Source organism: Dermacentor variabilis, chromosome 3, assembly GCF_050947875.1.
Source record: "Dermacentor variabilis isolate Ectoservices chromosome 3, ASM5094787v1, whole genome shotgun sequence".
NCBI lineage: Eukaryota > Metazoa > Arthropoda > Arachnida > Ixodida > Ixodidae > Dermacentor > Dermacentor variabilis.
This window is the reverse complement of record NC_134570.1, coordinates 161,657,114-161,729,202: the sequence shown is the minus strand read 5'-3', so window position 1 is coordinate 161,729,202 and position 72,089 is coordinate 161,657,114. Positions and strand designations below refer to the sequence as shown.

Here is a 72,089-nt window from a genome sequence, read left to right as displayed (position 1 = left end):
GAAATTGTGGCCGGCCAAAGCTTCGTGTCGACCCCCCAGTCACCGTCTACGACATCTCCCGAAACCGAATGCTAAGCAGCACCGGCCTCGTACACATGCATTGTAAGCGCAAACGCAGCTTAAACAGCCAATGGGTTCGTCACGACGTGATGAAACATCGTACCGTCCAAGGCATCGCCGCGAAAACGGTCAATACGGTTCTATAGCCATGCTGTATTTGAAGCATTTTTTGCCTCCCTTAAAGGGAAGCTGAAAGCTTTTCCAGAAAAAATGAGTGAAGAGTGGTGTGCCGTGGTTTTCAACCCTCTGAATTCGAATGTCGCATCGAAATTGAGCGAAAGAAAGCGCAAACATATTTTATTTCGACGAAAAGTGCAGCAGCAGACACGCTCAGCTCGCGCGCCTCGTTTCCGCCTGTGATTGGTGGGGAGCCTTGCGACGTCAACAATGGTGTTCGTCCGGACCGACTGCTGCCGCTACACACGAAGCACGGTGCAAAGTAGTTTGGTGGTGTTTTGTTGAGATGGTCATGGAAATTTTCGAGAGGTTGCGTTTCTCTCAGGAGTTCGGCGTTAAGTCTAAACTCTACGAGAGCGATTCTGCGCGCGACCGTGACGGGCAACGGCTTCGAGCGACAAAACGGGCCATCCCTTGAACAAATCGCTCGGTGTTGTCCCTCGATCGCTCGTTTCTAAAAATCTAGAACTCGTCGCTCGTCGCCCAGAAATGCTATGAGCGACTAGCCAATTGTGCGAAGCCGAAACTGGATGTACCTAACTCAAATACTGCTGTTTGTCGCATGGAACCAGCAAACTATTGAATTTTATACGTGCAAGAATAAGAACCTAGTGCAAGACCTTAAGAAATACTTTATGCTCCTTCTTCAGTCAAATACATCAACTTTGATTGATAAAGCATGCGTCACGCTTGTTTCGGCGCGTATATTGCTGCCCTCATACCGGGAAGTCTTCGCTGAAAGCCGTCGCTCGCGTGGAGTTCGGCTTGCAGACGACGAGTGAATCCGACAGCCATCGCCTCGCTTGTAGCGCTGTCGCTGTCGCGTGCAAGATCACTTGTAAGGGGTTTATACTTGTACATACTACACGTACGTACATACTTGTAAATACTACATGTACGAGCCAGTTGCGAAGAGCCGGCCTCTCCAAGAACCAAAAAATGCTTGTGCAAGCACTGCTTTCCACGCGAACGAAGGCGAAGTGTTAGTATCTCCTTGTGTTGGAAATGTTCTTTGGCGAATATGTTTTTTGCTAAGCTGCATTCAGCGTTCCAGTGAGTACGTTTCCGGGCAAACAACTGTAGTGTTATGTTCCTGCATGCCTCCTCGTAGAACGTAAGCGGTGATACGATCTTCAGCGTTTGTGCGCTGCCCCGAAGCTGTCGGCAATGTACACAGACAGTTTAAACGCGGGGAAAGTTTCCCGGCTGTTGTAGCACGTGTAGTATAGAACCTTCATCAGCGCGCCATCCGCACGCTACTTGTAACCGGCGAATTCAGTCGGCTATGTGAGATGTGTGCGAGAGAAGGGGGAGCACAGCTTCTTGGCGTGAGCAGGCTTTCCAACACATGCAAACTTTACGCTTGCACTGCGTTATGGTAGCTGCATGCAGGCTGTTTCACAACACACGTGCGAATAGAAAATTCGCGGGGCTTGGCGATGAAACCTGCGTCAAGGGTGGGCGATAAACATGCACCTTCCGTTCAGCGTGCTATTTTTTTTAGGAGAAACCGAAGCTCGCATTGTTGATAAACTCCGGTAGTAATCGTCATGAAAGTGGTTAGAGCACAACACTTACTCTTGAGCGCTTGAAGTTGTTTCGCTTCACAGCAGCCTCCCACTTAGCTGCAAGCTTCTTGTCTTGCAGGAACTAATGGAACATCGAAACATCGTCGCGGCCGCAGGTGTTCGTGCAAGTGTAGGCTGCACAGAACGCCGGCATGATCGGCCTACAAGTTCAATTGATGCTACGCACGTCAACTACCACTCCTATATACACACAAATGAAGAAATGTAGGGTCGAGCGAAGCAGATTAGGACGGCACGCACGCAGAAATAAGCCCGGCCAGGCACGGTCGCGGAGCCTGCGAAGGAGCGGAACGCCAGTGTTGACGTCACTAAGCCGCGGTTTCCGGTCTCCGCTCGCATCTTCAGCGTCAGCAGCAGCGCGCGGCGCTCAACGGGGGGCGGAGCTACAGCGCAATTTTAACCGACGATTGCGTCGCTCCTAAGTGAAAAATCCCCCCCAAAATTTCACCTTCATGGTTTGTAAGGTTCCCGCATCTGTATATGAGCGTCTTATTGAATTCGACAGACTCTTCAGCTTCCCTTTAACGCGCGGTGAGTGAACAAGTGAGTGCGGGAGGTAGCGAGCGAGAGAGGGAATTGGTTGGGTGGTCGGTGGACAGTAGGAAAAGGCGAGGCCTTCCTCCTCTCTGTGTTGTGCGACCTCACGCGGTGCAGCTTGAATCTGTTGCCGTCGCGTGCTGCGGAACGATTTGGAGATGTTTTCTAAAATTGGTACAGCGCAACAACCAAAGGAAGAAACAAGCCGAGCTGACTAGAGAAAAGAACAGCTCGGCTTGTTGTGTGTTGCCCTGTAACAGTTTTAGAACGCAATACCAGCTCGGCCAATCCTCAACCCTAGGAGATGTTTTAGCTCCTTCTCCGTCAAGTTTGCGTGATGCCAGTCCATACCAGGTCGTCGAAGAACCACAGTGTAGCCATTCGCTGCTGCGGTAACTATACAGTATGGATATTTCTGTGGGCTGCTCAAACATGCGACGCGGATAATCTTTCGCGGGCTGGCTGATGATGGGGGGGGGGGGGGGGGGGGGGGCGAACAATAGACCCAACTGAAACAAAATAATAAAGCCAAGTATTTTGGCCCACAGTTTTTTATTCAATGAAGAGCTGCGGATTATTTGGAATGCCGGCGTGAGTTGCAAAGTCTCGCTGGTCGCTGGAACTAAAGATGAGTTCTCTCGTGTACAGCCAACCTATTGCAGCCGCAATAAATCGAAGCGCCAATAATTACAAATTATTTGCGTCTGCGACCGGCAGCGTTCTCACGCATTTCGGATCTACATTCTTAATCATTTCATGCGTAAAGTTGTAGCGTATAGCCAGGAAGCCAGAGCAAAAATGTAATGCCTATAAGCGGTTTATTTAGATGGCCCTACACTTACTGTGCCAGCCGTAGCCGTCCTGGCGCATAAGCGGCCCGAACAGCAGGCCGTACTTTTCTCAGCGGCCCAATCTCATAGGCGCGACACGATATAGCCCCGCAATTTTTTTAGACTGGCGTCCTGGCTATTACAAGGCCGCCTATAGCGATCTCTTGATTGATCTCTTGATCTCTTGATCTCTTGGCTGTGCAGGGGCACATCAGCAAAATATCAAAAATATTTACTTTGACATTCTGGGTGTTTTACAAGACTGATATTTACTCATCTCAATCTACATGTTGCCGGTGATATTATTGATACATAGAGATTGGAACCTTCATATGAATGCATCAGACTTGACGTACGTTGTCCGAAAACCTAACGAAACTGACTGCTCACAGGGTGCCAGGGTTCCGTACACGTTATCCGTGGACTATTTGCAGTTCGTGGGCTGCCGTGCGACGATGGTTTTGATAGCGAACGGCAAGATTGTCTAGCCGCACAGCATGGGCTCGGGACCAATTTCTGGAAGCAGCCTCACAATAGCGAAGCCAGTTAACGATGTACAAGCGGCCACGTTCTATGTAGCGACGCTGGCAGCCCTTCACCAGCGATGGCCGCCGGGCCGGGCGTGGACATCGTCACTATAACATATTCGGAACATATCGAAGCAGTAGCCGACGGCGCAGCAGAACTTACTGCCGAAGCTCGCAAACCACATTGTTTTGTTACCGTTGTTGGCGTTTGACCCTCTCCTCGAAAGAACTCTACAGTAAGAAGAAAATACGATCATATTCGTAGTGTTGTCAGCTACGATGCGAGCACGGCGGAGGAGCTGTTCCGTTCGGCGTGCACTGCATCTGAACTTCGTTTTTGTGGGAACTGTCTTTCGTGCATGCTAAATGTTTGACAGTAGGCGTCGCTTCTCCTGAAATGTGTAGCTTGCCGATTCCAGCATGCATTTTTTTGCCTGGAATAGAAAGTATAGCGGACGTTTCCGTCGCCGGTGACAGCGATGAGCTGGCGCAGACTGCATGCTTCCTTCGCGGTCGCCTTGGGAAGCTGGCGGGTTCGCCTTGCGCCATTCTGTCGAGGAAACGAGCAGCAGTTTCACTATATGTTTCTTGAATGTAGTTGTCCGGCCTAGCACTTTCTACATAGTCTGAAGCGCAAATCATATAAAAGAAGATAATTTGTACATTAAAGAGCATCTGAGAAAATTTAATAACCCTTCAATTAGGAGGAAACGTAACCTCAAATTTTCAAAAATTTTCTTGTTGTGCTTTCATTCAACAACGCATGATTGAGATAATCATCCACTACACACTGTAAACGCAAACACTCGCGAGAAGATTTCCATGCTTCTTTCTATTAGCAACAGTAGCGCATATGTGTACATTGCTCTACGATCCCTTGCATATATGCCGGTGGATATGTGCCCATTCTTGACTAAAACAACAGGATCGGTATCTGTCACTGTTTCATAATAGGTATAGAATCATTACATACATATAAGTATGCGTCGTAGTTGTCTGTGTACACGCCTGTCGCCACCATTCTTCTCTCGACAAGCATCATACATCGCCTTCGTTCTTGCGCGCTTGTTGCGTCGACGTCCCACATTGCGCATATACGTCTGATTTGGTTATTTACATTTTGGCGAAGCTTGTGAAGGGTGCCGGGCAGCTAAATAAACTGTCTATGAGATGGAGGCTGTTATTTACACAGTACATAAACAGGAACATTGCATGTGACTAGAAGTTGCATAGGATTAAAATTTTATACTCGGCTTTATTTATAGCTGAGATACAGGCTAACGTAAAAGATAAGGAGATGGCAACAACCTCATTCATTGTTTCTGAGAGCACGCTCTACACTTTCTCAAACGAAACTTACGTCTGAAGAGGAATATTTAACATTTCGCATAATTAAACCTAACCAATCAACTAATCGCACTTGAAGAAAACATGAATTTCTGCAAACAATGACAAAGAATGTACTGCGGTCTCGTTTGTCTAAAGTGTACCTTTGAGTATTTTAAGGAACACACGATATATATATATATATATATATATATATATATGTATGTGTGTGTGTGTGTGTGTGTGTGTGATCGCGCAGAAAGTTAAATAAGGGGTCGTTTATTGTTATTCAGCTTATATATATATTGAGAAGCAACGGTTTTGGATGCTTTTCTTCCAAAAGCAGGAGCTAGCGTGCCGGCCATGGTGATACGAAGGTATTGTGATGGTTCTGTACAAGTGAGAAAGATGACGTGCATAATATAAATGATCGCACCAATTGCCCCAGTGGACGGAAGCGACTAGCCTGGCCGCAAACTAAGCAAGCGCGCGCGCGCGCGCGTGTGTGTGTGTGTGTGTGTGTGTGTGTGTGTGTGTGTGTGTGTGTGTGTGTGTGTGTGTGTGTGTGTGTGTGTGTGTGTGTGTGTGTGTGTGTGTGTGTGTGTGTGTGTGTGTGTGTGTGTGTGTGTGTGTGTGTGTGTGTGTGTGTGTGTGTGTGTGTGTGTGTGTGTGTGTGCGCGCGCAAAACGAGCGGCAAAGCGTGCTTAAGAGTTAGGGCAGGCACGACGGATACGAGCGAGTGTCGCAATGTTTTCCAAAGACAGCAGTTGTGCTACTAGTTAACGTTATATTTCTACAGATCGCTGTTTGAGGTGCTACATTAGAAAATGAGACAACATCTTCTGTCTCGCTTAGAAATCCACACTGCTTTTACAGAGCCCGAGCAGAAGTTTATAAATAGGATACCTGCAGCTCGGCGTTCAACTAGTTTCGAGGAATGCACAAAGTAATAGAGGAACTGCTGCAAGAAACATATTACTCGGCTCTTTTTAAGAACCATTGGAAAACATGTCTCTCTGCTCAATCTGAACTCGCCCTCCTTAATTGACCTTTTCATGCTCCCTTCCTGATCACGTAGTAAGCAAGAAGAGGACTAAGAATGACAAAAACTACGGCAGCGCCCATGTTACGATTACTGTCGACGCTTATGCGACGAGCATTCGAGCGAAGTAGCGGCAAAGTATTCGTCTGGTCACTTTTATTTAGTATGTGTCAAGGTCATGCTCAGAGTTTCGTTGTTGCGGCTATACTCGACATATACCGGCATGCGCTAGCGCGCCTAGGTCGGCCATTAGCATGGTGGCATGACGACGACTCTATCACGCCGTCGCAGTGAAGATGATGAAATGAAGACGAAGGACTGACGTCGACGGAACGACAAAAGCGGTATAAAAACCATGGCATGACAACAGAGAGGTGTCGATTCTTAAATCATGAAGCTTGTAGAACGTCGACAGCGTGACGACAACGGTGTGACAACACATGGAGGAGCGTCTGTCCGACGATGACGCAATGAAAAAGATGTCATGATAACGGCGGCATAATCATGCTTGTCTGACGGCAGTGTAACGAAGTGAGGCAGCTGCTAACATTCGGACGCATTAGCTCAGCAGGCAGACCACGACGAAAGGGAGGTGAGCTGCGGCAGAGGCAAGTGCACATCGGCAGGCATGACGACGACGCAAAGTGATATTCGAAAAACTAGGATTATTAACTCGGTAGTAATTTAATGTTATACTGTATGCATATTGCAGACAAACAATGTCATACCGGCCGTCGGCGGCCTGCCTTACCGGCCTGGTCTCCCGTGGTAAAGTGGCGCCGTGCTCCGCTGTCTTCTTGCTCACCCCGTAAATGCTGAGACCTCAGCTGAAATCGGTTTTTGCAGTGTCCAAGGCAAGCGGACCGTTGGAAGACACAAGCCTTTCCATCAATCGCCCGCTCATAGCACTGAGGCATTAGAACATGATTCAATAAGGGCCAGAGTTTAAGCGACCAGACATGGCCTCGAAAATACGCAAACGAAATTATTCGTGACTGATGGGCAGAGCCCAGCGTGAACCGACCACGAGACGTAGTCCGCACTAGTCCGCACTCGTTTTTGGGGTCTGCTCAAGGTCTGCTGCATGCGGAAGAATTGCTTGTACGGTGCGCACGCAAAGTGACTGTCAGTTAACACTGCGTCGGCCGGGCGAGAATACATTCCCGATGTGCAGTCAGCGTCATTGCCACGCAATCAGTTCAGTCGGCGCGGGCGCTCGTTTTTGTGTTTGCACTTCTCGGACAGCCCTCCTTGCCCGGCTCATCCGCATCCAAGACCCAACAGTCACAAAAACAGAAGAGAGAGCCACATCATGCTTTCTTCGTGAACCTCCTCCCCACCTCTCCCCATGAAGAAGGATCCCACTCGTGTTTACAAACGACTTCGAATGTTAGAACAAGAGAGCACTCATAAAAATGGGTATGTGAGGAGTTCATGTAAGAAAAATAAAGCAGGGGTAAGGAAAAAAATGTTATATAAAATAAAAATATAATAGTAAAAACATGTTTCAACAAAAAAAAAAGATTCAGAGCAATCACCAACCACATGCAAATTAAACATTAAACATAATTCACTTGCGCTATAAAACGGTTCAGTGTCTCTGTCGTAAGCAGCGACGCTACTGAGAAAGTACTCGTTGGGAAGTGACCTGCAGTCGAAGCAAACTTTGGTCTCGTCCGAGCTTTGGGCTTGGCGCACTGAATTACCCGTCTCAATCTCACAGACACGATCACACGTGGCAAGCCTCCCGTCCGCACGCGAACCGCACTTGCGCGCATCACGATGACTATCGCGCTCTTTTCTTTTTTTGATATTCGTCAACAGACTCGTCGTGCGTCTAAGTGTCACATTTTTTTTCGGTTTGGTCCACTAGATTGGGATCAGGTTGGAGTCGGTGGGTTACATTCCAGACGTCTTTGATTCCCTGCTGCACGCCTAAGCCTTTATTTCCATGAAGTATTGGCTCAATCAAGAATGCCACAAGGCGGGCGACACTGGCTATAGCTTACCAGTTGGAAGCTCTCAATTGTGGCAGTCAGAGCAGGAGAGTAAGCGCTTTTTTTTATGCGAGAATTTCTTTGGCCAACGACAACGGCGGCGAACTGTCCCCCATGTGGGCTTGACGTCGAGGTTGCCCGCCGTAGTGTCGACCTCGCACTACTTAAAAGCTCCGACTTCAAACACTTCCGGACAACGAGTTCCGTACAACCTCCCGGAAAGCATTTCGCCCTCCTGCGCAAAACACCATCGAATAGCCGAAAGCTCCGTGAGGTCCTTTTAACTTTTTCTGACACTTGTATTTACATACCAATCGAGTTCGCACCCTGGTCGGCGGCCTGCCTGAATGGCCTGGTTTACTATGGTGAGGTGGCACCGATGGCTCCTGTCTCCTTGCTCACCCCGAAAAGACTGGGACCTTCTCCTTAAATTGCTTTGTGCAGCATCCAAAGGACACGCGGACCGCTGGGCCAAACAGGCTTCTTCATTATTCGACTACTCAGAACAATCAGGCAAGCCGACGTGATCCAATAGGCGCCAGAGTTTAAGCGCCCAGACATGGTCTCGAAAAGACGCAGAGAACTAATCAATCAAAGCTAAATGAATCAGAACTAGTATGAATGATGGATGGAATCGATCGCGAACCAATAGCCACACGTACACGCGCTCGTCCCCACAACTTTCCGGATCCCTCAAGTTTGCTGCGGGCATAGGAATTCCCTGGACGTCGCACACTCATAGCGACTGTCAGTTAGGACGGCTTCGGCAGGCCAAGAGCACATGCCCGAGGTGCCATCGCGGTCATTCGCACGCAAAGGCTCCAGTCGCCAGTTGCGCTCGTCTTCGTGTTTCCATGCTTCCGACACAGCTCTCGGCCCGGCTCCTTCGCTTCGATAGAGAGCCAATAGGCAACAAAAGAATAAAAAAGCACACCCGGTATACTTTCTTCGGGGGAAAAGATGACTGCTGCAGAATGACAAGAAAGAACTGACGTCGATGGATCAACGAAGGCGATTTGACAACTTCGGCATGACCACAGTAACACGGTTACTGAAGCAATGGCGATGGTAAAAGGCTGCGTGACGATGACTGTTTGACGGCGATGGCTAATAACGACGACATGACCAAACTGGGATGTCAAAGTTAGAATTACCATGGTAAAACGATCCCGACTCTATAACAACGGTGCACTGAAGACGTTGCCATGAGAAAAATTTGAGAAAAATGAGATGACGACGGGCCTATGCTGATGACGGCGCGACAACAAACTGTATGAAACCTGTATGACGACGTAGACGCCACGATGATGACGTGACGACGATCTGATAACGGACGCGGGATAGCGACTGCCTTACGAGGGAGGCCTGAGTGACTGTCTGAAGATGACAGCGTGGCAATGGCGTCGTAATCGCGATTGATTCACGACAGTATGATTACAACGGAATGACAAAGAAAGATCGACGTCAGTGGAACGATGGAGGCATTATGACGAGGACGGCATGATGACAATGGGATGACTTTACAGAAGCGATTACGATGGCAAAGCGACCGCGGGACGACGATGACGTGACGACGACATCGTGGTGCCTGCATGATGAGAGTTAGATGACTAAACTGAAATGACGACAATAGAACGACCTTTACGGCATCACGGCGGCGCTGTGACAGCCAATGCAGCCGACTGTATGACGACGATGGCGTGAAAACGACGGCATGACAGGGGCCGGCTGACAAAGCAGGACTGACCGCAATGTAACGACCTCGACGGCATCAGAACCACGTGCACATACTTAGACATAGAAGTTGTGACGACGGCGGCATGACGAGAGTCCGATCACGAATGTGGAATGACGACGATAGGCCGATCACGACGGAAATAGATGGATATATAGATAGGCTGAAAACGATTGAATTATGCAACGAAAGCTAATCACAATAATAAGTATAATAAGGTGCGCCAAACATTGGGCTTTTCAATTGGTTTTACTCCCTTTCCATCTTATTTACCATCAACACCATCAGTAAATTGCATGAAGGAATCAAATTATACTATGCTTTGAAATTTGGTCTTCACTAGGGCATGAAATCCACTTCAATGTTAAACGCGATAACTCGGCGTAGAAGGTGTGACGACGACGGTATGAGAAGAGTAAGGCCACGAAGCTTGTTTGAAGACGATTGACCAACCACGATGGCATTAACCACCAGCATTTATCTAGCGGTTCAAGCTGGTAGGCAACATAGGGCACTGGGTCGACGAAAGAGGATAGATAGATAGATAGATAGATAGATAGATAGATAGATAGGCTAAGACGACTAAAGTAGGCAAAGAATGCTAATCACACTAATAAACATAAAGCGCGGTAAACGGTGTGCTTTTCACGTAGTTTCACTCACTTTCCACCATGCATACCATCAACAAGGGCAGTAACTGGCGTGAATGTAAGAAATAATCCCCAGCTTTGAAATTTATTCATCACTCGGGCGCGAACTCTACATGAATGTGCAGCGTGCTAACAATCGATCATTTAATACATTGGATAAGTTGGCAGGGCAACAGAACGCTACGCTTTCTGTGCAGTTTGCTTTCATTCGTCTCGAGAACCGCTAACGAGCGCTGCGAGAACCGCAGTAGAGCTGCCAGAGGATTCGACAAAAACAAGGTTTTATTCACTGAACTCTGTGTGGGGCAGTTACTAGAGAAATGATACGAATTATTTGACTCGGCAAGCAGTTCAAACCTGTCAAATATTAGCTTGTTTCAGGCCTTCCGTAAGTGTGCACCAGGTGCCCTTCAGCAAACTGCAGAATATTCAATGGTGCAGGGCAGACGGGCATAGAAAACACACGCCAGGGAGCCGAGAATTGCGAAGAAAATCTTGATAAAATAAAAAAAAAAAACGTTTTAAGCACAGCCAAGAAATACATTGGACATTATCTTCGAAAACACGTTCATGACTCCGGCTACGCAAGCAAAAATTAAACAAAAGTGCAAACAGCCCGCAAATGCGGTAGATGACGTCAATGTATTTCGACGTCTGGGACACCCAGATGGGCACATTGTTGCCAACTAAAGGTAAACGCTTTAAATACAAAAGAAGTCAGAGAGCTGAAGAACGGGTCATAAGAAGAAAGCAAAAACAAAAAAGCGCCAAGAACGTAAAAAAAGGGGCGTCTTCTACTGCGCGCCCGCCATGAAACGTCCAAAAACACGCGTCAGCATTTTAGAGTGCGTCGTACGCCAGAACAAGGCACGTAGACGAAGTGCCAGTTGCACTGCTGACGCCCTCATACAAAGAGCGCCATCGCTTTGCAAAAGACGGCGAGCACATTTCAAGGCATTGAAAGATCCAGGCAAGAGGGGTATTGTCTGACACTGATAAACATATTGTGTACGTTCACACTTGTGGCGTGGTAAACAATGCGCGTGATTTCGGTCCTTTCCAGCCCCCACTTATCGGGTGAAGAATGTGCACTTCTTCTTGGGATTCATTTTTGATCCGTACGGGCATTGAAAAGCCCGCGCAAATGCCTCCGAATTGCTCACAGCCTTGTTGCAGTCCACCGTGTACTGACCCACGGCTCCGGGAAGGCTGCACGTCATGTAGCACAAAGTCATGAAGAAGACCTGATCGCCCGAGAGATTCCGGGAAATACCCTGCGGACTGTCGTCGTCGCTTTCGCTGATGGAACGCCTGTACGCTGCGTAGGCGACTTCGAGCGCGGGAATCTCGGGAAAGACGCTGGTCCTGGAGCCGGGTCTGGTCGGATAGGTGGGGGTGTCGACGACGGGAGCCTCCTCTGCAGTCGCCAGGCAGCCGTCGCGGTCTTCAAAGGCTCGAGAAGCGGCGCTGTAAAGAAGAGCAGTGTAATCTTTGATAGTTATAACAAAACGGAGGTGCGGCTTTAATAGCGCACTAAGTAAGACAGGACATTTTAGATTGCCGTTGGAATTATTAAGTAAGCACTTTCGGAAAAGCGGAAAAAGCGGAAAAAATTCTGGTAGAAAACATCCAGTTTTGAATATTGTGGACGGAGCAATGCGCTTTTAGATAACTTCTACAATGTGAAGTTCGTATAGTGTTTGGGTGGCTTCACTGTGTAAACATTTCCCAGCTATTTCAAAATGCAGTCGGCCGTACTTGAGAGCATATCGCGATATCAATGTTCTTCAGTCATAAATCAGTTCAGAAACAAGCTCTTCCAGTTCGATTGTCAATATACGCGAACATACGTGTATTGTTACAGGCAAAATGATCTCCTGACCCATTCTAGAAATTTCTTCGCACAGTTACCTACAAAGGCTCGCTTAGTTCAAACAACCGTGTCGTGGCCAACGATGGCGCATCACCATAAGCTGTAACTTAGCGAAGTAGCAAAAATAATGGGTTGATTATGTCTATAATATTAGGAAAGTAGTCTTTCTGCGTTGTTCTGTAATAACCTCCCATGTAAAAGTGAAAATCATCACATTCGTAAAATTAGGCTAAAGAAGCTTACGGGGACAAAAAGGAGTCGCCGAAAGTGCCGTTTGGATACCACTGCTGTCCCTGTTTGTCCATGGATGCGACGAGATTCACCGCCATGGAGAATCCGAGTCCTCCGTAGAACATAGCTTTGGTCCCGTCAGCGTAGTAAAGGGGCGGAGTAATGGCACCCACAGCTACCTTCACTGCGCCACTTGCAGCATCGTATAAGAGGTACGGCAGTTCGTAGTTGACCGCGTAGCTCAAGACGTCGATATTCGCACTTGTATAGTACGTATCAGCGGCAGACCGACTCGATTGGAACCAATATTCTGCAAACGGCAATCCGGCGCTCGGAAAAGTCGCGTACATGCGATCGAGTGCCTCGTTCTCCAGGAAATGCTCTGGGGGCCACAGCTGCAGGCGTGTCGAAGCCAGCTTCACGGATGCAAGTTGTCGGTTCTTGGCATCCAGCCAGTCTGTGGCGTTGACCAAAGCGCTGGCGGTTGCAACCAGGCGGTCGAAGTTTGCTGAGATGACGGCGCGTTCCTGTCTTGAGAAACGCGACACAGAGGTGAGAGCAACTACCAGGAGTCGGTAGGCGGTCTCGACAAAACGTTCGCAGAAGTATGGCCGGTAACGTATGACGCCTTGGTCGTACCGGTACTTCAGCAGCTGCAAATCTACTGCTGGTGCCAGGAGCTGCACGCAAGACCAAGCAATCAAGGACAGCAGCTGGGTGTCCGTGTACGAGGCCATCACGGCCGCCATGGTCTGGAAGAAGTTTTTGTCGGCTATGAGAACCTGGTCGTTGGATTCCATCTGAGGCTGAAGCTCTAATTGCCTCAATGCCCGTAGCCACTGCTTCGAGTCCAGAGGAGGAGTGTAGACTCCAATCTTGGCGATTGGCACCAGTAGTTGTTGGACTCCGAGTGGACGCATGGCGAATAGGAGTCTTCTAAAGACGTCCCCTTCCAACACCATAGTTGTCTCTATGAGCGTCTGGTTTATCGTCGCGTCCTTGTCATAGCTTCCTTTGAGGATGTAGAAGAACGCAGCCCAGTACTTCGCGTATCCGCCGGTATTTTTGATTGTGAGATGATGCTGGTACATTAGCGGTACAAGTGGGCCTGGATCTAAAGTCAAACGCCAACTCGGTGCGGGTCCCAAGCGCAGTAGTCTCAATTGAAAGAAGAGTGAAACCTGCCACTTGAACGCGAGCGTTATCAGTACATCGAGGGCGCTGGTGTCACTTGACTCTGGCTCTTCCGGCCACGACAGTCTACACTCCTTTAGGAACTTCCAGAAGATATCCACGTTCGAGCCGTACTGTTTACTGTCGCCCATGCATGTGGCGTACATGGCTAGCGGCTTGCGGCCAACCCGAATTATCTTGGCGCCTTCTGTAAGAATATTTTTGAACAGTGGGAACCAAGATTTCCGTACGTCATCCATGGCTGAGTTAGAGTGCTCAAGGTACCCCTTTGGTGGGGACCAAGCGGAACAAACGTAAGCCCCGAAGTTCTGGCAGGGATCAAGGCCGCTGTTTAGTTTGTACGAAAGGCGCCAGGCATGATCGACGCAATCTTTGGTCTTGCAGTACGGCTTCTTCGGAGCAGTTTTTTGCTCTCTTCTGAACAGCATGACCACGGCGGCTGTTGCAGTTGTGACTATGAAAATGAAGATGGCCGTGAGCAGGATGTGCTCCTTTGTGATAGGTACCCCTGCTACTCTGACCACTATCCGTGAACCGCGCTGCCCCTGTAAAATAAAGCACGAAAGAAATATCTCACTTATTCGTGATACCAAAATTACCTGCTGCGAAAAAGTGAGGGCGCGTGTATGTTACGAGAAAGAAGGCACATGCGCTTTTCAATTTATTTTTTGCTTTCTTTACGTGAATATTCCGACACCTGCCGTTCGGGCATGAAGGAAATCCGAGAAACATTGATAATTACGCAGGCCAGTGGTTGTTCTCACCTTTCATTATGTAGATTTGCCTTATTTTGCTGAGGAACCGTAGCATGTGTTATATTGTAAAATACGCTGTCGAGGTTACCCAGGAAAACCGGGCTTATGCGTTGACACTACTTGGTATTTATACTGCTTGGTATTTATACTTGGTATTCGGCTTCCCTGTGCCAGTATTGCGCGCCGCTATGGTGAAGAGGCTTGTCGTGCATGAACCTATAGGTCAAAATTTCAGTGCTTGCATGCGGCAGCGGTATCTTGCCAGTGATTTCTGGAACGAGCCAGCGAACGTAACCATAGCGCGGAGCTTCTGCTTGTCGTGTGCTTACAGCCAGTGTTTGCTCAACTCAGCTGTCGCGTCAGCAAACCAACAGTAGCTCTGCTGTTCGCGGTGACATAATGGAGACTAGGGCCGAGATTTAGGTGCCGTAGCACCAACGCTGCGGTTTCAGCCGTTATGGTTTGGCACGACTTGCTCGATTATGGACTCCCAACTTCGAGCACTTCCAGGTAGTGCGTCGCACGCGCTGTGGTGCTTTTTGCACAAGCATCTTCGATCGGAGGTATTTTTGAGGCACAGGATTGAGGAAAAAAAACGACATTTTGTTACTGCGAGCCCCGCTGCCCTCAAACTGAAAGGAGCAGTCGGTATACTAGTCCTCGCAATTATGACACCGGTCGCTGAAGTTCCACAGTGTGGAGCGAAGTCCGAATAAAATTGGGCTGTCTAGCGATTTCCATGCTCGAAACATGTTCTGTCGTCTTTCCGTACATATGTGCCTCAAAGAAAAAATATCGACGGATCCCGTGCACTGTGCTAATCGATATAAGCAAGCTTTGTATGTGGTTTCTTTATTAATTAATTTGTTCATTTATTTATTTCATTACCCTCAGGGCCCGAGGGCATTACACGGCATTGCTTTGATTCACGAGAATTAGCGGTGAGGTTGGCGGCGAGTGCGTAAGTTCTTCAGTGTTTAGACCAATACCAGAGTGGAGAGTTGATGTTGCACGTTACCCGGCGTGCGCCGCTGCTATTTCTCTGCGTATTCCACAGAACACACAGGGAGACGTGTTTGCTTAATACGTTGTTGCGCGTCACTGTATATAATGCCTGAGAGGACTGATCATTATCATTGCTTCGCATGGCACATCGCTTCGTGGCGGAAGTGTTAAATGGTGTTATAGAGCTGCGCGCAATTCAAATAATAATTGCATGTATGCATTTTATACATAGATTCGGCGTCTGCACCACGTTTCACTGCGTAGCGAAGACGCTCTTGATACGCGCGACCATTCCTTCCGGCCTGGGTGTCCTCGGAGCTGAGTGCATGCTTTCCAGCCATTTTTCTGGCGCGTGTTTACCTGCTCCTTCTGCATTCCTGGCGAGCATGCTGTTGAGACGCTTAAGACGCCAGCTCCGAGGGCTCTCTTCAGGCTATGGACGGTTTTAATGTTTACACTATCAGAGAACGGCACGCGACCTCCACTGCTCAGCACCTGCATTTCTGTCGGATAGGAAAGCAAGCGCAGCATCTGCCATACGCACAAACTGTTCAACGCGGTCACAGCGGTGCCAGTCGGGATTCGCGGAGGGGAGCGCCATCTGGTAGTGTTGCAAGAAACCCAGTGGCACGGACGGCACGATCATCACAGCAACGCCCGTAAAATTGTGAGAAGAGGGAAAGAAATCTTCGCTTTACAAAGAAAAAAAAAACGTGCCGGCGAGACAAGGCATCGGGTGATGCAGGGAGCTGTAGCAACACTGACATACTTCGTTGATTCTTGACGTCTGCGTCACCTTCGCCGCGGGTCGGCCCGGGATTGCCCTATTGTGGGGCTTTTTTTTTCTACGCGCGGACACGGTAGTGGGGAAAGTAGCCCTTCAGAGCTTCGCTGTAAAAGTTAATTAATTCACGTCCCCAAAGGTTCCAGGAAACGTCATCCGCTGGGCCTCTTTTTCGCGATTTCGCTTCCCACATCTTATAAGTTGTCGGTAAGCTTAACTCTCTAATCTAGCTGGTGGCGGTAAGTACCATTACAAAGGCTGTCACCACCCTGAATCAGAGCTTGCATGTAGGTTCTGTTGGCATGCGCGGAGGCTAGTGCCACCTGGTAGCGTTGCATGAAACCCAGCGGCACGCGCGGCAAGACGATCGCAGCAGCAGCGCCCGAAAAGGCGTAAGAAGAGGCACATAAAAAGCTTCGCTTTGAAAATTACAGCCCAGGATTCGCAACTCCGTGACTCCCATGATATGTCGCGCATTGCAACAACTATTTGTGACACCTTTTCGATTGCCAGAGATCGCTCACTGATAGCTGAGCCTGTGCACTACGGCGTGAACGCAGAAAAGAAACAGCTCGCTCACGTGTTCCGAGTCCCAGATCGAAGACTTGCTTCCTCGTCGCTTGGCCCGCTGCTCTGCAATGCGTGCTCTGCTCAACGTCTCGAGAACTCTAACGAAGGGCGAGAACGATGGTTCGCGCTGGGACCCCGAGTCTTGCGTCGACGACTTTCCTGAGTGTCCGCTTCTCGAGACGGCGTCGATGGGAACCGCCAGAGTGACGGTAGAGCCGGAGCGTGTCCTCGCCTTAACCGTACCAGGCGGTAGCTTTGCACTGCGTACTTCGGCCGTCAGGGTTGTCTCGGCTGCTTCGTTGTTCGATGTGGAAGATGTCGCAGCGGCTGTGATTGACCGAGCACCGGCAACAGACTCTAGTGCCTGTGTCGGCTGCGATGTGTAGCGTTCTCTTGGAGGAGGCTGGCCTTCGGCTTCGGCGACTGCTCGAGCTTTTGTTGGACGCCCATCGGTGGCTCCTGGCTCTACCGAAAAAGGAGCTTCCGTCGTAGAAGCGATGCCCCGTTTGCGCGTGCCAAGTTCGGTGCTACCGTCCTGTTGTTCCTGAGGTGCCGTTATGTTGGGTTTAGCGGGCTGGACGGCGTCATAAAACGACAGTCTTCGCTTACTTTTTGGAGGTTCGTTTTTGAGAATTTGAGTGACCGATCCAGTGGCGCTGGTCATGCCTCTCGGTAGAGCTGAATCCAACCGGGTGTCTGCGGTAGCTCTTTGATTGGGATAGCCCGGACAGTGGTGGGTCCCTTCAAGCTTGCCAGAGGAAATGAAGCTCCGAGAAGATGCGCGTCCATTGGAGCTCGCGGAGTTTCTTCGAGCACGAGGTCGCTTCTTGCTCTTAACGGCTTGATGCTGAGAGCTCGGAAGCATCTCTTATTTGCTTGCTGTGGTCGCAAATCGCAGAGCCCAAGATGTGCAATCCGAAATGCCTTTACCCTGATTCTTCTTCTTCTTCTGGTATTGTTTGAAACAAGCTCGTGACATACGCAAAGAACCAATGCGGTCGGCTCTCTCAGGCGACGCTAGCGCCGCCTGGATCCTAATTTTAACTCCACTGATAAACAAAAATGTTCCCTTACTAATATTAGATTATCATTTCAATATTATTCACTTATTGTCTAAATTTAGAAACGCAAGGTGACGTGTGAATATTTTAGTTGTTTAAAAAGTGAAATGTGTGTTCCCATGGTGGCGCCACGCCAATGCTTGGACGCGAAACACACCACATGCCACGGGCTTGCTCGTTGCATGAATGACGCATGGCCTGAACAGAATTATTGTGATGAATATGTTCCGCTGTTGTGGCACATATCCGTATGTCCTCAGAATGGGGTGACGGAAAGGCGCGTAAACTGAATAATTATTGAAAATTGTCAAAAGAAATGTGCAACCGAAAAGAAGTAGGAACGAGGAATATATTGCACCATTACCCCTTAAAGAAGTCAGTGCTCCAAGTTTCGTAGTAGCGAACAATGTCCTGGAATTCAGGACATAACTCTTCGCATCTTCGCGCAATGAGCATGTGTAACTGAATGGGGAAAATTATAAGAAAATTTATATTTAAAAATCTCGGCCGACGATCAAAAAGCTTCAGCCTACTATTTCAAGAGGGTAGTTCCTTCTAGCACCAGTGGTGTGTTCAAGCAGTGTTTTAGTCAAGGATGGGCGGTGAAGTACCAGGACCGGGGGAAAGATTTTCGCACCCTCCCGGCAGAGGGCACATTGATTTGAAGAAGCGCTAAATTTAAATCGTAGAGCGATTCATTACAGATGCCGTTGGAACAGCAATGGTAGGGGGAGTGTATATAGTCAGTCTGTACGCGCCGGTGTTTGAGAGGCAGCCAGGACAGATATATCGATCTATATATATTATGCGTGCGCACGTCTGATGTGTGCATGTGTATGGTTGTGTATATGAGTGTGTATGTGTTGTGTGTATGTGCGCGCGCGCGACTGCCTCGGTATTTTGTATTTCCATGTGCGCGAACCACGATATGCGTGTGTGCATGCGTGAATGCGCGTGTGGGTGTACAGGCGCATTATTGCGTGTGCCCGTGCTCTTGTGTGCTTGAGGTGCATGCGTGGACGCGTGTCAATGTGAAAGTGTGCGAACGTGTGTGTTCGTGCTTCACCATGCATGCGTACGTTCAAACCGGTGCTTGTTTGTGTGCGCATGGATTTCTGTGCGTACGCACTGTATGTGTGTGCGTGCGAGGGAGAAAGATAGAGAAAGAGCGCGTGCGTATGTTTCGGCCAATGTGTAACTCCTCGCCGGTACTGCAAGGCTTGACACCTCCCGAAGGAAGTGATTTGTTTCTTTGATGTACCAGAAGAAGGAACATGGAATGTCCTTGATGAGAATGTCAATAAAAGGGGATATTTTCTCGGTCGCTGTTCCATTGTTGGATACGACAGGGCCGCCGCGATTGTTTGTATTGGGTATTCGGGGTAGTAAGTGTTAACGGCCGGGGCCTGAGCTTCGCGGTTTGAAGGCTTTGAACGTCGCTTCGGTTATCTTCTCTGCCTTGAGCAGAGTGGTGAGGGCGTCCTTTATGTCTCTTTTAAATTACTTTGCAGGGTTACTTGGGAGTTCTGTGTGAAAATCGGTGTTCGCCATTTAACGGAAACTTTCGGCTATGTAAAGACTCCGGTCAAGTAGCACCACTGCGCCACCTTTGTCCGCTGGCTTAATGACAATTGTTTTATCCTCACTCAGAGTTCGCAGCGCCTCCTGTTTCTCTCTTGAGCGGTTACTGTGGATAGGACGGTGGCTCTGGCATTATTTTATAATTTCTTTTGGAACCATGCAAATGTATATGGCCAAGTATTTGTCGCGTACCTCACCAAGTGTCCATGATTTATCGGAGAGCCCAGACACCGCAGGGGCGTCTGCGCAAGCATGCGCTTGGTGTGCTGCGACAGCACGCACCAGAACACATGAGGGTTAGACCCTCCCGCGTGTAGCCGTGCGCGGCTTAACCGTGTCTGAGGAAAGGGGGATCCTGGTGGTTGAGCCGATCCTGGGCGTTTGGACCTTTAAGGGCCCCGGAAAAGGCAACAAACCTCTTTGGCCTCTGCTTTACATAGATGGCACCTCCAGTCTTCGTGTCTCTCTCCCACTTTCTGGCCTTTCGTGTCTTCTTCTCTTTTCCATTTACTTCCTTTCTCCTTGGCGGTAAGGCTTAACCTTGTTGGAAATGCTGCCTAGGGTACGCCATATTTGGTTATAGCGACAGCGTACCTCTGGCGTTATGCAGACTTGCATGGGAGCTCTGCCGCATCTCCCCGTTGGGTTCCGTGGTGGGCGGTCGGCGCTGTTGCGAAATATTTATGTGTTTTCATGAAAACTTCTTACTCTCCCACTTCATCATCGCCATTAGAAACGAGGGCGCACCAAAGATGTCAAAGGTTTTTGGCAATCGTACACAGAACTTCCCCGCTTTCATGTAATCCACTCTGCTAAGCCTGAGTAGACGGTAAGAATGATCTCCCACTTGGTAGTCTTGACATCTCCGACGGAAGTTTCCGGTCCGGGATACAAAGTATCAGAATTGCTAATGGTGATCTTCTCCTAGAGCTCCGCGATCAGAAACAACATGAAAAAATGTCCAAACTTGTACCTTTTGGGGGTGTTGTACTAACAGTGACCCCCCACCGCACAATGAATACAACCCACGGCGTTGCCTCCGATGCTGATGTGTTAGAATTGTCTGAAGGCGAACTTCTATACGTTTGGAATGATTAGAACGGGATCAATGTCAAAATAATTTGGATAAGGCGTGACGAACAAGAAATGGATACCAAGCGCCTAATATTTACATTTGGCTCAATCAACCTACCCGACACAATCGAGACAGGGTTTGTGAAAATAAGAGTGAGACTGTACATCCCACATCCTTTTTGACGGTTCAAGTGCCAGCGATTCGGCCACAGTTCACAGAAGTGTCGAGGGCGTCTGACTTTTGCGAAATGCAGCGCTAACGAGCACCTCTCTGAATCATGTGAAAGCTTTCTCCACTGTGTGACTGTGGTGGGGAGCACGCTGCATACTCGCGGTCATGTCCGTCTTGGAATAAAGTAACAATCAGAGTAAAAGCGAATATATCATTCAAGGAGGCACGCAAGCGGGTTTGATATCTGCCCAAGAACACCTTTGGCGATGTGACGCGTCAGGGGGCAGCGACACAACGGCTTCAGGCGGCTGCCGACCCACACGCAGTGAGTAGGCAAAGAAAGGCTGGGTGGGAACCGAACCAGGGTATTCATTAATCAGGTAATCAAGTATACTAGTGTCGCTAGCTTTACTATAGTCGGGGTAAGCGATGATTTGCTGAGGGGTAACGCTATCATGAGGGGGTATAGTGCAATGGGTAATTTTGTGATCCTAAATACCATCTAGTAAGCGTAATCTTGTTTCGTCATTTATGAAGTGATTACTGAGGAATATTAGATCTAGTATGGAACAGCTGGGTCCCTGTACACGTGTAGGTTGAGTTACAATTTGTGTAATGTTGAACGATAACATAAAGTCAAGTAACACATCCGCACAGGGTGAAAGATGCTTCATTGTTTGCCAATTCACTTCAAGAACGTTAAAATCACCTGCGATTATTAATCCGGATCCTGATGCATATTGCTCAGTTTATTCACGCAATCGGCGCACAATGTTGAAGCCGGAAGAAGGACTGCGATAGACGCAGCCTACGACAACAGTATAAAATGCGAAGCGCAGTTTACAAAAGATAGCCTCAACGCCCGCAACATCCGGTAACATTAAAAACGGGATTTCTTTCTTTACTAGAATGGCCACGCCACCGCCTCGTGTTGTCCGGTCTTTCCGGATGATAGCGTAGTTGGCAGGGGCTATCTCAACATCTTTAATATCAGCTTTAATATCAGCCAGGTTTCTGTTAGTGTTAGAAAGTCAGGTTCATATGCAAGAATCAAAGCTTCAAGGGAATCCGTATTTTTATTATGCTACGGGCACATTAGCGGGCAAGAAGGATAAGTCGGATATCAAGTTCGGCGTAAACGTAGGCTTCGAGGGCCGTGTTGCTGGTTTTTTGGATCAGGATTGACGGAACCTGGTTTCACAGGAGCTTCATTATTATTTTCTTCGTCCCAGTAGAACATATCGCCATTGATTCGTAGTTTGTCACAAATTAGATTAATTTCATCTCCGGATTCTTTCCTTGGTTTGGCATAATTCCATAACTTCCTTCTTAAGTCTCGTACGCGAGGCGAAAAATCTTCGGAGATCGAAAAACTTTACCCCTTTAGCTTGAAACAGTTTCTCAAGATTTTAGCATTGTCTCTAAAGTCGAGAAGTTTAAAAATTATTTGTCTTGTTTTAGTGGTATCCGGCCTGCCTAATCTATGAATACGTTCGATACTTACAGCTTCTAGTTTCAGGACATTTTCGACAATTTTTTCATTTACTGTAAGTTGTAGTGTGTCTTCATTTTCCTTTTCCTCTTCTGGCACACCATACACAATTAGATTGGATCGTCTGGAGCAGTTTTCAAGGTCGTCTAGTCTTACTTCCAGCGTTGAAACGACTTTCTTTAGTTTAGTTACCTTCTCCGCGCAAGACGAAATCTTTTTGTCTAGGGTTGTCAGTTGCTCTAGTTTCTTGTCTATTGCGGTCAAACGCTCTTCCTTAATTTCTTTTAAATCCTTCAGGATTTGTTGTAGTTGCCGCGAAATATCGGATGTATCAGGACCCGGGTTTGTTTCGATATCTCCAGCTAGTAGCAATAATTTGACGAGATCCACTATGTCAAAGATTAGTCCACACAGCAACCCAGGGTACGGAAGCACAACTAAACAAAGCTGGTACGAATGCATGCAATCTTTAAAGTGCTTTCTTACCTGAACCATGAATACAAATGGGTTATCCATACGAGAAGACAAAAAAGCGGGTGCCAACGTTTCGCGTTGGTCTCGTTTGGCTCTTTATCAAATTAGTACACGTTGTGCGGTGAGCCTTCATCATAGACCTGGCTATCTTGAAAAATCCCCTTGCAAGCTTCTCCCAAGCGGTCGGCGGTATTTATTGCGCAATGTTCAGCAACAAAAAGAGCAAGGATGACTTCGCCTTGCTGCACAGGATTTGGCGTTACACGTGGCATGACGTCAATTATAGATCATTTGGGTGGCAAACATGCCAGGTGTGTTGTACACGTGGCGTGCTTATCGGTGCTCACTTTCTTCCCCTCGATAGGACATAAGCGAAATTTGCAGAAAGCCTTGTATGGGTCCTCGGATATCGCCATGAGCCACTCCTTGTACTTATCATCTTTCAGCCTGCAGTCTTTCAAGCACTTTTTGTATATTTTTTCCTTGTCTGCCATGTTCTGCGTGTCTCTAGTAATCCTAAAACTACATGTTCGTGGCGCTCTCAAATAACTTTTCACAATAAGGTTAATAATAAAGAGGAATTGCCAACCACACGTATAAAAGTTAACTGTTCGACAACGCACTGTAACACATGCAAAGCAGTATCTGAAATCAGTGCGGCCACAGAGACAGTCCGATGACCTCAGGATGACGATGTGGCCGTCCTTATGAATGGAGCACGGTCGATTCTCCGCGCTGACTCGGCGTCAGTAGCGCCGAAACGCCGAATGTCGCACGGTAGCGCTTCTCCAACGAAATCTCGAAGAATGGAACAAGGAGAGCCACTGGCTGGCCATCAGTTGCGCCGAGACCCCGGAGGTCGCACGGTAGCGCTTTTCGAAAACAGAACTAAGGCACGGGTTGTTAACCAGCGATTACCGCTTCTAACTTATAGGGCATGGTATGTTTCTTAGTTCGTTGGCACTGAGGCATGCAGGCGCACAAACATCTAGCCTCGGCGGTACTAGCGCACCCGCACTCTCTCGCCGGCGCGCATATCCCTATTGGTCTGGAGGCAAGAGATCCTCCGGAAAACACGTAGAGCTTCTTAATCGTGATGGCGAGGCACGTAATTCATAAGGAGAGGGAAAATTTTGAACTAGCTGGGCTTCGCTTTCTCCGGCTGTCACCAGTGGATTTTTCTCACATGTTCTCGCACATTCAATGGTGTGAGCCAATCAGTGTTCGTTCGGATGGCTGTAGCTTCTTAAATAGGCACTAATTTCTTTGACACCGGCGAAACATTCTCAGTTCACATCGAATTAAAGAGGGTTGCAACATCAACAATGGGCAGTGCACTGCAGAGGGAATAACAAATAAGGTGCATTAGCGCGAGTAATTGAACGCATGGTCGCCGCGCAGAAATGTTAAATGTCTGAGGCTCTTCTTGTGTCCAGGTGCCGTGTCAGTAAGAGGAATGCTGAGGCATGCATACGCACATGTACGATATTGTACGCAGAGCATTGGATTGGATGCTCATGGGACCACCGCGCGATAAGCGACATCCGTCAGTAAGCGCGCCGCTGCATCGCCTCTCATTTGTTTATGTGCGCTTTTCCTCAGTGCGGCGCCGAGGCACACACGCTCGCGGTCTTCCTTGTATTGTCTCTTCCTCTCTCTTTGGAACGGTTTCCTTCTTTCTCTCGAAACGTGACATATCTTGGTCTCGTTCGTGCCTTATTTAAAAGCCTTTTAAATGGCGCAATATGCCCTGTGCCAGTTGCATCACCGGTAACATACATGTAGCAAATATTTTTTCGCACAAGAATAGTGATTCAGAAATTTCGCTAGACTAAAGCTAGCCTTAGCAAAAAAGCGAGATGTTGAAAAAAGAGCTACAACAAGTACTCCTAGCTAAATGAAGTTTTTGGTAGCTTGTTGAACCGAAAAGTAGCTAGATTTTGCTATAAAATAGCTAAATAGGCAACACTGTGTGACGTTTGTCTCAGAGAGCTCAGTCGGCGCCCGACGATGAACGCGCCGCGCTACTCGTTTGTAGACAGCACGCACCGTTTGCATTATCGACTGCGCCTCGGCGTTGACAGCCCAATTAATGATCGCGAAGGAGGAAAGCGGGCGCAATGCATGGATGGATGCAAAACTTTTTTGAAGGTCCTGACGTACGCGACTCAGCGCGCTACGGGCCGCTCCTACTTTGGGACAGTCAGGCCATGGCCCACCGCCGCATCGTGGGCCATCTGACAGCCCATAGTTGCGCTCCGGCGTCTGGGCTCTAGATAGCGGAGAGCCACTTGTCCTCATTGATTTCTTCTGTGCCTCGTAACGAGGCGCAACGCCAGAGCATGTGGTCTAGGCTACCTAAGTCATTGCAGTGCCTGCAAGAACTAGTGGAATATACGTCAGTATAAAGCTTGTGGAATAAAGCCGGGCTGGGATACGAGCCTGTTTGCAATAATCTGAGGCTCAATGCCTGTGCTCTATTTGACTTCGTGTGTTGAAGTCTCTCCTGCCGAGATAAAAGTGCTGCGCAATTTCATTATATGTGGTCGGTAGGTCTCTGTTCTCCACCACTGCGGGCCGGCGTTGGAGTTCTCCATGGTAGCGGAAAGCGAAACCTCGCGCCTTTGAGTGGGCCAGCTCGTTGAAGTTTGTGGGGCATCCCATGATGCATCTCATGTGAATGGGGAACCACGTGAGAGTGTGGGTGACGATGCTTTTGCCGTCGAGGATGCTTCTTACACACGGCGCCAACGCTGAAGGCGCGGATGGCTGCCCTGGAGTCGCTGAAGATATTGGTATGTTTGTCGTCTAGGAGGGCCAAGGCAAAGGCCACTTGCTCGGCCGCACTCGACGACGTGCTTCGTACCGAAGCGGCGTTAACGGTCGAACCCTTGTGGTTGATCGATACTACCGTGAAATTGTCGCTGTTGCCATACTGGGTCGCGTGATCGAAGCAGCTGCCGCCAGAAAGTTCTTTCGCGCGGCGTAGGAGCTCCACCGCCCTGGCCTTCCTTCCCGCTACGTTGTCTCTGAAGCGTTATGATGGCAGTGGTGTCCCAATATCTCGAACGACGTTGTAACCGCTAGGTCCACATGTGAGCCTGATCTTCAAGCGCTTCTCGATAGTAGCAGTAGACCATGGTGTACCAAGCATCCTAGCACTTCCCATGCAATGCAGCTGGTCACTTCCTAAATGTTCCCCGCAGGGGCGTCTGCGTCAGCAGGCGTTTGGTGTATCGCGACACCACGTGCCCGAGCACACGAGGGTTGGATCCTGCCGCGTGTAGCCGTGCGTGGCTTAGCCGTGTCCGGGGAAAAGGGGATCCTGGGGGTTGAACCGATGCCGGGTGTTTAACCTTTACGGCCCCTCGGCGGAGGCAACACACCTCTTTGGCCTCGGCTTCACGTAGACGGCACCCCCGGATTGACCCACCTGGGGGAAATCGGTAGTTGCCTTTTCCTGTCTCTGTCTCTCCCATCAGCCTTTGTCTTTCTCTGACTTTCCATCTTTCCTGTCTTCCCTTTACTTAGAGTTTTTCTAGGCAGTAAGTGTTAACCTTGTGTGAGTAGCCAACCTAAGTTATTTCATAGTTGGTTAGAGTGATAATGTACAGGTGGCGTTTGCAGGCCGTGTTTCAGAGCCGTGGTAGCGTCCCCTTGTAGGACTCCACGGTGGGTGGCTGGCGTTACTGCCGAAATTGCCATCTCATATGGCTTATTCCCTCCCTCCATTACCTGATCGCTCCCTCAAGAAAGGGCGCACCGATAATGTCTTCGAGTTTCTTGCCCGTCAAAAAGAAACATTCCCTCGCTTCCATGTAGTCCACTCCGAAACACCTGACAAACCCATGCGAACAATCTCACCATTCCTCGTGCCCAAAAGTCTCTTACCCAAGTTTTTGTTGCAGGTTATAAAGCATCCAGGATGGCAAGCGGCGATCTCCTCTTGGAGCTCCGCAACCAGAAACAATATGAAAAGCTACCCAATCTAGTTTCATTTGGTGGCGCCAAAGTAACAGTAACTCCGCATCATACCATGAATACCATCCATGGCGTAGTCTCCGATGATGATGCCTTGGAGTTGACTGAGGCTGAGCCCTTGGAGGGCTTCAGTGAGCAGAACGTCATCAACATTAAGCGAATCAAGATGAGGCGTGATAATACGGAGATACAGAACAAACACCTGATACTTACTTTTGGCACAAGTGTTCTGCCCGAGTCAATCGAGGCCGGGTATATCAAGCTCTGTGTTCGCCCATGTGTTCCTAATCCCCGGCGCTGTTTCAAATGCCAGCGTTTAGGTCACTGTTGACACAGCTGCCGTGGCCGCCAAGCCTGCGCAAAATGCAGTGCTCATGAGCATACCTCTGAATCTTGCGAAAACTCTCTCCATTGTGTAAACTGTGAAGGGGAGCACGCTGCATACTCGCGGTCGTGCCCATTCTGGAAAATAGAAGAAGAAATTGTGACGATAGAAGTAAAAGAAAACATAACTTTCAAGGAGGCACGGAGGCGGGTATCCTACCTGCCAAAGAACACATTTGCCGATGTGACGCGTCAGGGGACGGCGGCACAATGGCTTCCGGCGGCAGTCCGGCCCACACCCAGTGAGCCGGCAGTGACGTCACCCGCCCCCCCCCCTCCCCGGCGGTTGCAGCTAGCGCTGCTCCGCCAGCCCAGCAGAAGGGGCCATCCACCTCCGGGAAGGTGGCCTCAAAGCCCTCGTCCAACGTACCGAGACCTTCACGTCAAACAAAGCGCTCGGAAGAGCTCATGTCCAGCGCCTCGCAAGAGGTGATGGACACAACCACCAGCATGACGGCGCGACCAGCGCCTAAGGAGCGGCGAAGCTCTCGCGATCGCTCGAAAAGAGACAAAACCCCGTCACGGCTCCCGCATAGGTCTCGTGAGCTAACCCTCGTCTCTTAACATATAGCACAAAACAGAAATACTGCAATGGAATGTTAGAGGACTTCTCCATAACCTTGACGATATTAGAGAACTCCTACACAAACATAATCCAACATTGCTGTGTGTTCAGGAGACGCATCTAAAACGTATACAAACAAACTTTCTTCGCCAGTACACCATCGCCCGCAAGGACAGTTATGAGGCTAAAACCTCGGGCGGCGGTGTAGCAATCCTCGCAAACAAGTCTGTAGCTTGCCGCCAGGTAGCCTTACAGACACCCCTCGAGGCAGTGTCAATTAAATGGGTTGTTTTTAATAAGTTGCTAACTGTCTGCACCATATATATATCCCCAAGCTATCACCTGCAAAAAGCGGATTTCTATAACCTCATAAAACAGCTCCCGGAACCCTACATACTTGCGGGCGATATTAACGCCCACAGCATGTTGTGGGGAGACGCGTCAGCTCCGCATTTCCTTATGATTCTCAGCGGAAAATCGCATTTTGTGGAGAAATCCATTGATCTTCAAAAGAACAGGTGCCATGCAGTCCAAGGACACCATTCTCTACCAGGTGGGCCCGTTTTTCGGCTGGCAATCGTTCCTTCCTCTCGCTACGCGTGGCGGGAGATCTACACCTAACTAGAACGCCTCGACATCTCGAACGGCTCTGCCGAGGCGGTGGCTGAGAGAGCTCGGCCTACCGATGGAGATACCCAGGCCCTGCTCCATACTGGAAGTCGTGAGCGTGGAAGGTGAAGAAATGCAACCGGAGGAGTTCGGAAAAGAATCAGGTTGGTGCGAAGTTAGAAGAGGCACAAAGAAGCGATGCAGCGGTGTGGCCGGATTGGCGGGACACGAGCAGCAGGGAAGAGCCTTCGTCGGGGAAGCAAAAAATTGAAACAAATGGAAGAACGAACGCAAGGTGCGACAAATCATCAAAGCAAGTAGGCTGCCTAACCTGCCAAAAGAAGACTACAGGGTTATCGTGCGTCCACGAGGCGGACTTTAGGTATCAGACTAAATGCTGGATCGCATTTACTACTATCTGCGCAACGCTGCCGGGGTCGGCCGAGAGACAGCGGAGGAAGACAGCATATGCATAAACAGCAAACAAAATATAGTGGTGCTCAGCACGCCTTCCGAGGACCGGGCCAGGAAATATGGGGCTATCAATAAGCTACGCCTTGGAGAACAAGAATTTGAAGCAAGTGCTTACAGAGCAGCTCCTGATAATACATCCAAGGGTCTCATCAGAGGAATATCCCAGGAGGAGAGTCCGGAGGATATAGTGACCAGTCTGGTCACGCCACGCAATCCTGGAGTCTTGCACGCCAAGAGAATAGGTAACACAGACAACGTGATCATTTTATTTGAAGGTTTTCACGTCCCAAGATATGTGAGGTATGGAGCGAAGCTTATCCAATGCTCCTTGTATAAAAAACACATCGACATATGCTATGGATGCGGAAGAACAGGGCACAGGGCTGACGTGTGCCCCAACCCTGAAGACAAGATTTGCCTGAAGTGTGGGTGCAAAAATACTCAGCAGGATCACAACTGCGACGCGAAGTGCCAACTGTGTGGCAAAGACCACCTCACGGGAGACAAGAAGTGCCAAGCAAGCTACAAGATACCGTACCTGGTCAGGAGACGCCGCTGGGAGCGACGGAGGAGGGAAGAAGAAGAGGCCGAAGAGGAAGTGTACTACTACCAAAACTACAAAGAAAACAGAGGGAGCAACAACAATAATCATAAGACTGTAGCGAGCAAGCAGCCCTCAACCGACAGAGAAGAAACAAGCAGGAAAAACTATGGAAGACACCGCTCCGGTTCCTTCCCGAGACTGCCAGGGGAAGCCGGTGGCGAACGCTCGAGGTCCAGGTCCAGGACCAGATGGTGGACGAGATCAAGGTCGAGGTCCGGTTCGAGAACTAATCGAGGGGGAGACGGGAGCAAAGCACAGGTGAGCTGGGCAAGCGCGCTCTCCGGCACTGCTACTCAATCGCCTAAAGTTAAAGGGTCCGCCCTAGAACAGGAAATGACTCAGACTAGAAACATGTTGGAACAGATTACCCGAGAGAATGCAACGCTTAAAGATGAGATCAAGCAGCTTAGGGCAGAAAACGCGAAGCTTCAGCAACAAAAGAATGGCAACGCACCTTCCGCCAGTGCGACGTCGACGCGTAGTCGGGCTCCAACGCCCGTTCCCACGCAAGCGAACGGAGAAGCACCACCACACAAAAGGAGGGCGCAAGAAACGGCTGAAGAAAAGAGTGTCGTTGCAATCAGCGAGGTTATGGGAACGTTTAGAGGAATGCTCGATGGGTTACAGCAACAAATCACAAACATGTATGTAGAGATTAAACAACGATTCGATGGATTAGAGAATAGAGTAGCGGCACTAGAAAGCACACCAAAGGATATTAGGCCGGCAGGCGCAGGACCGGTTAAAAGCAAACCGTATAGCAGGCCGACTGCGGTAGAAAATATAGCAAGGCCACCGGGGAAGAACAGATAAATCAATATGGCGCCGCGTAACCAATACGCGATTTGGCAATGGAACTGCCGCAGGTATCGTCGCAAGCGAGGAAACCTGCAGCAGTTCGTAACAAGTAAGGAGGCGCCAGATGTCATTGCCCTGCAGGAAACAGGGGGGATCGCAAAATTATCGGGGTATAAATCGTACAGTGTTTCCAGCGAGAAGGCAACCGTCACGACGCTGATACAAAGAAACCTCTCGGCTGTAGAGCACGATACCGGTGTGCGCGGCATAGACCATGTCCTGATTGAAATGATCCCCTCCCGTAAAGAAGAGGGAAGTCTATTTATTCTGAACATATATAGTCCACCCCGGCACAAGCCCAAATTCGGCCCACTCTTCCGTAAAGTGTTGAGCGTAGCGCACAAGCAGGCACTAGCCGTGGTCGGCGATTTTAACGCGCCACACGCGGCTTGGGGATACAGCATAGAGAACATTAAGGGCCGAAGCCTATGGGCAGACGCTCAGCACGAAGAACTAACGCTCATAACTGACCCTCAGGCACCAACCAGAATAGGAAACAGCGTAACCAACGACACGACACCAGATCTCACATTTACGAAGAATGTAGCAGTTTCTCGATGGACAAACATGCGGGAAAGCTTAGGTAGTGACCACTACATCGTCGTCACAACGGTACAAGCAGGCGCAAGGAAAAAGAGGGGGAGAGAACTGAAGCTAGCAGAATGGGACTTTTTCCGCAAAATCCGAAAGGATGATGCGGAAGACACTATAACGGACATTGAGAAATGGGCAGAGAAACTGCAAGAAAACATTAAACGAGCTACCAAAACTGTTCCAGAGGAGGCAGGTATAGAGGAGATGGATAGCAGATTATTGCACATGTGGGAAGCGAAAGGTAGCATGCTGAAAAGATGGAAAAAGCAAAAACATAATCGGAATTTAGGGAAGAGAATTGTGGAATTAAACAAGGAAATCGAGACATATGCAAATCGGTTAACCCAACAGAAGTGGGAGGCCACGTGCGACTTGATGGAAAGGCAGATAGGAATGTCCAAGACCTGGAACATTCTCCGATGCCTCTTGGACCCCGGAAGTACAAAAACCATACAAAGACACAATCTACAGAAAGTTAAACACAGCTACAACGGTACAGAAGAAGAGCTCTTTCGAGAGCTCCAAAAGGTGTACGTTGGAGATGCGGATAGAGAACTACTTCTGGATTACCTAGGTAACGAGAATCCTGATCTTGATACCCCTATTACGGAGGCAGAAGTCAGATATGAACTTACCAGGCTCAACTTGAAATCTGCACCAGGACCTGATGGCATAAGCAACAAAACACTCAGGAACCTCGACGATATATCTATCCGAGCTCTCACGGCCTACATGAATAACTGCTGGGAGCAAGGCAGCATTCCAAGTCAATGGAAATCAGCCCAAATCATTTTTATACCAAAGCCTGGAAAGAAACCACACCTGACGAACTTAAGGCCCAAATCACTGACATCCTGCGTCGGTAAAGTCATGGAACATGTGGTTCTCACACGTCTCACGAGATACATGGATGATGGAGGACTTTACCCACATACAATGGTTGGATTTCGACCAAAGTTATCGACGCAGGATATTATGCTCAAACTAAAACATCAGGTCATAGATGCGGGTGAGAAAAGTCTAGACACTAAGGCAATAATAGGTCTCGATCTAACTAAGGCCTTTGACACCGTCACACACAAGGCCATACTACAAAATCTCCAAAAAGCTGGATGTAGGACGTAAAACATACGCGTACATCAAAGCTTCTTGACAGATCGTACCGCAAAGATTTCAATTGGAGAATCCAAATCGGACGCGCTCAAGCTAGGTAATAGGGGTACCCCGCAAAGTTCAGTCCTCTCTCCCTTTCTATTCAACGTGGCAATGATCGGTCTTTCTGCGAGACTCGAAAAGATAGAAGGGCTCGGACACAGCCTCTACGCGGACGACATCACCCTATGGGTGGCGGGTGGAAGCGATGGGCATGTGAAAGAGATCATTCAAACAGCAGTAAACACGCTGGAAGACTACATCAAAGACAAGGGACTGTGATGCTCCTCGCAAAAATCAGAACTTCTGCTCTATAGGCCCCCATGCCGGGGTCGAAAAAGCATTAGGGAAAGACCGGGCATTGTGGTCACAGTAGAAGGCACCACGATGCCGATAGTGGAGAGCCTGAGAATACTGGGACTCCGCATATCCGAAAACGGCCATAACGGAGAAATCATTAGACTACCTGACAATAGTGTTCAACAAACAATCAGACTAATAAAACGGATACCCAACAGGCACCATGGAATGAAAGAGCACAATCTCATCCGATTAATAGAAACATTCGTAATCAGTCGTATTGTATATGTGGTTCCTTACCTCAAGCTCTATGCTGCGGAGAATGCCAAGATAGACTGCATTATTAGAAGGGCGTATAAGCAAGCCTTGGGACTTCCGGCAAATACGTCAAACGAGAAATTCTTGGCGCTCGGCGTGCACAACACATTAGATGAACTTATTGCGGCCCAGAGAGTAGCGCAGTATGAAAGGCTTACACAGAGTTTGACGGGGAGACACATCTTACATGACATCGGAATAACCTACGAAGCACAGCACGGAGTGCGGAGAGACATCCCAAAGAAAATAAGGGAACATCTATCAATACCCCCAATCCCCAGAAACATGCACCCAGAGTTTCACCATGATCGAAGAAACGCACGAGCGAGAGCTCTCCACAAAAGATTCCGTAGTGCCAGGGACGTGGTCTATGTGGACGCGGCGGAGTACGCAAATGGACAGAGTATGTCGATAGTTGCTAGGAGTCTAGAGGGTGACTGCAGAGTTAGTGGGACGCTAAAAACATGGAAGGCAGATCTGGTGGAGGAAGCTGCCTTAGCACTGGCAATAGCCTCCATGGAAGCTAACATCGTAGTAAGCGACTGCAAGACAGCCGTCAAGAACTATGCAAAAGGAAGAATCTCGCCGGAAGCACTGAGAATTATAAACAACTTTCGTGAACATCGCGACATTCACATTATATGGGCACCCGCACACTCCTCCCTTCCCGGGAACGAAATAGCGCACAACCTGGCTCGAGAACTGACAGGCCGAGCAGGTGACACGCAACAAATACTGGGAACGGAGAGAGACCGGATGACCAGCTTTAACGAGATCACCAAACACTATAAATTGGGAAGGGCCCATTTCCGCCCGGCGCACTCCTCGTTAAATAGACGGCAAGCGACAGCATGGCGCCTCTTACAAACAGATACATATACGAACCCGGTGGCCTACCACCACAACTACCTGGACCTTTACACGGATAGATGTAGATTCTGTGAAGAAAGGGCGGACCTACAACATATGGTTTGGACTTGTCCTCGTACACCCATACAGAATAAAATAATTAACACGAGAGAGCAGTGAGAGACCGCGTTGCTCAGCTGTGCACCGGAAGATCAACTCAAGGCAATCCATCAGGCCGAAGATGCCGCCAGGGCCCAAGGGCTCGAGGCTATCATTTAGGTAGAGGCCTAGGTCTCAAAACTGCTGTGCACAAATAAACAATATTCCTCCTCCTCCTCTAGTGCCTGTCTGTTTAATAAGGAACCAACATATTACAGCATTCAACACAATTCATATTCATCCACTGACCTAGCAATAGGCTCCGCTTCCCTTCTCCCTCATTTAGAATGGAATGGGATGAATAATCCATTTGGAGGTGACTACTTCTCAGTAACTTTAAAATTAATAACGCAGCATGACAACCCTCCCCGTCTTCCCATTTGAAAGTTAGCATCGACTGACTGGGAACATTTTAAGGAATCAACTCATTTATCACCAGGTTTTATAAACAATTTTAGTATAGACGATGCTGTCCCATATTTTACCGCTTTAATTTGTGATGCTGCTGAAAAGTTTATCCCGCAAACGAATGGTGGTTCATCTAAAAGGCGTGTTCCCTGGTGGAATGATGACTGTAGAAATGCACGAAAAAGGCACAATGAGGCATGGGGAATATTCCGCAGATTGCTGAATACAGAAAATGTAATTGAATTTAAACACATAAAATCGCAGCGAAGGCGGATACGACGTCAGGCTAGCAGAGAAAGCTGGGCAAGGTTCCTTTCACGTATAACTTCGAACAGAGAGAAGGCGAAAGTTTGGAATGGCGTAAGGAAGGTAAAAGGGCAGCAAATAAATCCGTTGGCTCTGGTGCACGATCAAGGGAATACCTTAGAAGAACAGGCAGACACCCTAAGGGAGCACTTTGATCATGTGTCAAGCTTAATACACTACTCAAAATCCGTCATCATGTACAGACAAATAGAACTTAACGCATTTGAGCGGAACTCTCCACAAAACGCACGATACAACCGACCTTTCTGCATTGCCGAGCTGAGAGCTGCCTTGATCGTATGCAACAGCTCTGCACCGGGACCTGATAGAATAATGTACAACATGATTAAGAATGTACATACTTACACACAACTGGCACTACTTGCACTTTTCAACACTATTTGGGCTGCTGGATATATTCCACCTGCATGGAAAGCAGCGATCGTGGTCCCCGTTTTGAAGCAATGTAAAGATCCTTCTTCAGCGGCAAGCTACCGCCCGTTAGCTCTCACGAGTTGCCTACGTAAGCTGTTTGAGAAAAATGGTTAACCGGTGACTCATACATATCCTTGAAATGAACAAAAATGCTTGATCCCTAACAGTGTGGCTTTAGAAAGGGTCGGTCCACAAACGACCGTCTCGTGCGCATTGAGCGGAATATGCGTGACGCGTTTGTACACAAACAGTTTTTCTTATCGATATTCTTCGATATGGAGAAGACGTACGACACAACGTGGCGATACGGGATCTTGCGAGACTTGTCAGTAAATGGGCATCCGTGGCAATATGCTAAACCTGATAGAAAGTCACCTGTCGAATCGTACCTGCCGGTTGAATGTCGGGCATGTATTCTCACGTCCATTTCTATAGGAAAAAGGTGTACCCCAGCGAGGTGTCCACAGCTGCACACTCTTTATAGCTAAGATAAATACACTCCGCGCTTCATTACCAACAGCTATATTTTATTCCGTCTACGTAGATGACATACATATAGGTTTTAAATCCTGTAACCTTGCAGTGGGCCAAAGACAAGTACAGCAAGGATTGGACAAGATATATAAGTGGGCAGACGAAAATGGGTTTAAAATCAACCGCCACAAAAGTTCGTGTGTTCTCTTTACAAGAAAGAGAGGCTTGGTTCCAGATCCGTGCATGGAACTGTGTGGGCAAGAAATACCTGTCAAGAAAGAACACAAATTTTCTAGGTATAATACGTGACTCTAAGCTTACTTTTAACCCACACATAAAATATCTCAAAGCTAAATGTCTAAAAAACAATGAACTTACTCGATATACTATCACATACAACATAGGGTAGAGACAGGAAGTGAATAATAAATATTTATAAGAGCATCATTCAATCACGGTTAGACTATGGCGCCGTAGTATACAACTCTGCCGCCCCGAGTGCACCAAAGATCGAATGAGTGGTCACTCAATCTGCAGACATCTTACACCAGCTTCACATATTTGCTTAAGGTGCACTCTAATCCTGAAAATCCATGTTGTGAAACTATTACCGATTCGACATGTACTGCACTTTTCGGTAATCGACCCTCTATGAGACAGCCTTTCTCACGCTGTGTGATGGCGCTTAGCGTGGAAATGGATGTTCCACTTTTCGAACACCGCTTAATGCCTCCAGTGAAGCAGCTACCGCCTTGGGATTGGCAGGTGATAGAATGTGATATGTCTGTTTTAAGAGTTACAAAATACGCACCAGAGCTCGAAATACGAATTCATTTCCATGAACTCCAATTGAAGTACTGTTGTGCGGAATTCTACACCGATGCGTCAAAATCGCATGGTGGTGTGTCTTACGCGGCTGTTGGACCCGCTTTCTCTAAAGCAGGTGTTCTGTACCACGTTACAAGCATCTTTACTGCAGAGGCCTACGTAGCACTGTCTGCGCTAAAACACGTACAGAAATTAAAACTAGAGAAAGCGATAATATTCACGGACTCGTTAAGTGTAGTAAAAGCACTAATGTCCTTAAGAAAACACAAAAATAATATTTTCATTGAGCTTTCCTCTCTCGTGTGCAATATTTGTTCGTCTCGTAGACACCTGACAATATGCTGGGTCCCTGGTCATAGATGCATCGAAGGCAATGTGCGGGCCGACCAAATGGCCACATCATTACACCTCTCCCCCCCCCCCCCCCCCCAAGCTGGTAATTACACGACTGCTACTCCTGCCATAGACCTCAAGCCTTTTCTTTTGCGAATGCAACTGCAAAGCTGCTGGCACCTCATATGGGAGCAAGAATTAAATAATAAGCTCCATTTGATTAAGCCAACGATAGGTTTCCGGCCCCCCGTAACAAAAACAAGACGGTATGGTGTCCTATTCTGCAGACTCAGAATAGGACACACATATGGTACTCACAATTTTCTGCTTACTGGCAACCAACCTCCTACCTGTGGTAGATGTGGTGAAAGGCTCACCGTGCTCCACGTGCTCGTGGAGTGTCGGGAAGCCGCAAGAGACAGAAGGAAACATTTTCATCTAGTATACCGGTATTGTCTCCCTCTCCATCGCGGTATGTTCCTTGGTAAGGAACCCCTTTTTACCGCCAAAGCTGTCTTAGGTTTCTTGAATGATGTGGTTTTACATGTTAATAGCCCAATGGTATCGTAGCGCTTCCTCTATCTAGAGGATACTGCTGCGGTAGCAGTCCTTCTATAGCACACGCCTTCAGGTCCTTGCGCTTCAAGGAATCTGTTAGGGCAGTAGTGCTTTTCGAATTTTTATCGAAATCACAAATCGTACATCGTAACTCTATTACATTGCACCTTTCGCGTCCTTGGCACACTTCATAGCCATCGTGAGAGTTTTATTACATGTAGCTCTTTCACACTTTACAGTGACCATCTTTTAAGCCCTTTTACAGCCCCGTAACATTCATTGCTCGTAATATATCGCTTCACTTTGATCTAATTACACTTCGCTTGGCGCTCTTTGGCCAAACCTGGCCCTTGCGCCATAAAACTCCCCACATCCTCATCATTATCCCAAAAGTGGCGACTCCATCTTTTCAGGAGGTATTTTTGTTGGACTGCAGCATTCTTCTGTTGCTGACAAATAGACAGTGTTCGCTTCTGGCTTTGCAGCTCACCCTCTAGTTCTACGATACTCATGCGCACAGCAGCCACATTTGTTGTCGAAAGAAGCTCGTTTGATGAATTCCGTAGTAGAAACAAAGGTAAAAAACGAATCGTAAGACATGAGCAGTAACATAATGTGTAATTTTTTAAGCAATGGAAATATTTTATGTTCACTTCTGACAATCTGCTTTGAATTCAAACAAGAAAAGCTCACAGTCAACTTGAGCTGCACATCCTGGGAGAAGGTTGTGGCTAGCCGATGTAGGACGACTTAGGATGGCTGACCATACTGCAGATGTGTGGCTGCGCAAGGAGGCAGCTAGGAATCCTGAGTGAAAAATATAGCAAGACAATACGGCATAGGAGATGGAGTGACAAACCAGCTTTAATATAAACATTTGTAGTTGCATGAAAAATGCATCCCCCACTAACCTTATATCTGCGCCCCTGATTCTTTGACACAAGCTGAGAGCTGCTCTGCAGTTGACCTTGAGGCTTCATTAGCTGTACTCAGCTGCTCATGCAAAGTTAGGTCTGCCTAATGCAAACAGTGTAACGCTCTTCTGACCCCACCCCTCATGCATTGACGCGAACGCATTTAAAGAAAGCGAAATCCATTTACGGAGGCAAAAGCCAACTGCCCGATACAGTTTGTGCTAACGTAATACTAGCTGAAGGTTATAATTGCGAAATTAGTCATGCCATCAGAAACCAACAAACACTGACACCAAGCGCAACATAGGGGAAATTACTTGTGCTTAATAAATGAAATAAAGAAACGATAAACTCATGGAAATGAAAGTCGATGAAAAAACAACTTGCCGCAGGTGGGGAACGATCCCACAACCTTCGCATTACGCGTTCGATGTTTAATTATTCTGCGCGTTGTAAAGTGTACTCAATGTGCCATGCAAGGACTGGTTCTTGTTCTTTCGGAGTCGGCATATGTCTGTTCCGCTAATTGATATTCCAATGTTGACCCAGCTGCGGCGTTAGGAAAAGTTAAATAAATTATTATGTCGTTGACTTACCCTTCAAGAGAGAAGCACACATTCATTTGATTTAGATAAGAATCTGATTTTTTTCGTTTTTCTAGCAGGAACATTATAAGTGATAAACGAAGAAATTTAAACCGCTCGGCGCGGTATCATTAGCAATAACTACGCCTAAATTATTTCCACCACCCACACAAGCCGGCACAGCCAGCTATGCGCAAGTAGTGCCAACGTTCAACCTTTAAACACAAGTGTTCACGGCCTTCAGGCTAGTCTGCTTTGATTAGCGATTGATGTTAATCAGAATCAAACATTTATATCCTATTTGGGTTAAGGACAGACAAAATCAATTGCGACTGAAAAATTGCCGTGTAGTAGCGCTCATTCCAAATTAATTTCTATTTAGATGGATGCAATTTGCGAACTAAAGAGCCCCTTTGACAGCGGTATGAATCGCCTTCACCGATTAGGGCACTCGCCTGACTTCGTGACGAACGAAGCGCGAATCGCACGTTGGCCGCAGCCAGGGATCGTTCTCGCTGTTTCAGCTCGTATTCCGATTTTAAGCAGCCAAACCAAATGTCATCCTCACGTCATAAGTCGTGCAAGGATGGGTGCCTGGATATCAACAGTATCGCTCATTCTTGACACGCCAGTGTCATTTGCCCTAAGTTAATAAAGAAAGAGAACGCACATGGAGCAAAGCGAACGAGCCAGTGAGGGAAGACGTGCCCGGGAAACACTGATCTCAAGCGAAATAAACGAAAAAAAGAAACGCTGCCACGCGCGTGGTGTGTGGCGTTGCTGAAGGTGGCGGCGCAGAAGCCCCTCCCGAGGCGGGTGATCTGTGAAAACAGCTTCTCCCCCTTGCAAAGCAGAACGATTGGTGGGTTTCACAGGAGCGATTGCTACTTTCGTTAACGATCCATATATTAACCTTCTCAGCCACTTCTGAACATAAAAGGCTGCTGCAGTAGTAAGTTGATGCATCTATGACTGTTTCAAATCCCACCGATAATGATGATGATAATGATTTATTCCCTTTCCCTTTGAAGCGGAGCAATGACAAATATCCACCTAGCCTGCTTGAATTATTCAGGTATGCTGCACATGTTTTACGCTGTAGCATTTTGCAGCGAAGCTGTTTGTGGCTAAGCTTCCATGCTGCTTTGTTCAGCGTTGTCAAAAAACGTGGGCCGATCGCGGAGGAAGTGCAATAGCTGACTGACCCGCGGAGGAAGTGAAGCAAGCTTCAAGCATTCGGCCAAGTCGCAAAAGTAAGTTTAATATCTTACGTCCCAAAAGAACCCGTCTCATATATTAAGCTGGTAAGAACAGATACTACAATTTGACACGCGTCGGCCATGTCTACGTTCGCACCGTCCTGTCGTTGTCGGCGTTCCAAGCGCTTGCGTAACTACTTTCCCTCCGCTCTCCCGTAGCGGCGGTCACGTTGAAACGTCACGTGTGTCTAGTTTCCTGCAGCTACTCTGGACGGCGCTCCCGTCGTCCACGCAAATGCTTACAAAAAATCAGAGTAAATGAGTTCATACTTTTGTTCAAAATTCTGTGTCACCACTGTGCCTTGTGCTAAACAGCTTCGCTGGTAATCCACCTTCACAGAGTGGAATGGCTCACAAGCGGATCCAGTGGTATCAATCTATTCCCTCCGTTTTTTCACCAATAATGTACACGTATCGCACTTATCTCGATTACTGACGGGTTGTTACCTCCGTATACTTTAAGTGCAAGCGCTTCTGGAAGGGGTTCATTACCTACGGGTCTCACTGGGTGAATTTGTTCTGATTCAATTAGGATATGCTGAGTGGTCTTCGGAATTTTTCGTGTGTATGCTGCCGCTGCAGCAGGCACATGTCTCATCTTCTTGCGAATATTTGCTACACTATGTTTTTATCCTTAGGCAACCAGCTCGAGCTTCAAAGAGCAAGGCACTGCCTTTGCGTTGTGCAGCTTTTTGCTTCTCATTTCTTACTTCCCATTGTGAATCTCCGTTGTCTTATTACAGCGAAACTGTATACCTCTACCTTCCAAGGAAATTTTCGTGTCGTAAGCAAAAAACTCCTGATACGTGGGCCGATACCGAAGATAGTGCAGTACCGGCCTGACCCGTGGCGGAGTTGCAGTTCGCCATTAAGGGGCCCACATAAGCAGCGCCGCTGGTCATCCTTCTTCATAGAGTGGAATGGCACTGATTTTTTTGTTTCCATAGTGATAGTAGTGCTATCTGCAAGCAGTGATGGTGAATAAAATAATTTGTGGCTGATTCCTTTGTAACGGGCGGGCTGCTTTAGAGCGCCCTAGCCGGATAAAATATATACATGGCGTTAAAAAAGCGGGAAATGTAAGAGGGGCGGAGTACCGACCCCATTCTTTTGTAAACACAGCCCGACCTGGTGCACAGACATTGACGTTTAGACACTGAATTTGATCTGTTCCCCCCAGAGTTGGCCATTCTGTGCCGTTGCCAAGTCTTCGTTACGCGCATTACGTTAGACACCATCGCAACCGGTTCCCGCACCCCGTTCTCGCTCCGAAATCCAAGTGCTGGCGGAAGTGCGGTGTCGTCGGTGTGTCGTGGGGAGAAACCGACACACTGGAGGGCTAGGTGTTCCAAGTATTCCTCCTCGAGGCCACATGTCCGACATATGAAGTCAGCCGAAAGGCCGAAATCGGACCGGTACGACGGTGGAAAAACAGGTAAGTAGTCTGAACGTGGCTGCCGTGCCGACGATTTTTTCTGTCGTGGGTTACGTTTCTCTCGGCATATGGCGCGGATCATTGGGGGGTCAAATGCCGTTTGCGCTGATGGGGAAGGGGGTGAGGAGCGAAGGGAAAGTTAATATCACCAAAAGACTGAGACAGCGGTGTCCAGTATTCCCGCCGCTGTTCATGGTATTCATGGTATTGATGGAAAGGACGCTAGAAGGAAGTGATATCGGGTTTAATATCTCGCAAAAGCAGGCGGGCACCATAGTAGAGCAGCATCATCCATGTTTGTTTCATGCGGACGACATAGTGTTGCTTGCTAACAAGCAAAGTGATATGCAACGTGTGGCTGCAATCTCTGGACAAGAATGTGAAAATTTAGGGTTAACATCTTGCGTTGAAAGTCAGGTTTTATGGTATTCAATGAAAACCATCAACAGACAAGTGTCTCGGGATGGACGTATGCGCCGGCGCCGTTGCGCGTGCAAACACATTCTGTCGTTCCTACTGGTTCCTATGCGCCTCCCAATTTCCACTCGCGACGTTTGTCGGCGTAGCGCCCCGCTCAAACGCCATCTAGACAAGAGAAGGCCTGAGCGCTCGGCGTGGGACGTCACGGAGAAGAGGCCGGCGGCGTGCACAGGGATACGGTTGAATGAAGGTATCGCGCCCTTATGGGCAACGTTAACCAGAGCGCATTTACTGTTTTTTTAGGCAGAGTTGAGCAGATAGTCCCTAGAAAACAGAGGGTGTTCCAAGATTTCTTTATTCATGTAAAACTATTTACGCGCTGTTTTTTTAAAAAGCCTGTCCATAAAAAGTTAAATTATTCAGCCTTAGGATTGAGAACGAATTTTGGGTAAATGATGACAGGGAGCATGGCTTATATTGACATGTCACAGTGCTGCCCTCTTCTTAGCTCCCTTGCCGTAATTGATCGTCGGCGTCAAAGAGTTTGCCACTCATGTGACCACAAAAGTTTTCAACAGAATGTTAGCACTGCACATTAACACATATCTCATGACAACTTCACTGGTGGGCCCTTCTACGCATTCGGGACACAAGCTCTTAATCCAGTCTAGATTAAGCTCTAAACGAATGATTTCGCTTTCGAGGCATTATTACATACAGTACCGCAGTCCATATATTTACACCACCTCAAATGAGTTTAGCAATGTAGATACAAAGCTTTCGTGCAACTATTTACAAAGAAACAGCTGCCTTATTCCACTGAATACCAGCCTTTCTCTTCTTTGCCTTAGCATTGGCACCCAATATTCTGTCATTGATCTTGCGGAAACATGAACGCATATTTTTCGGCCCCAATTCGCGATTGCTCCCGCAATTGGGCACGCAACACTTATTATGTGTATCCTGGCATGAACTTAATCTACAATCCGCTGCGATGAAGGCTTGCCGGAGACACAACCGTGATTGCACCAGAAGCGCCGAGAATACCATGCACGGTTCACGTCCAGGAAAAAACAAAAATGCGCTCGGAAGCATGTCGCAGCGTGCCAGAACTTTTCTAACCCCGAAGCTATCCAAGGAGCAGCGGGGTTCCCGGAACTAATGGAATTGTTATCGCCGTCGTCGCCCACTCGGTCTTCCGCATATCATTTTCAACACAGCTGCGCCGCTCGTAGCTTCGTAGCACGCTGCACGGAACTTTAATGTGCGTCTCTTTTGCGTGACGTAGCTCAAGGGGAGAGGGTACAGCGAGAAGGCCCTAAGATCTGTAGAGGGTGATGCCCACTTGCGATGGTGTGCGGTGGGGGCGCTTACGTCGTGGCACAGCCGCACGAGATACTTAGACACGTTCGAATATCTGTGGCAATGCAGAGACTAACCTAGGCCTCAAGTTTAGCGCAGAGAAATTGGTAGTCATTGCGTGGCGTTAATTCAACAGTATACCCATAGTCAATCAATACGAATAGCTAGGAGTTTCTATTTGGCGGGCCCGTGTTAACTTGGTAGGTCGGATCACATCAACGATAAATCAGTGGGATAAATGAAAAAAAAAACATTCTAATATTAGCGAGTGATTGAGTGAATCAGAATGTGTTAACTCTCGAACGGAAGCTCTGCAAAAAGCACAAGTGGCAGTCACTTGTAGGGAGTGCTTTGTTCTACGAAAGCGCTATAGAATAACTAAGCCAAGAGTATAATAAGCACAGAGCACTTTCCACACCTATTCCTTTCCTTTATGAACGCTTTCACCGCAAAGTCCGCCTCTGCATGGACAGTTATACAGTTTCTTGAAAGCTTTAGCTAGGATGCAGTAACATGTGCATCATCACCTAATTTGCGCCATATGAGAAGCCGTGCCATCAGCGATTTATATTGTACAGTAAAAAGTGCAGCAGCAGCTGGCTTTTACAATGAAAAAAAAAAGAAGTGTAAAGGAGGTGGCCACATTGTAAATTCCCAGAAATTGCAACCACATCACGTTATGCATATCATAAGTATTCACAAAGTGCGTCAGCGTTCCATCTCGCGACTTGCAGATAGAAAATTAAAGCTGCGGTCAGGTGGCACCCGTCTTGTCTGAAGTTAGTTCATTCATTAAGATCTCCACACTGAATTTGGAGCGCAAGGAAGCCTTACAACGAATCTATCATAGGTATTTCCTTTTCAATCCTCAGAGAGAGAGCCCGCGCTTTTTAACGTGAGTCCAGACACGAAATAAAACAGTGCGTATGTAGTATATGGCTGGCGACGACATCGCTTTCGATGTTGCACACAAAATTGTATGTGTACACGCCACATGAAGGTGTGTCGTTCGACGCCACCTGAACGTCGTCTCGCAGTCCTTGGGAAATGCCGGACTCTCACCCAAAGAATTTGCATTTCATCTTGGGGTTCATCTGGGACTCGGACGGGCAATGAAATGCACGGGCGAAGGCCTCCGAACTGCGCACCGCCTTGTTGCAGTCCACTGTGTGCGGACCCACGGCATCGGGTCGCGTGCAAGTCATGTAGCATAGCGTCATGAAGAACACTTGGTCTCCCGAGAAGCCCCCCACAATTCCCTGAAGGGCTTCGTCTCCCCTGTTGCTGACTGCGCGGCGGTACGCCGCGTAGGCAACCTCGAGAGCGGGGATCTCGGGAAAGATGCTGGCCCTCGCGCCGGTTATGCTCTGGGTGTTGTCTCCGCCACTGGTGGCGTGCCCGTCAAGCGCCTCTAGGCAGCCGTCTCTCTCCTCGAAGGCCTTCGCGGAAAAGCTGCAGATGATTGAAGATATTGAAACCATACATCATCGCAGAATAAAAAAATACTTTGGCGTTAATGACATGTGTCAGTGGTTATATGGCGTTCTGCTGCTGAGGAGGAGGTCAGGTGTATGATTATCGGGCACGGCTGCGGCATTTTGATGTAGACGAATTGCAAAAACGTTCTCGCAAATTTATACCCCGTATGTTTTTTTTTAGATTATGCAGAATTATTTTTTTTTAATTCACCTGGGCTAGAAAGCATAATTGTGGTCATTGGGTTGGATAACTCAAAGAAGCGGACATTGCTTGTACGAGAAATTGCATTGGACAATCGACTAATTAACAAATTTTCACTGATCGGCTTTCTCATTATATACTTAGGTTTTACAACACTTGCTGAAATTTACGAACTGTAGCCGGTACTCAAAACTCGTATCACCCTGAAAATTCAGACCAAGTTGGTCCGTCTTGCCATTCAATCTGTAGCCGGTTAAATGGCAAGACGGTCTTGGTCTGAATTTTCAAGGTCATACTAGTTTTCAGTACTTAATTCCCGAAGTTGGCGATAAAATACATTGGCGTCGCAGTTACGTTTGTACTTTAATGTATAAAATGTCATTTTAATAAAAATAGAAGCGGAACAATACCTTTTCTCTCAAGTGTGGCGACGCATATTACGGCGCCATCGTCAGCATTTGCTAGCAGCGTGGATACTACTTGCAAACCCACCGACTACAATTTGTGAATTTCGCTACTTTTCACTACCTCCTAATTGGCAATATGTGTAGTAAATTAAATATTCTAAAAGTTACCTGTTCATTTTCTGGCAATTAAACTATTATTCACTTCGATTTCTTTTGCGAGTAAAGTGTGCCGCTTCGAGTAATCTAGCTCAAGGGCTACAATTTCGCTATCTCTCACGGATGAATAAAAAAAGAAAAATATGGTGCAAAAAACAAAAACAAACAAGAACGCCACATATACAAGGCGCTTTTTCTTAAAGCTACAGCCAATTTTAAAATGTTGCCTGCGGCAGACACCACAATTCTAATCATTAGCACCTGCCGTAGTTGCTTACCAGCTTTTGCGTTACGCTGCTAAGCATCAGGATGAAATCCCAGCAGTGGCTGCCACATATTGATGGGGGAGAAATGCCAAAATTTATTTATTTATTTATTTAAAATACCTTACAGGCCCTATGGGGGCATTGTGTAAGGGGGGTACAAAATGAAGGGGGAAAAGAAAGAGTAAACAGCCTTCTAAAGTGTAATACAAAAGATACGCCTCAATGCAGGGCTCATTACTACCAAAAACATGTAAAAGGAACAACTGAAGTAATGAAAGGCCACAAAGGTACACTTAAGGAAATAACGAAAAATAATGAAAATTAATGTGTAGCAACTGGTTTAGTCCTGAGAATTCGTTAAAGTGCACATGCCTTGCGAAATCGCCGGTTACAATATGTTCTGATAATTACAAATAAAATGTAATTATCGTAATTATGTTAATTGTTCAATCAGATGTATTGATTTCTCTTAGAAGTAATTAACGCCTCATTGAGTAGTTCAGATTAAGGGTTACAATTTCTCTGTTTGCCTATTTAAAATTTAAACAATGGAGTGCTTTTAAAATAAAAGCCTCTATATTTACGCGCCCATTAATGGGAAGCTGAAAGCTTTCCAGAAAAAATGGGTGAAGAGCGGTACGTCGTGATTTTCAACCCTCTGAATTCGAATATCGCATCGAAATTGAGCGAAAGAAAGCGCAAACATATTTTATTTCGACCAAAAGTGCAGCAGCAGACACGCCCAGCTCGCTCGCCTCGTTTTCACCTGTGATTGGTCGGGCGCCTCGTGACGTCAACAATGGTGTTCGTCCGGAACGACTGCTGCCGCTACACACGAAGCACGGTTCAAGGTAGTTTGGTGGTGTTTTGCTGAGACGATCATGGAAAATTTCGGGAGCTTGCGTTTCTCTGGGAGTTCGGCGTTAAGTCCGAACTCCTCGAGAGCGATTTTGCGCGCGACGGTGACGGGCGACGGCTTCGAGCGACAAAACGGGCCGTCGCTTGAACAGATCGCTCGGTGTTGTCGCTCGATCGCTCGTTTCGAGAAATCTAGAACTCATCGTTCGTTGCCCGGAAATGCTATGAGCGACTAGCCAATAGTGCGAAGCCGGAACTGGATGTACATAACTGAAATACCACTGCTTGTCGCACGGAACGAGCAAACTATGGAATTTTATACGTGCAAAAACAAGAACCTAGTGCAAGACCTTCAGAAATATTTTATGCTCCTTCTTCAGTAAACTACATCAACTTAAATTGATAAAGCATGCGTCACGCTAGTTTCAGCGCGTATACTGCTGCCCTCATACCGGGAAGTCGTCGCTCAAAGCCGCCGCTCGCGTGGAGTTCCGCTTGCAGGCGACGAGTGAAAGCGACAGACATCGCCTCGCTTGTCGCGCTGTCGCTGTCGCGTGCAAAATTACTTGTAAGGGGTTTATACTTTACTCCCTACGTGTACGAGCCGAGTGCGAAGAGCCGGCCTCTCCAAGAAAAAAAAATGCTGGTGCAAGCACTGCTTTCCGCGTGAACGAAGGCGAAGTGTTAGCATCCCCTTGTGTTGGAAATGTTCTTTGGCGAGTATGTTTTTTCCTAAGCTGCATTCAGCGTTCCAGTGAGTACGTTTCCGGGCAAACAACTGTAGTGTTATGTTCCTGCATGCCTCCTCGTTGAACGTAAGCGGTGATGCGATCTTCGGCATTTGTGCGCGGCCCCAAAGCTGTCGGCAACCTACATACCCTTATAAAAATTTCTAGCAACATTTTTTAGACAGTCTATAGACTTTTGTTACTAGAACCTACCAACAATCAATTGAAATTCTACCAGCTGTCTTTATACATCCTAACAACGATCTAGTAACACCCTAGAAACAATTGGCCACCAACTTTCAATAGAAACATGTTCATAGGATGTCTTTAAACTTCCTACCGATTTCCTATGAACATTTGTCTTTATACACCCTAGTAACATTCTTTCAAAAGAGAAATGTTCATATATTTTCTGTTAACTTCCTACCAACCCCCTATTAACAAGCTTTCTTTATACACCGTATTAACATTCTTTCAAAAGAAAAATGTTCATATATTTTCTGTTGACTTTCTACCAATCCCCTATTAACATTTGTCTTTATACACCCTAGTAACATCCTATCAAGAATTGGATCCTATCAAGAATTGGCTACCGTACTTCAACTGAAGCATGTTCATAGATGGTCTGTAAACATTCTACTAACCGTCAACCAACACAAGTCTTTAGGCTCTTTAGTAACACTCTGGCAAAATTTTACTTACATGTGCTTATGTACTTGCTATTGACGTCTTACTATTCCCCTAGTAACATTTGTCCCACATACGACCTAGCAGCATAGTGTAAACATTTGTCAGTATGTGTGAACATGTTGGTAAACGGCAGTATGCAACCTAGAAGGTGCACGTAAATGGAAAACAAATGCAAGTTTGCACTGAAAGAAGTTTATTCACGCGAAAATATTTACACAGAATTGTGAGAGAAGTAGTAGAGAAATTAAAAAAAAATGAATAATGACTTAGTTGATTACGGCATGGCAGCTGTCGCATAATCTCTAGCAAGCATCGATTATGCAAGCTGATGTCTCAGAATGCTTGCAGAATGAACCAACCCTGCACAGAAACAAGATGGTCAGTGTTAACATCATCTTCAGGTTAGCATATCACATACATAGAACAGCTTTTTAAGGTTCACATGAATGCTAAAATTGTGACCGTCATCCCTGTTTACTTGCAGAGGAGATGGCAAGGATGGGGCACACTATTCAATGCATATCCTTTGCTGCGTTGTATTTACTACGTGTTATTAAAATTAGGAAAGTGTACAAAATGGGTTTCTCTACCAATTACCTGCATAAATGAGTTACTCACTAAAAAGTTAATTACATGGTTTATTCATGGTGAAATTCGTAGCACGCGCAATAGACACGGACGCAGAGAAGGTGGACACGCGAGCGCTTACTCAAAGCTAGTTATTTTTGGAAGGAATGAACGTAACAGCGCCAGCTAGCTGCACCGAGCATGTGCAAAACGTGTCATCCATTTTTATATAAACGGATGACAGAGCTTGAAGCAGTATTCAAGAATACAAATGCTTTGTCAGTGATAGCAACCAATGGCCGACTGATGCATTTTTAAGCACACATTATATGGAACGCTTCTGTAATTTGACGTGTTCGTTTATTTTTACTCGAAAACAAAATGTCAGTGTCAAAATATACCGGTTCACAATGACATAGGTTGCAGTGGTTAAACAGGTGCGAATGATTTTCTTTCACATTCGCACTTGTCTATCCAGTGCAACCTATGTCATTGTGACCCGGTTCGCTGAAAAATATGTAATTGTGAACCGTGAAGCTATACGCTCAATATTTTACTGTTTCTCATCCTGTGCAGCCAGAGTAGGAAAGAGCAAAGAATGAGTTCATGATCAGACAATATTTACCAGACCTTAGGTCATTGCGAACGCTGTGAAAACGAAGTATTTGTACGCTTCGTGTTTATAGCAACTTCAAGCGAACCCCATGACGCGGGGCAGCTGAAAAAGGTAAGAAAATCGTTCTTAGAACATTTCACGTCGTTACAGTTCGCGCTATAATAACCTGCCAAAATGCGGCATTAGAAACTGAAATAAAATAACATCAAAATAATATGTTTATGAAAAATGATGGAAAAGAACATACCTTTTAATATAATTTGGAGATAGAGAAAACTTCGGCGCATAGCAGTCTTGAGGAACAGCTGTTCGCTATTTGTGCAGTTTAAAACACGGTCAGTGCCAATATTAAATCACTTCACACGACACTGCATCGCAGCTGGCAGAGAAGTTCCAGAAACGCTCACATCACGGAACGAAGAAAGCACCGTGGGCTTCGCAAACACCTTGCTGGTTGGCTTGCATCGATGAATTAGCCACAACACAGCATAAGCATAAATAGCAGCAAAAATAGCTAGATTGCTGCTACAATACGCCACGAAACACCTACATAGCTCGACCGTACCATGCCGGCGTCGCAAAGGAACTGATAGCTATTGCGATGGTCTTCCTCTTTGCCTCGACTCGGCCAACTGTCGAATTTGTGCGCATGCGCGGGAGAGGCATGTGACATTCTTTCCATCCACCTGCTTCGCCTTGACCGCCGCGGAACTAAAGCCCCTCTTTAAGCCGAAACATGCACCCCCCCCCTCCCCCGCTACCTTGCGATGGTTGACTCACACCTAGACATTCCTCGCCTCTTGGTGAAAGCTGTGGCCGGCCTTTGTGTACGCACCCCTTTCTGGGAACTGCACTTAGAGGGAGGAATGCACCTCATGGCCGAGGTTGAAAAAAAAAAAAACTGAGAAGGTAGCCGGCTCAATTTTGTTGGGCATTTAGGGGCTGTATAGTTTTATCTTTCGAGACAATTATTCTTCTGAAAAGCGACTTTTTCTCGAAATGTAATAAACATAGAACAATAAAATCATATTGGGTAAATTATGTGGTTATTCTATTTTGCGCAAGAGCATCCTTTAGCACTTGCTGCTTTCAAAGACAAAACATTGCTCCCTGGCGCCCAGCGGTGAAGCACATTGTAGTACTATTTTTATAGTCAAATATATGTCCTAAGCGGGGCGGCTATGACGTTAGCAGTTTTCAGACGCCCGAAGCACGGCAAAAGCATGGCCTTTGATATCCTGGCTGTTGGTATACGGAATGCCATTATTACGGATGTCATGACCCCTTGTCGGAGCTCAAAATTTTGTCGCCGTGTTGTGAAGCAAGATCACTGAATGTTAAGAGTGCATAATTATTTCTTTTCGATCTGTTTTCACACACAACAAGCTACCATCGCCATAAAGCACATCAGTTGACATAGTTACTTTGCCTTCACTTTGATGCAAGGTTCTATTTCCTTTAATATGCAGAAGCCGTCGGTAGGAGGCAGGGACGAAAGCGTGCGAATATGAACGCGTAGAAAGCTAAATTTTTTTATACTGTAAGGGTAATTTAATTATTTTTTCACAGAAAAGTGTTGCTTGCACAGAGTTCAGCTTTTCTTTCTATTCGACCTGTGCGCTTCTCAGGTCAATACACGCTCTCACTCAGCAGTAGTTGTATTTTGCAGCCTTTTGGACATTTGAGCGGCAACGTTCCAGCGCCGTGTTACCCTGAGTTTCTGTTCTTTTTCTTCTTTTTAACAAATATCGTGACGCTACTATGCTGACACGTTCCAGCTTAGGGCGTACTGTTTATATCGCAGAATGCACTGACCTAATTATCTCGTTGCAAAGCTAATTGGTGGCATTGCAATAGCAGTGCGTGGTAAGGACAAATCTACGCTCGAGCCTTACACCACACCACCCGCCTGCCCGCACGCATGTGGTCGGGTGAAAATTTGCACATTTCGTAGACTGGTACACACATTTCGGTTTACACTGCATGTGCGAGCCCAGTGTATGCCAAAATTTGTGAACCAGTGGGCGAAATGTACAGTTTTCTGCACGACCGCATGCGTCACGGCTCAAGCGTAAATCGGCCTTAAATTAACCAGCCCCAAGGTCGGGATAAAGCTCTGCAACTGGTGCGCGGCCTGTACAGTAGTCCGCTATCACACCGGTCAGGTGGTGTAGCGCAAACAAATTTTCTCGGAGTGTGCTGACGTCACCGCGCGCTCACGTAGTCCAGTAGATCCTCTAAAAGATTAGTTCTAAGAATTTACGAACATATTTCTTTAAACATTTTAGGAGCCCTCCGTCAACAATTGGCTACCTACTTGGATTGGGACTATGATTTAAAACAATGAGCTTGACTCCTGAGTATGTCATATATCGGCATTAATGTGTGTTAGAAAAATTTATCAGAAACTCTCAGGTTACTTCCCATTCTAAATATTTTTTGGCAAACAGTACGAGCTGTGGACATACTGAGGGTACATGTCCTTCAAACAAAAAAATATAGTTCGATGATGTATAGTACAACATTCTTTACACAAAAGTAACTAGCCTTCTGACGCAGTACTGAAGTGGTTATAGAGATAAAAGTTAGAAAAATACATGTTGATGGGGACCTTAAAATATTCTGTGTGCAAAAGTAAGAAGGAAGTAAGAAGTAAGAAGGCCACACTTGGCCCTTGCACCAATAAACACTACATATCATCATCAGTCTTCACGGTGTATTAAATATATTCTTTATACAAAAGTAAGAAGGAAGTCTATTAACGGTGTATTTAAAACATTCTTTATACAAAAGTAAGAAGACAGTCTGTTAACAGTGTATTGAAAATATTCTTTATACAAAAGTAAGAAGGAGGTCTTTTAACGGTGTATTGAAAATATTCTTTATACAAAAGTAAGAAGAAAGTCTGTTAACAGTGTATTGAAAATATTCTTTATACAAAAGTAAGAAGGAAGTCTTTTAACGGTGTATTTAAAACATTCTTTATACAAAAGTAATAAGAAAGTCTGTTAACCGTGTATTGAAAATATTCTTTATACAAAAGTAAGAAGGAAGTCTTTTATAACGTTGTATTTAAAACATTCTTTATACAAAAGTAATAAGAAAGTCTATTAACAGTGTATTGAAAATATTCTTTATAGAAAAGTAAGAAGAAAGTCTGTTAACGGTGTATTGAAAATATTCTTTATACAAAAGTAAGAAGGAAGTCTTTTGACTGTGTGTGAACAAATGTTACTAGAATGTAAATGTTAATAGACTGTCAATAAAGTAAATAGAAAGTTGGTAGGAGTTCTAAAGAATGTTAACGTTCATTTTTATAAGGGTAGACGTTTTAAACGCGGGAAAAATTACCGCCTGTTGTAGCACGGGTAGTATAGAACCTTCATCAGCGCGCCATCCGCACGCTACTTGTTGCCGGCGAATTCCGTCAGCTACGTGAGATGGTCGGTTTCTCTATGTGTGCGAGAGAAGGTGGAGCGCAGCGTCCTGGCGTGAGCAGCCTTTCCAACACATGCAAATTTTACGCTTGCACTGCGTTATGGTGGCTGCCTGCAGGCTGTTTCACAACACACGTGAGAATAAAAAATTCGCGGCGCTTCGCGATGAAACCTGCGTCAAGGGTGGGAGATAAACATGCACCTTCCGTTCAGCGTGGCATTTTTTTTTCAGGAGAAACCAAAGCACGCATTATTGATAAACTCCGGTAGTAATCGTCACGGAAGTGGTTAGAGCACAACACTGATGTTCTTGAGCGCTTGAAGTTGTTTCGCTTCACAGCAGCCTCCCACTTAGCTGAAAGCTTCTTGTGTTGCAGGAACTAATGGAACATCGAAACATCGTCGCGGCCGCAGGTGTTCGTGCAAGCGTAGGCTGCACAGAACGCCGGCATGATCGGCCTAAAGTTCAATTGATGCTGCGCATGTCAACTACCACTCCTATGTACACACAAACAAAGGAATGTAGGGTCGACGAAGCAGATTAGGACGGCACGAACGCAGAAATAAGCCCGGTCAGGCACGGTCGCGGAGACTGCGAAGGAGCGGAACACCAGTGTTGACATCACTAGGCCACGGTTTCCGGTCTGCGCTCGCATCGTCAGCGTCAGCAGCAGCGCGCGGCGCTCGACGGGGGGCGGAGCTACAGCGCAATTTCAACCGACGATTGCGTCGCTCCTAGGTGCAAAATCCCCCCCCCCCCAAATTTTACCTTCATAGTTTATAAGGTTCCCGCATCCGTATATGAGCGTCTTATTGAATTCGTTGACTCTTCAGCTCCCCTTTAGAACCCCAGGAGCTCAAGATAGATCCGAAGCGCTCCTGAACGGCGTCTCTCATATTCCTAGTGCTGCCATAGGTTTTTTAACGAAATTAATGACTCAACGCATCAATCCTTTAATATGTAAGGTATGCTTGAGTCCTAACGCGATTAAAGAAAAGGAATGCCAGAATACCTATTTCCGCATCAATAACGGGAAGCTTACCTGGACAAAAAGAAGTGGCCGAATGTACCGTTCGGGTGCCACCGCAGTCCCTGTCTGTCTACGGACGCGACCAGATTGAGCGCCATGGAAAAGCCCAGACCCCCGTAGAACATGGCCTCGGTCCCGCCAGGGTAGTACAAGGGCGGAGTAATCGCGCCCACGGCCACCTTGACGTCGCCGCTTGAGGCATCATAGAGCACGTACGGCAGCGCATAGTTGACCGCGAAGCTGAAGACGTCGATGTCAGCGTGCGGGTCATGCGTCTTTGCAGCGCAGCGGCTCGTCTTCACCCAGTACTCGGCAAATGAAAGTTCAGTGCTTGGAAAATCGCTGTACATGCGCTCGAGCACGTCGTTTTCGAGGTAACGCTCGGGGGGCCACAGCTTTAGTCGAGTCGAACGCAGCTTCTCGACCGCTAGCTTCCGGCTCTCAATGTCCAGCCAATGCGTTGCGTTGGCCGCGTCCGCAGCCGCCAAAACCAAGCTGTCGAAGCCTGCTTTGATGTCAGCGCGCTGTGCTGGCGTGAAGCGCGACACGGAGCTGAGCGCAATCACCAGGACACGATAGGCGGCCTCGACGAATCGCTCGCAGAAGTACGGCCGATATGTGGTGATGCCCTGGTCATACCGATTCTCGAGCAGCTGGATATCCGCTGCCGGAGCCAAGAGCTGCACGCAAGACCAGGCGATCAGGGACAGCAGCTCGGTTTTTCTGTACGATGACATCACGGTCGCCATAGTCCGGAAGAACTCTACGTTGCCTATGAAAACCTGGTCGTTGGGCTTCACTTCAGGCTCAAGCTCGGTCTGCCTGAAGGCACGTAGCCACAGCTTGGAGGCCAGCGGCGGAGTGAGGAGTCCGATTCGGGCGATTCGCACCAGAGCTGGTTCGGTTACAGGAAGACGCCTAGCGTTCAGCAGTTTTCTGAAGACGTCACCTTTTATAACCATAGCCATGTTGATAAGTTTCGTGTCGACCCGATAATTACTGTAGTTTCGGTTAAGGATGTAGAAAAACGTGGCCCAGTATTTCGCGTACCCGCCAGTGCTTTTGACTGTGAGATGGTGCTGGTACAAAATTGGTATGAGGGAACCGGGCTCTAATATGAAACGCCAATTCGGTGGGGACAAGCGCATAGCGCGCACTTGGAAGAATAGCGGGACCTGCCACTTGAATGCTAGCGTCATCAGTACGTCGAGGGCGCTGGTGTCATTTGGTGCGGGTTTCTCTGGCCAGGATAGTCTACATTCGTTGAGGAATCTCCAGAAGATGTCCAAGTTCGAGCCGTACTGTGATTGGTTGCCCATACAGGACTCGTACATGGCCATTGGTTTGCGGCCCGCACTAATGGTTTTCGTCCCTTCGCTGAGTACGCTGTAGAAATTCGGAAACCACGATTTCCTTACGTCATCCATGGCCGAGTTGGAGTACTCTAGGTAGCCTTTCAGAGGCGACCAAGCGGAGCAGACGTAGGCGCTAAAGTTGTGGCATGGATCGAGCTGGCGGTTTAATCCATTAGAGAGGCGCCACGAGTGGACGAGGCAGTCCTCAGTCTTGCAGAACGGTGGCGATGGTGGTGATTTGCCGCCTCGTGCGAAGAGAAACATAATGACGATTGTCACGGCCGTCACGATCAGCAGGAGGACGATCATAAGGGTGACGTGCTGCACCTTGATTGACACACCTGTTGCAGTTAGGACAACCTGAGAGCTGCGTGGAGCCTGCAAGAAAATATAAAAATAAAGAGGCATATAAGCAGATTTCGGCTAAAAAGGTTATCCAAATACATAGTGAGCTGCCTACATTGGCGGCGTCCACCATGTTCTCTGTGACGTAGTTGCGAATCGCCTTTATGTCGTGCGGAAAGGCGATCTTCGCGGTTTGGCTATTCAGAACTCTATAATGTATCGTTCACCTTCATCGTCCAGCGAATCGGGCCAAGGGAACTTCACTGCGCTCCCACCAATCAACGATGCTGCGGCCGCTGTTCTTTCAGCCTTAGATATTCGTCCAGACGGCCTTGGGTGGCGTGGTGCTTTGCAACCTAAGCTTTCGTCGAGTCTCTTTTCAAGGTGACGTGTGCTGTGAACGTTGAGCCAATCACTCGGAAGAATTTCCCCTGCGCTCAGGAATTTCTGACTAATGCTGTTGTGACAGCCATCGACGGAAAGCTTCTATTTTTCCAGGGGATGGGCGGGGAGGGGTAGGAGCTGGAGCCCGACCCGCTTTCCGGACACACCGCTCCTCCTTGTTGATATATATATATATATATATATAACGTTTAATCACGTTCGCACTCGAAGAAAGTTCGGGTGACCTCGCAGAATTAGTCACTCATGTTCCAGCCTTACTGAGTAGTTACGAGACCTCATTGAAGGAGACAGTTGAATTTCACAGCCTGAGTCTCCCGGATGAGGCAAACGACAAGTGAATTCATTTAATGAGGTATATATACGTGTTTTGTGCGTATTAGGTTGCACAAACACGCATCAATGGTAAAAGCCATGTAACGTCTTCTAAAATTGTTAATACACATCGATGTAATCAAGAAATATTTTGCTGTCGGAAGTTCATATGAGCACATAAACTACATTTATAAAACTTACACAATATACAAGAATTTTTTAACTCAACTTATAAGTGCAATTACTAGCACGAATCAATGCGACTCCGCAACGCAAAGGTTAATTACAGCATGCCTTATTCAATTGGCTTAATTTATTTCTCGGCGGAGGGATAAAGGATTATTGGATAATAGATTATCAGGCACACGAATAAGCAAGCATATTAGCACATCAATGAACAAATAATGACACAGCGAGATTCGAAAAGTGCGGAACGACACGAGAGCAAGTAGGAACAGCGCGGACTACTTTATTGAGCAGCTGATAAAGCATATATGACGAATAAAATTAATAAAGGAAATGTACACCATAGAATATCTAGTTTTAAATAGCGCAACCAAGTGTTTTTTCATGCCCAAAAGGGCTCACCTTGCTTTCGCTGTTATGTACCCCATTTATGTTCGTGTGCATAACTGTTAGCGTATTTTATACGCGACATGGTTTGCTTGAAGCTTGCCTCTATTCCCTGAAGCTCCCCTCACTGCGTCCTTGCCTCGTATTAGCGCCTGATAACTTTTGCAGACTGAATAGCTGGTGAATGTCTTGCTGTAGAAGAAACACTCTGTAAAACTGGAGCCCTGGTACAGAACACGTCAGATCTGTGCGATAGCTCCCGACTTGTTTCTTTTATCAAGGCTTATCGCCACGCAACATTCTTGAAGCCGCATCGCTCCATGAAAACGATAGCGAACGATTGTACAAATTAATCGGTTATGCCCAATCAGTAAGTAAGAGCGGGCGTCTTCTTCTTGTGTCTAGAGACCGCGCTTGGCTGTCCGTGCGGCTGGGGAGTACTACATACGCCGGTGGCGCGCTTTATTTTCTGCGCCGCGTTGGAATTTGCAATCCGAGAAGGGTGGTCCTTTCGCGTGCGCTGTCTCCCCGCGTGCCCCGTGTTATGCTTCCGTTGGTGTTGATATACAGTGGCAAATACGCTTCCTTCTCAGCGTCAGACGGGTAATGGTCAAGTACCGACAAGCGACATGTCCACAGTTGGCTCTGTCGTTGGCGCTCATGCGTGTTTGTAGCCGGTGCATACCGAGACGTCCGTAGCCGCGGCAGAAGCGAGCTGCACGCGTATTTTCTATTTTTCATTTTATTTCTCGACGTCGCTGTACCTTGCAAGTACAAAAGCCATTTGAATGAGCGACTGTGGCTGCGAGAATGAGCACGTAACAGTGAGCCGAGAAGGATTGCGGCTTGATGGGCTTAATCTTCCCACGCGCTCAATGTTTGTGTTTGTTGGAGGTCACGTGATCAAATTCGCGCTTGGGAAGGAAATGCGTAGCTGGGAATGACTGTGCGCGGCTAACGCTTACGCGGCGCGCGTGTCGTATCTATTTGTCAGTAATCTTTGGCGGGTGCGATGATTAAGGCCAAGCAGGGATGGCTGCCAACTTCATGCGCGCTCTCTTCCTTGGCGGGCTGTCTTTCTGCGCCTCTAGTTTTGCAGATTGCGTAGTCCAAGAGAAAGTGGTAATTGGATATATCGTTGATAGCGACCGTCTTGTAGCGCACATAAAGTTAGACAGATGATGATGATCAATCTAATCTGCGGATCGCGAGGTGAATCGCGCGGCTGGACGAAGCTTTCGGCCCCGCTGGCGGCCTTCTTCATAATGCCGGCGTTGTGACAGCGCACGTGGTCATGCGTTGCGATATTTACAGGTTTACTTGGTCCGTGCATTAGGCGATGCTTGTTATTTTAATTAATTAATGAATGTTACCTACAATTTATGCGGCCGATAGAATTAACGCATAGACAGACTCGTGCAAGCACGGCACTATTCTGTCGCGATTTTGACGAGCCTTACATGGGACCGTCCATTCGACCTAATTTTTCTAACTACATGCATGAAATTCGCCGTGCACTTCAGCGCTCGCCTTCTCTCGCCATCTAGTAGCGAAGCGCGAAATTACACTGTGTGCGAAAATTCGATCTTGCGCGTGATCGGAACCAGCGCACCGATGGCGATTGCTGCTCTTATATATATATATATATATATATATATATATATATATAACCGCGCAATTTATATGTAATTTAATATATAAAAGTATATTTATATATACTGAAGGTCCGGTTGGTTGTGAGGCTCTTACACGGGTGCGGCCCTTACACGGATCTACACGGTAAAATGTTTCCTGCGTGTAACTGTTTTATACTTCGCTATCACTAATACTGCGTCGCCCTCGCGGCGAAATTGCAGTCTCTCTTTCTTTTGTTTTTCTGCGAGTCCGAGTATGAGCGCTGCTGCGCATGGCTGCTGTTGGATCTGATTTCGAGTGAATAAGGTTTGGCCTCATTCGGGTTTCTGATGGAATTATATATGTATTTATGACCTTTTCATGAAAGTGGCGATGTTTCCATCACTGATAAATGCAAATTATTTGAAGTATTCTTATTTAATGAGTGATTAGCATTGTCTATGGAAGGAAAAGCAATACTGAGGCGCGTATCATTCAAGTGCATTTCACACGGCATTGATAAAATGCTCTGGCGAAGGGATCACTGAAGTGTGCAGGTTTCTTTCAGGATAAAAAAAGCATGCAAAATAATTTGAAGCGAGGTGAGCATACGGCGACATATTCGTTCTCTATGCATTGTGGGGTCCTCTCACACCCGTACTCTTGAGACAAAGGAACGACAACACAGTAGTGCAAACAATCACAAGGGCATTTATTGCACCTTTCATAGATGAGTGCCTGCTAGCCGAGTTGCTATCCACAAAACATGCCGATGGGCGCGCGAAAAATCTAGAAGTCTGACTCACCGCGACCGGAAGCGAGCGAATATGTTCGCCCCATGCTGGATCCAAAGGCCTGGTCGTTCGCGTGTATGGTCACGCGAATCGTGGCGCGTTCGAGGGCGGCCACGCGAGACGGTCTCGCAGAAGCATGGGTCGGCGCGCACGCGGGAGACGTCCCCGCCGCGCGCCGACCGGGCAAGAGGGTCGCTGCACGTGCGGCACGACCGTCCCGCTTCCTGTCTCGAACCTAACAGCTCGAGCGCCTTGTCTCCCGACGCCCGCGCAGGGGGGGACACTCCGTAGACATCCCATTGGCCGTTTTCGAGCAGACGCTCTTTCGACGCTAGCGCCAAGGTCCCCTTCAGTTACGGCCCTAACCAATGGGCGACGCATTAAGGAAAATGGCGGCGCACATGATTGTTTACGTTGTCATGGCAACAGCAACAGCAGCCGCGCGGCACCTCCTCTCCCAAACGTTTTTCTTTCCTTTTTGTTTTTATTATGCCGACCCGCTCCACTCCCTTTCCCCCTTTCCCCCATGCCGCGCCCGCCGCTCACTTTTTTTTTGTTTTTACCCGTAAGCGGCGCGTTTTTTTTTTATAGCGCGCTTGTTACCGCGCGCCACGCGCCAGCTTGCAAGCAATGCGCGCGCTACGCCGCGCATTGGCATTGCTTGCGAGCTGGCGCGTGGTGCGCCGTGGGCTATGCGTTGGCACGCACGCAGTCTTGCCCATACTTATATTATACCAGCATGTGCCGGGACATAAAAAAAATTCCAAATTCAACACAACAGATGATTAGTCTCGCTTTATTGACTTCGTTTCCGAAAAGAGATTTTTCTTACAACGTGGTGTGATACACGCTCAAAAAATGAGCAAAAGTGAGAGGTGCATGACATATACAACAGTACTAAAGACAAGAGTTCACAGATGGTGAAAGAACAAAAGAAAGTGCTAGAAAACGCGAAGGCCATTTCATGTACACACATATAAAACAAGATTTTTATATAACGTCCTCAAGACCTAAATGTAGACGAGCTCCTGATATGTGCACTAAGATATTGCAGAAAATTGGACGACGTGTATGACATAGTCATGACTACTATAAAAAGGGAAAACTCACTAGTAATGGCAAAAACAATGACACGCAAAATACCTGAAAGATAGAATAAAATGCTAACGTTGTTTGATTGAGAGCCATACCAAAAGAAAGCTTACTTATAAATCTGCACGAAAGTATATGAAATGCTTGACATGTTCATTACTGCTGAACAAATTGAAAAATACATGGCAGAAAAAAATAACATTGTACTAAAAACTGAAACACACATCATCACATTATTTTGCACTTGGCCACAACTTGAGTAACGGTGGCAAGGGAACAGAAGATAGTCGGCTTTTGCAGCAGCACATAGAAAACATTCGCAGAAAGGCTTATTCCTCAATCAAAGACCAGGTTAAACAGGCCAACCCGACTTTTCTTTCTACCCGAATGTAATGCTTAGCAATAAAATTACGTCACTTAAGGCACTAAGTCGTACCTACTGGGCTCTCCCTTGTATAATAAACACGCACTGCAAAAATCTGCATGTAGGACACTTGCAATGCTCATGCTTTCCAGAGGGAAAAAAAAGCGTATCATGCCTACACATGAAGGTTGTTCGCGCGGTTTTCCCATCGGGGGTTACTGAGATAGTACACAAACACTAACAGTAATTTTTCAGCTGTTAGTCGGTTTGCAGAACGTGATACACAGGAAAAGCACTGAGGGCGGTATGGAAAGCTGGGCAAGTTACTGAAGTTGCAGAATGAGACTTGGCACAGAAAAACACAAGTCACAGACCAGGTGACAATGAGGAGGAACATCTATTTGTCAGCGTTCTCTACCGGGAAGAGGCAAGTGTAGCACAATCAAGGCGCAACGACGTCCGGAGCCTCATGGAGTACACAAATGGACAGGGCTGTATTCGTGTACATGCGCCTTCTGATGTCCTTGGGTCTGAGCGCTCACCTGTTGTCTTTAGGAACCCGGAACAACCTTGCAGGACTTGTTTTTGAGGTATTTGTGCACCACTGCACGATGCACGAGCGGTACGAGTCGTGAAACGGGTGAAACATCGCGGAGCACAAGCACACAGCTACCGAGGACCACAGAACTGACGAAACTAGCCACGTCGGTCAACGCACTGCAGCGCACGCATCTCGATGACAGTAGATAACAAAAATAAAGCGTTACGTAGCGGACTAAGCAGCAGCCGGGCCGGCGGGGATGGCACGGCGGCGCGGACGCGTAGACAGTCGAAGGAGAGGGAGTTGGGGGGGATTACGAGAGAGGGCGTAGAGAGAGGAGTTGAGCGGGGGGAAGGGCTTGGCCACCTGGATCGGCGCGCGTGCGCGCGACGATCTACGAGGCCGTGCAAGGGAAACGAATTTTTGCGTCGCCCATTACAGAGATGGCGCCAATTTCCTGTGCCACCGGAACCGGGGAGTGTCCACCCCTGGCCCGAGTAACCCCGCAGCGGCGCGACGCTCGCGCCATCTCTCGCACCGCGCTTGTACCACCCGCCCGCCGCGGGCGCCAGGCCACGCGGCGGGCGAAGCCGCCCTGCAGGAGACGAGCCATGCGGGAAAACTAGATCTCAGGGAAGGTGTGAGAGTCACGCATCCCCACAGCATAGACTATCCATTCCATTAAACATAATTGTTAGATGGCTACCGCTTTTCTTGAATTAATATAACAAACTTTTTCCTTTGTACGTATTTAAAGATATGGTGTGTGTACATGGTGTTCACACTCTCAATTAAGAAAAAACTATTTGAAGTTATAAAGCACGGATGGGGCAGCCGCCGCTGGTGCTTCTAATACGCTTGTGATCTTATTGGTAGGATACGCAGAAATAGAGCGAAAATATGGTTTAAAGCCTGTGAACGTCCGCACCGAATATGATGCAGTAGGTTTCTAAACGGAGTAAAACTTTAGGTGAAAACTCACAAGGCAACTCAAAAGAAACGTCAAATGATGTGGGCAACAGAACCCTGATCATGACACTTCATGGGGTCGTGGTGCGGGTGTCGGCATCGCCTGGGGGCAGGGGTGGGGCGGGTCTCTAGGCTCCCGCCCGCGGAGAAACTTCGGAGAGGGCTCGGGCTCCGGAGCCCCGCCCCCTCCTCGCAGTCGCGCCTATGATATCATGGCATTGCATTCCAACCCTCCAGACACATTTCGTCGGCAAGAGAACGCGTCTCGCGTGAAAAATCGAAGCTGCGGCAGTATAGTGGTGTTCTTCGGAGCTTATAAAACTCTATGCAGAAAGCTTCATGCATGAACTCTGGATGCTCTGCTTGCGCTAGGATTCTCGCTTGAAGCGTGCGACCCGAAACTGTGCGAGTGAGGTCGCACATGCATGATGCCGTGAAAATGCAGGACAAGTGTGATCAGCAAGTTGAGCGTCGAGAATTAACTTGTTCCGCGCGCTGTTCTTTCTCATGTGTCAGTGCTTCGGGAGAAATGACTTTGCGCGGGTTCTCTCCCACTCGCGTTCCGTAACACTGCTTTTCGCACTGCTTTTGTGCTGCAGGCGTTCGCAAGTATTGCAGATTTAGCTGCTTACAGGCACTCCGGCATCAAGCACAGCGCAGTAACACGAACAAGCCTGGAAACACGCGGTTAGGAAAACTATGCAGAGCAGCGGCTCGGTACGAGAACTGGAAAACGAAGAGACGCGCACTAATTAAATGTCAAAATGAAGCACGGAAAAGCACCAGCGTGCTGAGTGGTGAAGCAGCAACGGCTTGAGAATAAAGCGCGGGAGTCTTCTCTGTCTACGCCGTCGGTGAGCTGCTGGGAAGATCGGTTAAGCCATGTGCACCGAACGTGGTACCTGCTCTTTCATTTTTGTCTCTAGCGTGACCAAACATGCTTTGATGGACTTTGCTGAGCTGGCCAGTTTTTCTCACTGAGTAAATGGCTTTAATAAATGACCCACCTGCGCACAAGTGTTAATCTGTCAATGCGATTTCCTTCTTTTCTTTTTGGTAGGAGTAAAAATTACAAATTTCACGAAAGACGCGCTCTCTTCCCAGAAGTTACCTTGATTGTACTTTCGTGTGGAAAATATTTAAAGCAAGATGTGCCGCACTAAACCGTGAGGAGTTTTTCAGTTTTTTAGAAATTTTTTTCGAACAGGCAAAATGCTCCAAACACTTTAGTATCACTACGTGCCGTGTATGTAGAACAGCACTGTTTGGCATAATAATTACAAAAATAGTTGCACGGAAGGGTGCGTTGCCTTTCAGCGTTAATTTAAACGAAGCTCATGGGGTTAAAAGAAAACGCACAGATTAAAAAAGAAACTGTTCCAGTGGGGGGGGGGGGTGGGGGAGGTCCGGAGGGGGTGTTGTAAGGGTCTCTCATACATGTCGCTTTAAAGAAATGGACACGCTGGAACAAAATGGCAAATCCCTTGCCCGTAGGCCACTGATCAGCATGCGGATTATATTTTCTGCGATGATTTTATTATGGCAATTGCCCTCCTCCCGTCAGTAATAACCACAAAAAAAGAAAACAAGCCTGGCTTGTTGCATGCGTTAACAAAAGCCTCTTGCTTCGCACACAACAGCGAACGGCAGGGTGAGGACACCACAGAATAACGGTAAAAGAAGTAGCTATGCGTGAAATTAAGCTGTCGAACGAGCAGTTTCGTTTTGCCGCGTCTTAGACAAGATGACGCCTAGTGCGTTGCTGCAAAGATGGCACATGACACTTAACACTTCGTTAGCCCTTAATTAAGTTTGCAATTACCAATGAGGAAAAATGTAACTGTTTTGTTGTGGTGGACATTTGCTCGCTCTCCAAGAAACTGTTCATGCGAGTCATTCTTGCAACAATGCAACAGCGAGCTTCTAGAATGCAAGGGAACGACCACTTTTGTGAACGTTTCTTTTTCTTTTTCAATCTGGCTACGTTTTTAAATATTCTTCTACTGCTCATAAAAACGTTCGGAATATTGTTCTTTGGAAATTTGGTTGCTTTGGGGGAGGGATGTCGAATTTACTTCGCATCTGGTGGGATCATTTGTGGACACCGTATGTGTATTGCTTCCACCACCTACGCGCACAGAGAAAATATTGATTTAACATGACTGTATGCAACGCAGACTGCTTAGATGTTGAATATCGTTATTGATGCTACAACCTGAGCACATGCACTGTCGCCCCCCCTCCCCCCCTCCGACACGGGAATTTCAACGCAACTCACATTTACTACGCTAGGACGCATTAACGCTAGGACGCATCTTGGTTGGACAGTCTGAATACATCGTTAAGACACAGGTTTAAGTCGCACCCAACTACTAATTCCTGAGTACGAATGCAGGAACTTTGTCATACACGAACAGCATCGCATTCGTCGCTCCGCGTTGTCCTTCAAGCTGCGTGACCTCGTTCCTTGGTCGTCTACAGCTATGTGACCTAAAGGTCGCTTTCTTAGGTTATGAAGGTATTTACATCACTAACAAGTCAAACGAACCCCACCTCGTGCCGAGAAATACGAAATAGAACGACAGCGATGACCGCGATGTAAATTATTCCGACGGTTCGTGCCTACGCCAACTTCTCTATGTGAACACTTTCCTAGAAAGGAAGTTACGACAACGTATTACACAAGATGCGAAGTTGAGCGAACTAATGGGGAACTCCGGAAGTTTGACTTTGGTGATCTACTGCGCGGTTTCGTTGCGGAGGATCGAGTGGCCTTTTCAGCCAATCCAGGAACTCGATGAGAAGATCTGTGCAGACACACCCAACGACCTTATTGATAAAGAAACTTAATCGGACGTGATGACATTCGGCGACAAGGTGGTCCAGGTTGTGATAGAGCTTCAGTACCGTTCTAAAGAACCGCCAAGCGGTGAGACTGGGTGATATTCAGAAGCGTCTCCTACCACTAGTGCGACGTTACGCGCCGTGGTTTCGCAGTGGCTATGGTGTTGGGCTGCAGAGCACGAGGTCGCGGTATCAAATCCCGGCCACGGCGGCCGCATTTCGATGGGGGCGAAATGCGAGAACACCCGCGGTACTTAGCTTCGTCGTCGTCGTCGTCATCATCATCATCATCATCATCATCATCATCATCATCATCATCCTGGCTACGCCCACTGCAGGGCAAAGGCCTCTCCCATACATCTCCATCTAGCTTTAAGTGCACGTTAAAGAACCCCCAGATGGTGGATATTCCCGGAGTCCTCCACTACGGCGTGCCTCATAATCAGAAAGTGTTGTGGCACGAAAAACCCCATAATTTTTTTAGTGTAACGTTTGCAGCATGAACGAAGTTGCCCCAGCTTGAGCTTCCTACGGTTGACAGATATAGTCGGGTCAGTCTTATGGAACCGATTTGAAGGGGGTCAAGCTAAAAAGACGGAGCGACGAGGCCTAATATGCTCGTCACCGGGGCACCAGGCGAATGCGCGCAAGAGATCTGCTACTTGCAACCACTGTTTACGTCGTCAGGTGTAGTCATTGTACCATAACAAATACTCATCGGCGACATCGGCGAAGGGCCTATTTTTGTAACAACAAGAATCGTCATCTGTCTTGCTGTCGTTTCTTTTCTTGAAAAGTGCGCGCTTGCTATTTTCTTGTCGAGAACGCTATGCGACGCTGATAATACACGTGGTGTTTGTGTGACCGGGAATATCAGGCGCCCAGCGTTATAGGAAAGAAAGGCACGAAAGGCAGTTTACCGTTACATATATATATATATATATATATATATATATATATATATATATATATATATATATATATATATACACGCTCAAAGCGCCCAACTGCGTTCAGCCTGCCAAGAGAACTGAAAGCAGGGAGACGCATAAGGCTATGAATAGATTTAGGTGACTCTTCAATGGTACAAATAATGCCACAACTATGCTATAAGCAGCCCAGGAAATTAGTCTGATCTGCAGCCAGCCGATTCCCTGTCCTAACAAGGTGACTATTGATGCAATGCGACGTAATTCCATCAGCGTTCATAGCACCTGTTGGGGCGAAGACAACAGTGACACCACCATTTCGATAGGCTGTGACTGCTAGTTAGAAGTGGAACATCATAAACAATGTGAACAGAACTGACTCCGCCCAGAAAGCTAAGTTGACAAGAATCAACTAAGTACCTTACGTAGCAAATACTGATTGCTACCGCAATCCTTAGCCCTTCAAATATTTTTTTTTCGTGAACTTAAGGTGAAGAATTGCATGGGCAGTTCCAGGATGCAGACACGATCCTACAACGATACGAACGACATCACACAAACGACGGGGAAGCCCAAACGAGATGACGAGCCGTATTTTTACAAATGCGAAGGAGGGAGAAACGGAAAGCACGTACTATTGCAAGATCGGCAAGACGACGACTCAGCGTGAACTTCTAAAATAACATTGCCACCGACCAACAGATGGAAACGACGGGATGGACGAACTCGGTCGGCGAACGTTGGTCAGCGAGGACAAAACGAAGTGTTCGAAAAAAGTGCCGATCAACCGCACGCGAAACCACTGGGCATTAATACAAGTTGGAAGCAGCACAACTGCAAGCGTTCGCGCGGATATAACGAGACCACCGTTATGGAGACCGTATTTACTGCTGAAACAGACGCCATGTTCCCGAAAGGGCGTTGTCCGCAAGAGGCGAGTGCGGCGCCGGGGGCACTACCTAACCATTAGAAAGGCACTTAATTGAAGGAATATACCACAAAGGCCGTTAGCATCTGATTCAGCAAGCAAACACTCCATTAAATGTCATGCTTCATTCCTGCTTCCTCCCTGCGTCCGTGTCTGTTCTCACAGCGCACTACGCGTTTTTGTTCGCCTGTTGGCGACTATGCCGACCGCATTGTCAATACGAGAAAAATATTTCGTTTATTCACAGGCTTTTGAACCGGGAAGGCTTACGCAAAACTGCTCACGTCTCTTTATCTCTACAATATGGTCTTCGGAAATGTTGGACTCAAAACTGTGAGGAACGGCACGAAGGGGGTTAGGAGAGTGAAAAGGTGACAAGTAGTATGAAACTCACGTGATCCGAATCATAGTACGAGGTCCTCCGAGCTTCTGACTTGATTCGCTGGGCTTCGAGGTGTTCTTTGTTGATGGTGTTAAGTTCTTGAAGGACAGAGGACAACGAAGCGTGCTGGTGAGATAAGCTCGCTTGGCGACTTGAGTGGCTCACTTTGCTTCCAACTTGTGGCTCCGGCTGTCCTTCAGAGAGCGTCGGAGAGCCCTCGGCCCTCTCTTTGATCGAGGTCGCTGACAGCGTCTGGAGTGTATTCGTACCACTGGCCGCGTACTCCGGTGACTGAGCTGGCAGGGTGGTTTAACATTCTGGTTGGGGCGCCTGTTGGTACTCCTGGATTGCTTCCTTCTGCTCTGGGAGCCGGTTGCTCTCTCCAGGCTTCTCCGTCGTCGGAGCAGTGGGAGTAGCAACGTGAGGTTCTACCGGACCAATGTCAGCGGAAGCGAGTTGCTGCTGAGGCTCGCTGGGGTCCGAGGTCTTGCGGTGGAAAGCGGCGGCGAAAGACAGCCTCCGTTTGAGAGCCGTCTTGTCGCGTTTGGGAATTACTTCGTCCAGTTGAAGGGCGCTGGCCGTGGCTACCGGCAAGTTCGATTCCAGCGATTCCAGAGCAGTGGGAGTAGCAACGTGAGGTTCTACCGGACCAATGTCAGCGGAAGCGAGTTGCTGCTGAGGCTCGCTGGGGTCCGAGGTCTTGCGGTGGAAATCGGCGGCGAAAGACAGCCTCCGTTTGAGAGCCGTCTTGTCGCGTTTGGGAATTACTTCGTCCAGTTGAAGGGCGCTGGCCGTGGCTACCGGCAAGTTCGATTCCAGCGATTCCAGAGCAGTGGGAGTAGCAACGTGAGGTTCTACCGGACCAATGTCAGCGGAAGCGAGTTGCTGCTGAGGCTCGCTGGGGTCCGAGGTCTTGCGGTGGAAAGCGGCGGCGAAAGACAGCCTCCGTTTGAGAGCCGTCTTGTCGCGTTTGGGAATTACTTTGTCCAGTTGAAGGGCGCTGGCCGTGGCTACCGGCAAGTTCGATTCCAGCGATTCCAGAGCAGTGGGAGTAGCAACGTGAGGTTCTACCGGACCAATGTCAGCGGAAGCGAGTTGCTGCTGAGGCTCGCTGGGGTCCGAGGTCTTGCGGTGGAAAGCGGCGGCGAAAGACAGCCTCCGTTTGAGAGCCGTCTTGTCGCGTTTGGGAATTACTTCGTCCAGTTGAAGGGCGCTGGCCGTGGCTACCGGCAAGTTCGATTCCAGCGATTCCAGAGCAGTGGGAGTAGCAACGTGAGGTTCTACCGGACCAATGTCAGCGGAAGCGAGTTGCTGCTGAGGCTCGCTGGGGTCCGAGGTCTTGCGGTGGAAATCGGCGGCGAAAGACAGCCTCCGTTTGAGAGGGGTCTTGTCGCGTGAGGGAATTACTTCGTCCAGTTGAAGGGCGCTGGCCGTGGCTACCGGCAAGTTCGATTCCAGCGCGGCAATCGCGGAGCCTTTCGGATCTTTTTCTAGATCCGTATGGCTGGGACGCCTGCGTGTTGCTTCGGACTTGCTCGAGGACGACGAGCTGCGAGACGACACACTTCCACTGGAACTCACGCTATGTTTGCGAGAGCGACGTCGCTTCTTGCTTCTCTTCTCGTCGGGAGCATCATTGTTTGGGGCCATATCGCTTGTTCTTCCACGGCGAACTCCAGAGACGTTCCAATCCAGTAAATTGGAAGAAATAGGTGTGCAAGCCCTGGAACCCTCGTCTTCTTCTAGTGCTACCTCGTGGCGAGAGCAAATGGCGCGAGACCTCGCTGGCCATTTCTCACTGATGTCAGCGCTATATAATTTCGGAGCCCCACCAAAACCAGACTGTTAACAAAGGAAGTTTTATTTTCATTAAAACAGTGATTAATTACCTTTAAAACTATCTCTATCGGAGACGCATACTTGCCCTAGGTTTTGTTCCATTAGTCGAAGCGAATTTCGAACTCCTAAAGTTTCATGGTTTGAGTGGTCCTTTCAAAGATGCATTTGTGCAAAGTGGCAAATCTGTTTCCTTTATCAATATTATTTCTAGTCGGCAGCAAATTAAAAAAGGAAAGGATCACCGAATTGTCGATGTTAAAGAAGACAACTTCGACATACCTACATCGAGGCTGATGATTTCTGATGCATTAGTTTACAAAATTCCTATTTAAAATAATTAAAACTGATAACCTACTAGTTTGTTATCCTTTCGAAAAGCACACGTCTACAACTAAATGAAATGACCCTAACCTAAGTATGTCTAGTTTAAGTCATTGTATAACTTCAAGTGTTGCCTCACATACACTTCACCCCCAAGTTTTCTCCCCCCGCCCCACTCGTTTAACCGCCGACTTCTTGGTCAATTACCTGTAGTGGTCTCGCGCCATAATCAAGGAAGGAAGCAAGCAAGTCATCCGATTTATATGCCTGAAAGCCTGCGTGCTGCATATTTTGGTCACGTTAAATATGCCCCTGTGGTCACAATTAATCCGGCGTCCGCCACTACCACGTGCCTCATAATCAAATGTTGTTTTTGGCACATAAAACCCCATACTTAATTTGATATAAATGTCCGTTATATGCCTATGATCTTTCTCTTTCATTCTTTCTTAGAGTGCAGAGCTTAGGCGCCCGTTCCTGCGGGGAGCATCAGCACAACCGAGAAAACGATCACATAGAAGGATGAAAGAACGAACGCAGCGGCGGATGAAAGATGGCGAAAGCGAATAGAGAGCGAGGAGGAAAGCGGAGAAGGACGGTGCAGCGGAACTTTGAGACGAAAAGCGGAGGAGAAGACTATGGAGAAAGTGAGACAAAAAATGCGTAGTGTCGCACAAGACGTGCTCTGTGGCGATGATCACTACAAGATGGCGCGAGAGTTGCACGCGTCTTCTGGGAGGTCTGTGTGCGGCGGCTGCTGTCAATCACGCGCTCGCGTCACCCACACGCTGCCTCTCGCAATTCTGCGAATAATGAGGCAGTCGCGCCACATTTCGCTCCATTTTCAACGTGCCGCAGGAGACATATATTCCGCGCCAACCAGTATATCGCGGAATGCAAGCACGTATGGAGCTCCGCTGAAATTTGGCGTTAGCGAGTATCGCAGCTGTAGGTGAATTTTTTCGTTCTCACTATTGACACGTTTCGTATTTATTTCGTATAATCTGTGTCACGTGCAATTACGTCGTCCTTCTGTTCCTTTGCATCGAGACTTGGTTGACCGTTTCTTTTTTCGCGTTTGACAGTCTGCAATGCGCTACTCGCCTCGATTTTCTTTTTCATAGTTCACGCTACCGCAAGGTATAAATCCTATTAGCTCTAAATGTTTACTTCTTTTTCAAAGCACGCGCCACAGGCACGGCCGGGTGGCTCTTTGCTCTCTCGGATACTCCGACCCATGTCTGCGCCGACTCAAACTCTTGTGTCGCGGTAGATGCTCCCTAAGGGAGCACAGTTGCGCATACTTTCGCAATTTTTTTTCAAACGCTAAGCGGTAAAGCAACTCATCGTTCGCGGAGGAGCCCAACTTAGGAGTGCATCTATTTTTGATTTTTTTATTTAATATAGTTTCAGGGCCCAAAGGCACTACAGAAAGGAGTGGGAAAGAAAGGGCAAGGCCTGCAGTAAACAAACAAACGCAAATATTACAAGGCGTCTTGTAAAGCGATCTTGAATTTGTGGTCATCAGCTATGCTGGCGATTGTGGAGGGAAGGTGACACTTGTTCTATGCGAAACTTGTTCTAGGAACAAAAGAGTCATTACGCAATTTTGTGCGTCAAGAAGGTGAAGCGATGATCAGTCCTTGAAGATATGTAATGGGGTGGATAAACAAAACGTCTTTCATCTCGTTGTAATAATAATCGATTTTATGAAAAAGGCTAAGGCGAGATGACTTTCGACGCAATGAGAGGTCAAGCAAGTTTAGGGTTTTTTTCATAGATGTGACACTGGAATGACGTGAATAATTCGACACGGTGATACGTGCGCAGCGATTTTGAATGGCTTCAAGAGTTTGAATGAGTGTAGTCTGAGTAGGATCCTATATGGCGCATGCGTACTCTAATTTAGAACGTACCAAGGTTTTGTAAAGTGTTAACTTCAAGGACGATGGGGCATCAAAAAAGTTTCGACGCAGATAACCAAGCATGCGATTAGCGTTGTTAGTTACATATTCTACATGCGTATTCCGATGTAGATTAGAAGAAATTAAAGCAGAGACTATTAAAGCAGAGATTCAGCAAATGATGCAGCAGATGATGCAGCAACAGCAGCAACAAATGCAGCAAGTGCAATTACAAGTCACAGAGCTCCGGAGCAGCATCCGCAAGCAGAAGTTCACCGAGAACATTAGAGAGAAGGCCTACCACCGCCCCGCGCTGGCATCCCTCGCCGACACATCCGCAAACAACACCGAGGCTTAAACATGGCCAGTACAACTTTAAGCAAGCAAGAAACCTTAGATATATGGCAGTGGAACTGCAGAGGCTACCGTAAGAAGCAGGGCCTCCTCCAACAATACATTCACACACAACTAACACCGCCCGACATCATATCGCTTCAAGAGACGGGCACGACACCAACACTCGCAGAATACACGTGTTACGCGACTCAAGAGAAAGGAAGAACGGCAACCCTAGTCAGCAAGGCACTCATCGCCATAAGCCAGGACAGGATAGCCGACACCGACGTAGAGCACGTGATTGTAGAAGTTATACCAAAGAAGAAAAGATAGAGGGGCAGTATATTTATTGTAAATGCATACAGCCCCCCGAAACAGAGGAAGGCAAAATTCTACGAGCTTTTCCATGGCGCACGCAAACTAGCGAAAGACAGCACGCTAATCATCCTAGGAGACTTTAACGCCATGGAAAAAAGCTGGGGATACCTAACAGCAAACCCAAAAGGCAAAACGCTAGCGGAGGCAGCAGAGAACACCGACTGCAACCTCCTCACAGACCCAGACACTCCAACCAGAATCGGAAACAGCGTTAGTACAGACACCTGCCCCGACCTCACGTTCATACGAGGAGCGGAACAAGCAGTGTGGGAGAACCTTTCAGAGAACCTGGGTAGTGACCACTACATACTCAAGACGCAAGTAACTTCGGACAGGCTAAGGCGTCAGCTGGGATCGGCAAAAATTACGGACTGGAGCGCTTTTCGAGACGCATGCGATTGGAATCTCACCGAGAACGGGATCCAATCGATAGAAGAGTGGGGGAAAATGCTCATTGAAAAACAGCGCAAGTACACCAAAGAAATCGCGCGAACGACGCAGACGCCCGAGGTAGACGCCAGACTGCTCA

General features: G+C 47.6%; 1 protein-coding gene, 1 long non-coding RNA gene and 1 pseudogene across 2 annotated transcripts; all 3 read right to left on the bottom strand.

The window, feature by feature from the left end:
- Positions 1-39,585: 39,585 nt before the first annotated feature.
- Positions 39,586-39,765, bottom strand: LOC142576780 (U2 spliceosomal RNA; annotated as a pseudogene).
- A 3,682-nt stretch (positions 39,766-43,447) lies between these two features.
- Positions 43,448-68,432, bottom strand: LOC142574864 (phosphate-regulating neutral endopeptidase PHEX-like). The gene is made up of 4 exons (XM_075683864.1): positions 67,113-68,432; positions 66,795-67,034; positions 53,348-55,068; positions 43,448-44,351 (listed from the first exon to the last, which is right to left on the bottom strand). The coding sequence occupies exons 1-4, from the start codon at positions 68,430-68,432 to the stop codon at positions 43,958-43,960; spliced, it is 3,675 nt and encodes a 1,224-aa protein (XP_075539979.1). The 3' UTR covers positions 43,448-43,957.
- On the bottom strand, positions 47,875-49,412 carry LOC142574294 (uncharacterized). The gene is made up of 3 exons (XR_012826486.1): positions 49,115-49,412; positions 48,877-48,969; positions 47,875-48,044 (listed from the first exon to the last, which is right to left on the bottom strand). It is a non-coding gene; the product is annotated as an uncharacterized LOC142574294 (long non-coding RNA).
- Positions 68,433-72,089: the final 3,657 nt, after the last annotated feature.

What these genes read in the sequence shown, in the direction of transcription:
- LOC142574864 (XM_075683864.1), bottom strand. Translation starts at nt 68,432, where the DNA reads ATGGCCCCAAACAATGATGCTCCCGACGAGAAGAGAAGCAAGAAGCGA. An exon ending in CAATCCAGGAGTACCAACAG is followed by an intron (nt 67,035 to 67,112) that starts GCGCCCCAACCA and finishes AATACACTCCAG; the next exon opens with ACGCTGTCAGCGACCTCGAT. An exon ending in GGCCACTTCTTTTTGTCCAG is followed by an intron (nt 44,352 to 53,347) that starts GTAAGCTTCCCG and finishes AATCATCTGCAG; the next exon opens with CTTTTCCGCGAAGGCCTTCG.